This window comes from Ranitomeya variabilis, chromosome 8, assembly GCF_051348905.1.
Source record: "Ranitomeya variabilis isolate aRanVar5 chromosome 8, aRanVar5.hap1, whole genome shotgun sequence".
NCBI classification, from domain to species: Eukaryota; Metazoa; Chordata; class Amphibia; order Anura; family Dendrobatidae; genus Ranitomeya; species Ranitomeya variabilis.
The window spans coordinates 214,398,416-214,459,363 of NC_135239.1; the positions used below are offsets into that span (position 1 = coordinate 214,398,416).

At 46.0% G+C, this 60,948-nt stretch overlaps 4 protein-coding genes across 4 annotated transcripts; 3 read left to right on the top strand and 1 right to left on the bottom strand.

The window, feature by feature from the left end:
- Positions 1–2,098: 2,098 nt before the first annotated feature.
- On the top strand, positions 2,099–3,019 carry LOC143788860 (olfactory receptor 5V1-like). Its single transcript, XM_077278772.1, has one exon. It carries the CDS (start codon positions 2,099–2,101, stop codon positions 3,017–3,019), a length of 921 nt encoding a protein of 306 aa, XP_077134887.1.
- Positions 3,020–10,717: 7,698 nt separating this feature from the next.
- Positions 10,718–11,680, top strand: LOC143788861 (olfactory receptor 1G1-like). Its single transcript, XM_077278773.1, has one exon. The coding sequence runs from the start codon at positions 10,718–10,720 to the stop codon at positions 11,678–11,680; it is 963 nt and encodes a 320-aa protein (XP_077134888.1).
- Positions 11,681–24,107: 12,427 nt separating this feature from the next.
- LOC143788862 (olfactory receptor 5B12-like) lies at positions 24,108–25,144 on the top strand. The gene has a single exon (XM_077278775.1). The coding sequence runs from the start codon at positions 24,146–24,148 to the stop codon at positions 25,142–25,144; it is 999 nt and encodes a 332-aa protein (XP_077134890.1). The 5' UTR covers positions 24,108–24,145.
- Positions 25,145–28,212: 3,068 nt separating this feature from the next.
- On the bottom strand, positions 28,213–60,272 carry LOC143787823 (inter-alpha-trypsin inhibitor heavy chain H3-like). The gene is made up of 20 exons (XM_077276922.1): positions 60,068–60,272; positions 57,892–58,058; positions 56,633–56,737; positions 54,677–54,839; positions 51,548–51,658; positions 51,352–51,480; positions 50,658–50,774; positions 48,936–49,104; positions 39,581–39,706; positions 37,464–37,645; positions 36,354–36,539; positions 35,826–35,956; positions 35,559–35,719; positions 34,129–34,164; positions 33,852–33,908; positions 31,895–32,008; positions 31,524–31,689; positions 29,003–29,148; positions 28,791–28,863; positions 28,213–28,388 (listed from the first exon to the last, which is right to left on the bottom strand). Exons 1-20 carry the CDS (start codon positions 60,146–60,148, stop codon positions 28,253–28,255), a joined length of 2,556 nt encoding a protein of 851 aa, XP_077133037.1. The 5' UTR covers positions 60,149–60,272; the 3' UTR covers positions 28,213–28,252.
- Between the last annotated feature and the right edge of the window lie 676 nt (positions 60,273–60,948).

Below are 60,948 nucleotides of genomic sequence, written 5' to 3' on the forward strand. Positions count from 1 at the left end.
CCCTCATTCCTCTCCTCACATGGCTCCATGGTGCAGCCCCTCAGTCTTCTCCTCCTCACAGAGCTCCATGGTACAGCCTGTCATTTTCCTCCTCTCCAGCAGCCTAGCACAACGCTGCTTGCTGCTATCAGGTCTTCACTGGACTGAAGAAGGCCCCGCCCCTTCCGGTGACATCATTCCCCCCCAATATCAACTCCGTTCTAGTCGCCCCCGTGGTGTGTGTGCAGTCTCACAGTCTGTGATGGAGCCGGCTGTGCTGTGAGTGCATTGTTCTACACCTGGTGCCGGCTGTCTGCACTGCTCAGCAACAAGTGATGTGAGGTGAGAGCTTTCTCATCATCTGCTGCTGCCTGCTGCTACTGATCTCATTGAGCACTGTGCAGCTGAGAGAGCGGTGAGCTCAATAAGATCAATAGAAGCCACAGCAGCAGCAGGTGATGAGAAAATGCTCATCTCACATCACTTGTTGCTGAGCAGTGCAGACAGCTGGCGGCACCGGGATACAATAATGCAATCACCGCTCCGTGCATCTGATCAGAATACAGGGCAGAGCAGTCAAATGAAGTAGGCAGGAGTTGTGGTGCTGGCCAGGGGGCGGGCCCACCAGAGAATTCTCCGGTTTCCCGATGGGCCAGTCCGACCCTGATTGTTATGCTTGTCTTCTGTGTGTTTGACTATGAATCCAAGCTGTTTGCTGCACATTTTTCTTTTGGGTCTTCTCTGAGACATTTTGGGGGCCATTAAACTGAATTCTATAGGTATAAAGGTACAAGAATGAGGTCTGGGAGTTCAACCAACGTCTCCTATGGCTAAGATGTCTAGAAGAATTAGTGTGGAAATCATCCAAAACTAGAGAGCCAACTAACCATTTGCCCAGTAGTAACTTACAGTACATTCTTGCTTTAGTCAGATGAGGGACGATGATTCTTCTTAGTGGTAGGTTTCCCCCACCAGCCGTTTAAGGTCCAGCACTTATAAGAATTATACAGTATGTCGGGGGGGCCGTGTGGCCTTCAGTCTAGTTAATCGTATAATGAATGTGTAAGGTCTCCTATCTGTGGTGTCTTTTGTCCATTTAATTTTTGGCACCTTCCCCCCATAATTGGCATGGATCATAGGCTTCTTACATCATTTGCACACATTGGGTTGTCTTAGTGAGGAGGGATTTTGAATACTTTGGCTTCTCCAAAGAAGAAATAGCTATACCTGCTCCTAGGCTGCCATTACTGAAGACCCTAGGAATCCTTCTTCTAGGACTTAAGTAGTAACTAAACTTTATCTTCTTTTTTTTAATTCTGTCCAGCATGGAAAGTTATGAAACTTTGCAGATCACCCCTGGTCTTTGTCGATGAGCCCAGTATAAGGGAAGAGCGCTCCTCGTCCTCAGTCATGTGTGTCTGATGACCTAGGCGGCCCATGACATAGGCACAAGAGCGTTCTTCCCTTATCCTGGACTCAGCAACTTAATTACAAAGACCCGGGAAGGATCGAAACGTCAACCTAATTCCTGTCTAAGTCGTACAGGTCCTTGCACATAAATGTCTGCCACATGCCCGTACATTTATTCAATTCTTTGCATCAATGAAACAAAGAGCGTGCGGTGAATGACTCTCCGCTTAGCATGGTTGCACACCCCATTCTACCAGCATCTCGAAAAACCTGCAGTGTGCCCGACAATTCTCTCTCTCTATCAGTGCAGTTTCCTATCTGTGACTGTCCCTGCTGGAAATCGTATGTTTGTTCCGCTCCTTTGTTTTCTCCGCTGTACATGAGACTGTCCGCCTGTCGTACAAGATGTAAATTGGAAACTTAAATTAAACTGCAAAATTCTGCGCTATAAACAAGCACGACAATGAGCGTCCTGAGACCCTATTACATTATTTATGGATGTGCAGAGCTGAGCTTTGGGCTTCTGGGACTTCTTCTCACAGGAGAACGGATGAGCTTTAAAATGAAGAACGTCATTAGCTGTTACAATCCGCGATTATATATGTGCGCCAAGATGTTCACCTTCTAGGTTCATACATTCCATATAATTGTACCATCGTTACAGTTCTGCCCTTTATTTTGCTAATTTTGAAATCTTTGTGAGGAAAAGATGAAGAACCAAACATCGATCACCAGCGTTCAGCTTCTGAGTCTGTCCGATAATCAGAGGACCATCCATGTCCTCTTCACCGTCTTTCTACTCGTCTACCTGATGACCGTCTTCACCAATGTTCTCATTATCCTCCTAGTAGCTACTTGCCCTCATCTTCACACACCCATGTATTTCTTTCTTGGAAACTTGGCATTCTTGGACATGTCCTACTCATCGGTGACTGCTCCGAGGATGCTCTTTGGCCTCACCACCCAACATTGGTCCCTCTCCCTCCCAGACTGCATAGTGCAAGTGTTCTTTGTCATCTATTTTGGGACCTCTGAGGTTTTCTTGTTGTCCTCCATGTCTTATGACCGTTATGTTGCCATCTGTCATCCCCTCCATTACTCCCAGGTCATGTCCTGGAGTAAGTGCACTCAGATAGTATCTTTGGTTTGGTCTTCATCTCTCCTAGCCCCCATTATTTGTACCTTATGTTTAATAAGGTTGACGTTCTGTGGTCCCAACTTCATCCAGAATTTCTTTTGTGACCTGCCCCATTTGTTCCAGATCTCTTGTACTGATATTTCCATCAATGTCCTAGTCCTAATAGTTGTAGGCTGCTTTCTTGGCGCCATAGCTTTTATGACCACATTTTACCCTTACGTTAGAATTTTTAGGACAGTGCTAATGATCCGCACCAGTGATGGAAAACGTAAAGCTTTCTCCACCTGTACGTCTCATCTGACTGTGGTTTTTATTTTTTATGCATCAGTAACTTTCATCTACTTTGTCCCTAACACCAGTAATCTTCTTACATTGAACCGAGTGGTCACTGTGATATATACACTAATCACCCCCTTACTGAACCCCCTAATCTACGGCCTACGGAGCAGAGACCTGAAGGCGGCGCTGCGGAGAGCTGTCCATGTGCACTGATGCCAGGCCGCGGCACAAGGCCGTCTACCACCATGCCCAGTTGCTCATCCCCCTCCTCCATTAACCTTCACACTGCTGACACTTGGTGGCTTCAGGTGACGATGTGATATCATTACATGGCGACATGTTGTTCTGCTGACAGGTGCCAGCTTGGTGCAATTTCATGTTGAGTTCCTCAGACTTTTCATAATCATCACCTGGATGTCTGCAACAATGTTGGGTGTCCTATCACGTGGTGTCCAGTTTTTGGGCTCCAGCCGCTGTTTGGAATGCCAGCTCGGACTGGCCCACCGGAGAGCTGGGGAATCTCCAGGTGGGCTCCTAAACCTACCAGCTCTCCGCATGCTTTGCCAGTAAACTCTACCCCTGAGGGGCACAGAAACATTTGCCACGCTGACACTGTCCTAGAATCAGCAGTGAGGGGCCACTCTCCCTCCGTCCATGGGCCCCACACCTCCTGTTAAAAGGAGAATGAAAGCCTCAATGCTATAAGACACAGCATCTGCCCTTGCTGCTTGGGGTCCTGGCTGCATAGTCTTCCCTGTATAGTCATTAATAAACTGATTCACTGGACGACAGCCTTTTAGTACTTTTGGCTGAAAAGTGTTCCTCAAATCAACACTTCTGGTCAGTAGGGCTGTGGCTGCGTGCTCTAATTTTTCAAAGAATTGCTGCAAAAACACAACATTTTTCTGCAGTTTGAGGGAAATTAGACCACGAGGAGCCACATTCACAGTGGAGCTCTGCTAACAATGGGTGGAGGAGTCCGTCCACTATCTGGACACCACCAACATGGAAACCCTGCAGCCCCCACAACTTGCCACAACCTTACCAGAGGGTCAGAATATGAGTGAGTGTGCTGCATATATACTGTAGATGTCTTGCAGAAATTGAGCTGGCATTTATGATGTGCAAGCAATTTGCATTTAAAGGGTTGGTTTAACATTGACTTTTCCGGAGCGCACTGCTTCCCCGCATGTCCTAACTGCTGAGGGGCTGCGCCTGTTTGATTGACAGGTCAGAGCACTGGCATCCTCGCACCACAGGCCCAAACTGTGCGCTCCGCATGCTGCTATGTGATGTAGCTTTTCCTCCACAGCATCGAAAGCGCTGCCACATTCAAGCTGACTGCAAAGAGTGCAGCTCTCACCAAGCTCTTTTAGAAAGAACTTGCAAGCACTGCACAAGTTCAGCCACCGCCGCAATGAGCAGAAAACAATAAAAAATAAAATTGTAAATTATCGGTGAATCTACTATATAATTGTCTAAGGGGTACTTCAGTCTTTCTGTCTGTCCTTCTGTCTGTCACGGATATTCGTTGGTCACGGCCTCTGTCTGTCATGGAATCCAAGTCGCTGATTGGTCGTGGCAAAACACCCACGACCATTGCCACGACCAATCAGCGACGCGCACAGTCCGGAAGAAAATGGCCGCTCCTCATTCCCTGCAGTCACTGCCCGGCGCCCGTATACTCCCCTCCGGTCACCGTTCACACAGGGTTAATGCCGGCGGTAACGGACCGCGTTATGCCGCGGGTAACGCACTCCGTTACCGCTGCTATTAACCCTGTGTGACCAAGTTTTTTACTATTGACGCAGCCTATGCAGCGCCAATAGTAAAAACATCTAATGTTAAAAATAATTAAAAAAATTAAAAAATGATTATATACTCACCTACGCCGCCTTTCCTGCTCCTCGCAATGCAAGCGGCACGTTCCGGTGGCAAGGATGGTCTGGCAGAAGGATCTGCCATGACGTCACGGTCATGTGACCGCGACACGGTCACGTGACCGCGACATCATCACACCCTGGGACCGGAAGCTGCCGCTTGCACCCCACACAGGCGACAGAGCTACAACGCGCCTGCGGAAGGTGGGTATATGTTTATTTTTTATTTTTTTAACCTGTGTCATACGTGGCTGGGCAATATACTACGTCGCTGGGCAATATACTACGTCACTGGGCAATATACTACGTGGCTCTGTGCTGTATACTACGTCACTGGGCAATATACTACGTGGCTGGGCAATATACTACGTGACTGGGCAATATACTACGTGACTGGGCAATATACTACGTGACTGGGCAATATACTACGTGGACATACATATTCTAGGATACCCGATGCGTTAGAATCGGGCCACCATCTAGTTGTTAATAAATATTAAATTACAAAAGTGTTCACTTTTGGAAACACTTTCCAACAGAACTTATCAATGAACAGGGGACTAACCAACTTACATTTGTTATAATCTCTATGACTTTCTTGGAGCTAAACTTCTTTTTTATATGTTTCTATTCTGCCACATTTTATATTAGCACATCTTAATACTGACCTTAGTTCTGCTAGCACATCTTAGTCTTCAGATTAGTTCTGTTACGATATCTTAGTCTTCTGATTGATAATGTTATCGTACCTTTGTACTGAGCTTTGTTCTGTTACTGTATCTTAGTCCTGAGCTTGGTTCTGTTACTGTATAATAGCGCTGAGCTTGGTTCTGTTTTTGTATCTTAGTACTGAGCTTGGTTCCCTTACCATATCTTAGTACTGAGCTTCATTCCATTACTGTAGCTTAGTGCTAAGCTTGGATCTGATATCGTACATCTGAGCTTGGTTCTGTTACTGTATGTTAGTACTGAGCTTAGTTCTAATACTGTGTCCTAGTGCCGAGCTTGGCTCTGTCTTCAAATGTTAGTACTGCGCTTTGTTCAGTTATCATAGTACTGAGCTTAATTCCATTGCCATATCTTAGTCCTGAGCTTGGTTCTGTTACTGTATATCAGCGATGAGCTTGGTTTTCTTACTATATCTTAGTACTGAGCTTGATTCAGTTACCACATCTTAGTGCTGAGCTTGTGCCTGTTATTGTATCCTAGTACTAAGCTTGAGTCTGCTATTGTATCTTAGTACTGAGGTTCTGTTACCGTATCTTAGTCATGAGCTTGGATCTGATATAATTTCTTAGTGCCGAGTTTGGTTCAGTTATTGTATGTTAGTACTATGATTGATTATTTTATAACATCTTAGTACTGTGTTTGGTTCTGTTACCATATCTTAGTGCTGAGCTTATTTCTGTTATCGTATTTCAGTTATGAGCTTGGATCTGTTACCGTATTTTAGTGCTGATGTTTGGTCTCTTAACATATTTTACTGCTGAGGTTGGTTCTGTTATTGTATGTTAGTACTTAGTACTGAGTTTGCATCTGTTACCATATCTTAGTGCTGAGGTTGATTCTCTTACCATAGCTTAGTACTGATTTTAGTTCAGTTACTGTATCTTTGTACTGAGCTTGGTTCTGTTGTCATATCTTACTGCTGAGCTTGGTTCTGTTATCGTATCTTAGCACCGAGCTTGGTACTGTTATCGTGTCTTAGTACTGAGCTTGGTTCTGTTATCGTATCTTAGTACCGAGCTTGGTACTGTTATGTCTTAGTACTGAGCTTGGTTCTGTTAGCGTATCTTAGTACCGAGCTTGGTTCTGTTATCGTGTCTTAGTACTGAGCTTGGTTCTGTTATCGTATCTTAGTACCGAGCTTGGTACTGTTACCGCATCTGGGTGCTGAGCTTGGTATCTGTTTATTAAAAATCTCTCCATATTGGAAACAGACGAGAAATCAGCGGCAGTTATACATATATATATATCCTGTATATTTTACATATAATGCATTTTAATATGTTTTGCTTTTTGTACAATCATTGTGTAAGAGAATGGTCAGCCACAATATAGTGAACAGCCATATTGGCTCTAGCAGCCATCTTGGACAAACTCTAAAGCTCTGAGGCTCTCCCCAGAATAGAGGAATTAAAAGACCTCAGTGAAAATAACAAGTATGGATGGAGTCCAGGGAAACTAATTGGAACAGCTGCAGGGCACCGTGATAGTAAATAAGTGTCATTATATGGTAGTGAATAGTATATATATATAGAGAGAGAGAGTTAAGATAGAGACCAGAACCAAGAGCTGTCAGTGTATGAATAGTTATAGCAGCACGCTAAAAGCATGATGTGAATAATGAGGTTGGCTAAGAGGAACATGGAGATTTATGTTTTTTAATGTAGTTTGGGGGAATGTTCATTATGGGGCCCCTTGAAAAAGGAGTCCGAAACGCGCGTCGGGGCTGACGCACGCGGTCCGGTGGCGACAGAAACTTAGACGCTACTCACGGAGGGTAATTATGACATCCCATTATATATAGGCCGTATATGGGCTGGATGGGGATTATGCATTATGATTGTTAAGAGTGGGGGGTTATAGGGCATAAGTATGTATTTATAGCTACAACGTAGTATCTTATTTGAATATTGCCCGGTAACAATACCTTGATTAGCAAGATGCTGTCTGTCACATGACGCTGTGCGTCAACATTGGTGATGGTGTGATATATGTCGTTTGTTTCATCTCCCTAAGTATTGGCAGTATGTTTTAAATGAATTTATATCAATAAAATTATGGTTTTTATATTGATATTTTTTGCCTTTTGATCATCATTTGTTTGTTGGATCTATGTAGTAGTTGATGATAGGCTATACTTATCCTATCTAACACATGGTTACAAATTTGTGAATCATTAATAATTTTACCATGGTTTTTTGTCATATATATCTATTGATATTTATTATATTGTAGGTGATTCATACATATTGTATATTTTGTACATGTTATGTCATTTGTTGTTATCAGTATCATCATGCGCTTTGTTTTCTATGCATGTGTAGGGGTTAATCTGATCAAATGTCAATTAGGCATCAAATCTGAAAACAGGATTCTGTCTTATATATGTTCCAACCCTTCCTATTAAGGTAATACGATTAAGGGTTTTACTACCTGAAATTTGTTGACTTATCATATCAATTACCATGACATTTTAAATTCACCCACTGAAGTTTTTCTATTCACACCAATAAAGAAGAGTTTAATATTTCCGTTCAGCTAAATTCCTTTATTTACCATATCTTAGTACTGATCTTGATTCTGTTACCACACCTTAGTTTTCTGCTTGGTTCTGTTACCGTATCTTAGTCCTCAGATTGATACTGTTACTGTATCTTAGTACTGAGCTTGATTCTGTTACCACACCTTAGTTCTCTGCTTGGTTCTGTTACCATATCTTAGTCCTCAGATTGATACTGTTACTGTATCTTAGTACTGAGCTTGATTCTGTTACCACACCTTAGTTTTCTGCTTGGTTCTGTTACCGTATCTTAGTCCTCAGATTGATACTGTTACTGTATCTTAGTACTGAGCTTGATTCTGTTACCACACCTTAGTTTTCTGCTTGGTTCTGTTACCGTATCTTAGTCCTCAGATTGATACTGTTACTGTATCTTAGTACTGAGCTTGATTCTGTTACCACACCTTAGTTCTCTGCTTGAATCTGTTACCGTATCTTAGTCTTAAACTTTCATCTGCTACCATATCTAAATGCTGAGCTTGGTTCTTTTATTGTATCTTAGTACTGAGCTTGGTTCTGTTACTGTATCTTAGTGAAATATGATGCAAGACATTAAAAAGAGATTCTCATACTCCTTGTAAGTGAAACCTTTAATTAAAAATGAATCAGTATGTTTTATATATTCCAAAATGGTGCTAATCAAATCTGAACTTGGTTCTTTACCGTATCTTAGTGTTGAGCTTGGTTCTGTTACCATATTTTAGCTTTAAGGTTGGATGTTACTGTATCTTAGTCTTAAGCTTGGATCTGTTACCATAACTTAGTGCTAAGCTTGGTTCTTTTATCGTATCTTAGTACTGAGCTTGGTTATTTTACCACATCTTTCTGCTGAGCTTTGTTCTTTTATCGTATCTTAGTACTGAGCTTGGTTCTGTTACCGTATCTTAGTGCTATATGATGCAAGACAAAAATAAATTCTCCTTCTAAGTTATATCTTTAATTACAAATTAATCAATAAATTTTATATATCCCAAAATGGTGCTAATAAAAACTACAAACCATTGTATAAGTGTGTTAATAGGGCAAGCTGCGGATCTGAGAATTCTGCGTCATGAAGGCAATATTTGCATACATTGATAGGGTGGGCCCAGAAAATACAGGCATAATAATAATAATAATGATAATCAGCCACCCAGTGCAGGAGGCACAATGATATCTGACATCCTGTTCTTTGTCCTGTCATAAAAGCCACAGGAGAACAGGCCTAGAAGTGAACCACATCCTAAGGACACAGTTATAAGGGTGACCCTAAAGGGTGAGGGACCTGGCCAGTTATTCGTTTTTTGTAATTACTAGCTATACAAAGCCATGTCAAAGGGAGTAACTTATAATTTAAGTGTTGCATACCCTTCCCCCCTCACAGTTATTTTACACAAATAATGACCCATAATGCTTACAAGAGACAAGATTACTCCCTTTACAGATTCCCCAATGCTCATCTTCCCTCGGATCCTCTACATAGTGATCTCCTGATGTTCATCTTACCTCAGATCCTCTCCTTACTGATCGCGCAATGTTCATCAGCGCCCAGGCTCTCTCCTCACTGATCACTGATCCCCTGATGTTTGTCTTTCCCTGGATCCTCTCCTTACTGATCTCCTGATGTTCCTCTTCCCCCCAAATCCTCTCCATACTAATTGCCCCATGCTTACCTTTCCCCTGGATTCTCTCTTTACTGATCTTCTGATGTACATCTTCCTCCAGATCTTCTCCTTACTAATCCTCAGATACTCATCTTTCCCAGGATCCTCTCCTTACTAATCCCCTGATGTTCATCTTCCCCCAGATCCTCCTTTACTAATCCCCCAATGTTCATCTTACCCCGGATCCTCTCCTTACTGATCCCTTGATGCTCCTCTTCCCCCCGGATCCTCTCCTTACTGATCCCTTGATGCTCATCTTCCCTCAGAGCCTCCCCTCATTGATTCCCTGATGCTCCTCTTCCCACAGATCTTCTCCTTACTGATCCCTTGATGCTCCTCTTCCCTGGATCCTCTCCTGCTTACCTGATGCTCATCTTCCCTCGGAGCTTCTCCTTACTGATCCCCTGATGCTCATCTTCCCCCAATCCTCTCTGATACTCATCTTCTCCCGGAACCTTTCCTTACAGATCAGGCCTACTACACTCAATTAATAGTTAATAACAGTACAACTTATGACCACTTTTTCCTGGATCCTAACAGTCCGAACAGTCCTGAATCCTCCTTCATGTGTCGCTGAAGATCTATTCTAGCTGTTGTCCCTTAGTCACTCCCCTTGTTGCTCTCTCAAGTTCCCGTCAGATGCCGTCTCGTGTATTTTCAGTTCCTGACACTTAGTAAAGTATCTACATTTTGGTGGATAAGATCACTTTTTGGATCTAGATTTGCTGTTGGTATACAGGAGAGCCACAGAAGGATTAGCTATTGCACAAAAATCCATGTTAATATAAATGAGTTATTAAAATAAATACTTTAAAATTACCTGGAAAATAATTAATAATCTCAATTGAAAAATACAAAAACTGCAAAATATAATTGCTGCTCTGAGGATCTGTAGGAACACTCCAAGCCTGACGTCTCTGGGGAAGGTAAATATTTCTCTATATCTATCAGGCAGCAATGACTCCCCGTGAACAATATGAACCCTTCAGGAGACTTGTGTGCCGACCTCTTGTCTTCTCGAGTTCTTCATGCTAATTCCTCAGTGTCTCTTTGACCCACGTCATTCAGGTTTCTAAGCCCCACAAAGACTTTGACCAAAGCGATGAAGAATTTAGCCAATGTCTCTGGGTTTCTCCTGATCGGCCTCTCAGATCATCCGCACAACTTACATCTTTTCTTCATCGTCTTCTTCTTCATCTATGTCTTGACCGTCATCACAAACTTCGTGATCATCGTTTTTGTCTTCACTGACTCCCAGCTTCACACTCCGATGTACTTCTTTCTTGGAAATTTGGCCTTTATAGACGTCTCCTACTCTTCAGTGACGGCTCCTAAAATGCTCCTTGACTTGGTCACCGAAAACCACTCAATATCTTTACCGGCCTGCACGACCCAAGTCTTCTTCTTCATCTACTTGGCCAGTGCGGAGCTCTTCTTGCTCTCTGCTATGTCCTATGACAGATACATTGCCATCTGCCACCCCCTGCACTACACCCAGATCATGTCCTGGACGGCTTGTACCTACATGGCCTCTGGGGTTTGGATTCTTGGGTTCCTCTATTCACTGGTCCACACTTTATTCACGCTCAGGTTGACCTTCTGTGGTCCATACACCATCCATAACTTCTTCTGTGACCTTCCTCATCTGTTCCAGATCTCTTGCACTGACATTTTCCTAAACATCCTGGTCTCATTACTGGTAGGTGGAAGCTTCGGAATCGGGGCTTTTGCAGTCACATTTGTCCCCTACTTTCACATCTTCAGCACTGTTCTCAGAATCCGGACCAGTCACGGAAAGCTTAAAGCCTTCTCCACCTGCACCTCTCATCTGATGGTGGTGTTTATTTTCTACGGGTCCATTATCTTTATCTATTTTGTGCCCACCACCAGTAACCTCTTTACTCTGAACAGGGTGGTCTCCGTGACATATGCCCTCATTAACCCTTTACTGAATCCCCTGATCTATAGTATCAGAAACAAAGACCTGAAAGATGCTGTCAAGAGACTCGTCTATCTGTATAAGCAACAAATGGACCATCAGCGATGTTATCAGGATGTGGCTTAGTGGCGCTAGGGGCAGCGTTATGACCTTAAGGTACAATCCTGGGGTCTAATCCAACCTGTGCTATTTTTTAGAAATGTTCCCTAAGTGTTAATGTCCTTATTATTGTGTCTGTTATTGTGATGCGGCCTGAGGAAGGGGCTGGTCTAGAGAAGAAACGTGCAGCCTCTGGTATCCTGAATAAATCTGTTACTTCCATTTCCGCCCAGCTTCATAAATCAGCAGCACCGTTACTTACTCTTTTTTTATTTTTAACCATTTACTCCCTGGTAGTGGCGGTCCTGTGCCAAATTATTGGCATCTTTGCTCCCATCGCTGAGTGCGAATAAGCAATGACCGGTCGGACCAGCGGAGCGTCCGTTACACTGTAGAATTCTCATGATAGTTTATACTGTAATCCTATTACAGTGCTGCTTAGGGAGTAGAGAAGACATTATTAGTATCGTCATGATATTCGCGTGTACATAGACCACATAGGGGGGTCTGCGGAGACATTGTGAGCCCCGACTTAGAATGGGTCCATGAAATGTGGGCAGTAGGAACCTGCTCAAGGCCCCGGACCTGCAAGAATAAAGGTAAGAGAGGAAAGTCCCAAAATGTCGGCTGAAAAATAAACATACATCCAACAGGAAAAGTGCTCCAAAGAATCCAACTGGTGAGAAAAGACGCGTGTAACACTCTGAGGTCTCCTAGGACTGATTCCAAACTCTTTCTCAGCATATCTAGCCATGGGTCAGCGGATCGTATCTGGTGGGAAAAGCCCATTCATTAACACACATCACTGACAGACTTTTATTGAGTTTCAAAAGGAAACATACAACATTTTTCTTAATGACAACAGTCCGGACCGCAGGCGCCGAGAGGGCTGCTGCTACATTCTTACTGCCAGATGACCGGGCACGGGGTCTTTCCTTTTTTGTCACCCTGTTCATTATTTTACCAGAAATATTGCGATGAGGAACCTCTGAGTGCAGCAGAGTATCGTGGGAGCCATGTCAGTTGCTGCCTATGCAGAGTACAGCAGTGGAGCTGAATTTTTGTTTCAGCTGCTGTGCTCTGTATAGGCATTGACAGAGACAACAAAGCTAATTTCATCATATTGAGAGCTGCATCATCTGAGTCACTGCCTATGAAGAGCGCAGCAGTCCATGGCAAACTCCTCTCCGCTGCTGCGCTCTGCATAGGAAGCTGCGTCACCGCGGCATTGACCAAAGTGTGATTTATTTTACTCCTCTATATGCATTTACATTGGCTGTAAGTTATCGCTGACTTCTGACCTATAGGATGTGCTATTCACGAGCCTTTATTGGTAAGTCCGCCCGCTCATGCCCAACGTCATGTAATCCTGATTTTCCCTGATTTTCTATCTTGTGCTATCTGCAGCATAAAGGCGGCAAAGTAACGTAAGAGTCATCAGAGAACTGGGAATTAGTCAGATTCACAAACGTCGACACATTTAGAATAATTTGTGTCAAACTCAATTTGTGCAGAATCAACTCGCTCATCTCTAACACCAAGACCTGGGCATTATCATCATTATTATTATTATCATCATCATCAATCATCAACATCATCATCATCATTATTATCATTATCATCATCATCATTATTATTATTATTATTATTATTATTATTATTATTATTATCATCATCAATCGTCATCATCATTATTATTATTATCATCATCAATCGTCATCATCATCATCATCATCATCATTATCATCATTATTATCATCATCATCATCATCATCATTATTATTATTATTATTAATATTATCATCATCAATCGTCATCATCATTATTATTATTATCATCATCAATCGTCATCATCATTATTATCATCATTATTATTATTATCACCAATCGTCATCATCATTATTATTATCATCATCATCATCATCATTATTATTATCATTATTATCATCATCATCATTATCATGATTATTATCATCATCATTATTATTGTCATTATTATTATCATTATTATTATTATCATCATCATTATTATTATTATCATTATTATCATTATTTATTAACCTCATAATTATTATTATTGTTATATTATTTATTATCATCATTATTATTGTCATTATTATTATAATTATTATTACTATTATTTTTATCATTATTATTATTATCACTATTATTTTTATCATTATTATTAATATTATTATTATTATTATTATTATTATTATTATTTGATGTTGGAGGCAGCAGTATCTTATATATCACCAGTCTAGAGATACCAGTACACAAGATGGTGAAAATTTTGCCCCCATTGCCACTCCTGTGCATTGTAAATAAAATTCCTGATAAAAAGAAAAAAAATTGTGAGTCAAAAAAAATAATGTAACCTGTAAAACATAATTAATAAGATCTTTAAAATAATTACTGTAAGTGTTGAGATGGAATTCCAGGGCTTGTAATGCGATATAATGTGGTATACAAGTGTATAAGGATGTAACGTCACAACTCAACCAGGTATACTCCGATACATTGTATACTACGATACATGTATACTCTGATACATTTTATACTCCGATACAGGCATACTCTGATACAGGTATACCCTGATACATTGTATACTCCGATACAGGTGTACTCTGATACATTTTATACTCCGATACAGGTATACTCTGATACATTGTATACTCCGATACAGGTATACTCCGATACAGGTATACTCTGATACATTGTATACTCCGATACAGGTATACTCCGATACAGGTATACTCTGATACATTGTATACTCCGATACAGGTATACTCTGATACATTGTATACTCCGATAGAGGTATACTCTGATACATTTTATACTCCGATACAGGTATACTCTGATACATTGTATACTCCGATACAGGTATACTCTGATACATTTTATACTCCGATACAGGTATACTCTGATACATTGTATACTCCGATACAGGTATACTCTGATACATTTTATACTCCGATACAGGTGTACTCTGATACATTTTATACTCCGATACAGGTATACTCTGATACAGGTATACTCTGATACATTGTATACTCCGATACAGGTGTACTCTGATACATTTTATACTCCGATACAGGTATACTCTGATACATTTTATACTCCGATACAGGTATACTCTGATACATTTTATACTCCGATACAGGTATACTCTGATACAGGTATACTCTGATACATTGTATACTCCGATACAGGTATACTCTGATACAGGTATACTCTGATACAGGTATACTCTGATACAGGTATACTCTGATACATTGTATACTCCGATACAGGTATACTCTGATACATTGTATACTCTGATACATTGTATACTCTGATACATTGTATACTCTGATACATTGTATACTCCGATACAGGTATACTCTGATACATTGTATACTCCGATACAGGTATACTCCGATACATTGTATACTCCGATACAGGTATACTCCGATACATTGTATACTCCGATACAGGTATACTCTGATACATTGTATACTCCGATACAGGTATACTCTGATACATTGTATACTCTGATACATGTATACTCTGATACATTGTATACTCCGATACATGTATACTCTGATACATTGTATACTCTGATACATTGTATACTCTGATACATTGTATACTCTGATACATTGTATACTCCGGTACAGGTATACTCTGATACATTGTATACTCTGATACATTGTATACTCCGATACATGTATACTCTGATACATTGTATACTCTGATACATTGTATACTCTGATACATTGTATACTCTGATACATTGTATACTCCGGTACAGGTATACTCTGATACATTGTATACTCTGATACATTGTATACTCCGATACATTGTATACTCCGATACATTGTATACTCCGATACAGGTATACTCCGATAACCACATTTTGTGAGATAAAATATCAAGAACATCTTTAGTATCCTTAATGTACCCTGGAATTCTGCAAACTAATGGTTGTAACAAAGAATCCCTGTCTTATTATTAATTTATAGTTTTTAATGATTTGTAGATATCATATGTGTATATTAATCATGTGATGGGATTCTGGCTGTTGATTGGTGCCAGATCCCTTTTTAATGTTTGTAGACGCCATGGTGAATCAGCTTTGATGAAGACCGTGGCAGCAGTCGAAACGCGTCGCTTGTCCTCACGTGCATTATGGTGATGTCCGAGGAGCCTTTTGCATTTTAATATATATGGAATAAAGAAATTATTTTATCAAGAAGGAGCTGGAATACTTCATTTACAATTTTCCTCTTGGTCATGTCTCATCAGGACGGAGTTCCGTGCTCCTTCTGAAGATCGGTGAGCTGGCGTTGTTTCCTCTTTTCCTTGTCACCATTCCCTGCCAGGAGGATTGAGGGACAGGAGCTACACTAGGGTCATCAAACCATGCATGTGGAGGGTACTGTGGAGGAATTCACTATGGGGGTATCATACTGTGTTTGGAGGCACTTTTGTTGGCACCATACTTTATTATCTGTATTATTCAAGGTTTTTTATCCTTTGTTATTACATATTTATATTAGACCATTGACCCATAAGCTTTTTACTGCTCTTACATAATGTATTGTTATATTATTGCAATATTTTATTCTAAAATTTTATTAACTAAAATGTACTTTGTTCTTGGGATAGCCCTTTTAAGTTTGTTTCCATATGAAAAAGTTCATCGTTATATATGCTGATAAGAAAAAACTTCCTCAATTCTAGACATTTTTTTAATATATATCAAGGTTGGCCGCGACTTTGTCCAAGCTTTTAATTTTGGCCCTCTGTGTATTTGAGTTTGACATCCCTGACATAAAGTGATTCCTGCCCTTAGATTATCTCGATGATAAGGAGGTAGGGGTGTCTGCAGCACTGAGGAAAAGCAGGTGCGATAATGAGGTAGGGGTGTCTGCAGCACTGAGGATAAGCAGATGCGATAAGGAGGTAGGGGTGTCTGCAGCACTGAGGAGAAGCAGATGCGATAAGGAGGTAGGGGTGTCTGCAGCACTGAGGAGAAGCAGATGCGATAAGGAGGTAGGGGTGTCTGCAGCACTGAGGATAAGCAGATGCGATAAGGAGGTAGGGGTGTCTGCAGCACTGAGGAAAAGCAGATGCGATAAGGAGGTAGGGGTGTCTGCAGCACTGAGGAAAAGCAGATGCGATAATGAGGTAGGGGTGTCTGCAGCACTGAGGAAAAGCAGGTGCGATAATGAGGTAGGGGTGTCTGCAGCACTGAGGAGAAGCAGGTGCGATAAGGAGGTAGGGGGTGTCTGCAGCACTGAGGAAAAGCAGATGCGATAATGAGGCAGGGGTGTCTGCAGCACTGAGGAAAAGCAGGTGCGATAATGAGGTAGGGGTGTCTGCAGCACTGAGGAGAAGCAGGTGCGATAAGGAGGTAGGGGTGTCTGCAGCACTGAGGAGAAGCAGATGCGATAAGGAGGTAGGGGTGTCTGCAGCACTGAGGAGAAGCAGATGCGATAAGGAGGTAGGGGTGTCTGCAGCACTGAGGAGAAGCAGATGCGATAAGGAGGTAGGGGTGTCTGCAGCACTGAGGAGAAGCAGATGCGATAAGGAGGTAGGGGTGTCTGCAGCACTGAGGAGAAGCAGATGCGATAAGGAGGTAGGGGTGTCTGCAGCACTGAGGAAAAGCAGGTGCGATAATGAGGTAGGGGTGTCTGCAGCACTGAGGAGAAGCAGATGCGATAAGGAGGTAGGGGTGTCTGCAGCACTGAGGAGAAGCAGATGCGATAATGAGGTAGGGGTGTCTGCAGCACTGAGGAAAAGCAGGTGCGATAATGAGGTAGGGGTGTCTGCAGCACTGAGGAGAAGCAGATGCGATAAGGAGGTAGGGGTGTCTGCAGCACTGAGGAGAAGCAGATGCGATAATGAGGTAGGGGTGTCTGCAGCACTGAGGAAAAGCAGGTGCGATAATGAGGTAGGGGTGTCTGCAGCACTGAGGAGAAGCAGGTGCGATAAGGAGGTAGGGGTGTCTGCAGCACTGAGGAAAAGCAGATGCGATAATGAGGTAGGGGTGTCTGCAGCACTGAGGAAAAGCAGGTGCGATAATGAGGTAGGGGTGTCTGCAGCACTGAGGAGAAGCAGGTGCGATAAGGAGGTAGGGGTGTCTGCAGCACTGAGGAAAAGCAGATGCGATAATGAGGTAGGGGTGTCTGCAGCACTGAGGAAAAGCAGGTGCGATAATGAGGTAGGGGTGTCTGCAGCACTGAGGAGAAGCAGGTGCGATAAGGAGGTAGGGGTGTCTGCAGCACTGAGGAGAAGCAGATGCGATAAGGAGGTAGGGGTGTCTGCAGCACTGAGAAGCAGATGCGATAAGGAGGTAGGGGTGTCTGCAGCACTGAGGAGAAGCAGATGCGATAAGGAGGTAGGGGTGTCTGCAGCACTGAGGAGAAGCAGATGCGATAAGGAGGTAGGGGTGTCTGCAGCACTGAGGAGAAGCAGATGCGATAAGGAGGTAGGGGTGTCTGCAGCACTGATGAGAAGCAGATGCGACAAGGAGGTAGGGGTGTCTGCAGCACTGAGGAGAAGCAGATGCGACAAGGAGGTAGGGGTGTCTGCAGCACTGAGGAGAAGCAGGTGCGACAAGGAGGTAGGGGTGTCTGCAGCACTGAGGAAAAGCAGATGCGATAATGAGGTAGGGGTGTCTGCAGCACTGAGGATAAGCAGATGCGATAAGGAGGTAGGGGTGTCTGCAGCACTGAGGAAAAGCAGGTGCGATAATGAGGTAGGGGTGTCTGCAGCACTGAGGAAAAGCAGGTGCGATAATGAGGTAGGGGTGTCTGCAGCACTGAGGAGAAGCAGGTGCGATAAGGAGGTAGGGGGTGTCTGCAGCACTGAGGAAAAGCAGATGCGATAATGAGGCAGGGGTGTCTGCAGCACTGAGGAAAAGCAGGTGCGATAATGAGGTAGGGGTGTCTGCAGCACTGAGGAGAAGCAGGTGCGATAAGGAGGTAGGGGTGTCTGCAGCACTGAGGAGAAGCAGATGCGATAAGGAGGTAGGGGTGTCTGCAGCACTGAGGAGAAGCAGATGCGATAAGGAGGTAGGGGTGTCTGCAGCACTGAGGAGAAGCAGATGCGATAAGGAGGTAGGGGTGTCTGCAGCACTGAGGAGAAGCAGATGCGATAATGAGGTAGGGGTGTCTGCAGCACTGAGGAGAAGCAGATGCGATAAGGAGGTAGGGGTGTCTGCAGCACTGAGGAAAAGCAGGTGCGATAATGAGGTAGGGGTGTCTGCAGCACTGAGGAGAAGCAGATGCGATAAGGAGGTAGGGGTGTCTGCAGCACTGAGGAGAAGCAGATGCGATAATGAGGTAGGGGTGTCTGCAGCACTGAGGAAAAGCAGGTGCGATAATGAGGTAGGGGTGTCTGCAGCACTGAGGAGAAGCAGATGCGATAAGGAGGTAGGGGTGTCTGCAGCACTGAGGAGAAGCAGATGCGATAATGAGGTAGGGGTGTCTGCAGCACTGAGGAAAAGCAGGTGCGATAATGAGGTAGGGGTGTCTGCAGCACTGAGGAGAAGCAGGTGCGATAAGGAGGTAGGGGTGTCTGCAGCACTGAGGAAAAGCAGATGCGATAATGAGGTAGGGGTGTCTGCAGCACTGAGGAAAAGCAGGTGCGATAATGAGGTAGGGGTGTCTGCAGCACTGAGGAGAAGCAGGTGCGATAAGGAGGTAGGGGTGTCTGCAGCACTGAGGAAAAGCAGATGCGATAATGAGGTAGGGGTGTCTGCAGCACTGAGGAAAAGCAGGTGCGATAATGAGGTAGGGGTGTCTGCAGCACTGAGGAGAAGCAGGTGCGATAAGGAGGTAGGGGTGTCTGCAGCACTGAGGAGAAGCAGATGCGATAAGGAGGTAGGGGTGTCTGCAGCACTGAGGAGAAGCAGATGCGATAAGGAGGTAGGGGTGTCTGCAGCACTGAGGAGAAGCAGATGCGATAAGGAGGTAGGGGTGTCTGCAGCACTGAGGAGAAGCAGATGCGATAAGGAGGTAGGGGTGTCTGCAGCACTGAGGAGAAGCAGATGCGATAAGGAGGTAGGGGTGTCTGCAGCACTGATGAGAAGCAGATGCGACAAGGAGGTAGGGGTGTCTGCAGCACTGAGGAGAAGCAGATGCGACAAGGAGGTAGGGGTGTCTGCAGCACTGAGGAGAAGCAGGTGCGACAAGGAGGTAGGGGTGTCTGCAGCACTGAGGAGAAGCAGGTGCGATAAGGAGGTAGGGGTGTCTGCAGCACTGAGGAGAAGCAGATGAGATAAGGAGGTAGGGGTGTCTGCAGCACTGAGGAGAAGCAGGTGCGATAAGGAGGTAGGGGTGTCTGCAGCACTGAGGAGAAGCAGATGAGATAAGGAGGTAGGGGTGTCTGCAGCACTGAGGAGAAGCAGGTGCGATAAGGAGGTAGGGGTGTCTGCAGCACTGAGGAGAAGCAGATGCGATAAGGAGGTAGGGGTGTCTGCAGCACTGCGGAGAAGCAGATGCGATAAGGAGGTAGGGGTGTCTGCAGCACTGAGGAAAAGCAGGTGCGATAATGAGGTAGGGGTGTCTGCAGCACTGAGGAAAAGCAGGTGCGATAATGAGGTAGGGGTGTCTGCAGCACTGAGGAGAAGCAGGTGCGATAAGGAGGTAGGGGTGTCTGCAGCACTGAGGAAAAGCAGGTGCGATAATGAGGTAGGGGTGTCTGCAGCACTGAGGAAAAGCAGGTGCGATAATGAGGTAGGGGTGTCTGCAGCACTGAGGAGAAGCAGGTGCGATAAGGAGGTAGGGGTGTCTGCAGCACTGAGGAGAAGCAGGTGCGATAATGAGGTAGGGGTGTCTGCAGCACTGAGGAAAAGCAGGTGCGATAATGAGGTAGGGGTGTCTGCAGCACTGAGGAGAAGCAGGTGCGATAAGGAGGTAGGGGTGTCTGCAGCACTGAGGAGAAGCAGATGCGATAAGGAGGTAGGGGTGTCTGCAGCACTGAGGAGAAGCAGATGCGATAAGGAGGTAGGGGTGTCTGCAGCACTGAGGAGAAGCAGATGCGATAAGGAGGTAGGGGTGTCTGCAGCACTGAGGAGAATCAGATGCGATAAGGAGGTAGGGGTGTCTGCAGCACTGAGGAGAAGCAGATGCGATAAGGAGGTAGCGGTGTCTGCAGCACTGAGGAGAAGCAGGTGCGACAAGGAGGTAGGGGTGTCTGCAGCACTGAGGAGAAGCAGGTGCGACAAGGAGGTAGGGGTGTCTGCAGCACTGATGAGAAGCAGATGCGACAAGGAGGTAGGGGTGTCTGCAGCACTGAGGAGAAGCAGATGCGACAAGGAGGTAGGGGTGTCTGCAGCACTGAGGAGAAGCAGGTGCGACAAGGAGGTAGGGGTGTCTGCAGCACTGATGAGAAGCAGGTGCGACAAGGAGGTAGGGGTGTCTGCAGCACTGAGGAGAAGCAGGTGCGACAAGGAGGTAGGGGTGTCTGCAGCACTGAGGAGAAGCAGGTGCGACAAGGAGGTAGGGGTGTCTGCAGCACTGAGGAGAAGCAGGTGCGACAAGGAGGTAGGGGTGTCTGCAGCACTGAGGAGAAGCAGGTGCGACAAGGAGGTAGGGGTGTCTGCAGCACTGAGGAGAAGCAGATGAGATAAGGAGGTAGGGGTGTCTGCAGCACTGAGGAGAAGCAGGTGCGATAAGGAGGTAGGGGTGTCTGCAGCACTGAGGAGAAGCAGATGAGATAAGGAGGTAGGGGTGTCTGCAGCACTGAGGAGAAGCAGGTGCGATAAGGAGGTAGGGGTGTCTGCAGCACTGAGGAGAAGCAGGTGCGATAAGGAGGTAGGGGTGTCTGCAGCACTGAGGAGAAGCAGATGCGATAATGAGGTAGGGGTGTCTGCAGCACTGAGGAAAAGCAGGTGCGATAATGAGGTAGGGGTGTCTGCAGCACTGAGGAGAAGCAGGTGCGATAAGGAGGTAGGGGTGTCTGCAGCACTGAGGAAAAGCAGATGCGATAAGGAGGTAGGGGTGTCTGCAGCACTGAGGAGAAGCAGATGCGATAAGGAGGTAGGGGTGTCTGCAGCACTGAGGAGAATCAGATGCGATAAGGAGGTAGGGGTGTCTGCAGCACTGAGGAGAAGCAGATGCGATAAGGAGGTAGCGGTGTCTGCAGCACTGAGGAGAAGCAGATGCGACAAGGAGGTAGGGGTGTCTGCAGCACTGAGGAGAAGCAGGTGCGACAAGGAGGTAGGGGTGTCTGCAGCACTGATGAGAAGCAGATGCGACAAGGAGGTAGGGGTGTCTGCAGCACTGAGGAGAAGCAGATGCGACAAGGAGGTAGGGGTGTCTGCAGCACTGAGGAGAAGCAGGTGCGACAAGGAGGTAGGGGTGTCTGCAGCACTGATGAGAAGCAGATGCGACAAGGAGGTAGGGGTGTCTGCAGCACTGAGGAGAAGCAGATGCGACAAGGAGGTAGGGGTGTCTGCAGCACTGAGGAGAAGCAGGTGCGACAAGGAGGTAGGGGTGTCTGCAGCACTGAGGAGAAGCAGGTGCGACAAGGAGGTAGGGGTGTCTGCAGCACTGAGGAGAAGCAGGTGCGACAAGGAGGTAGGGGTGTCTGCAGCACTGAGGAGAAGCAGATGAGATAAGGAGGTAGGGGTGTCTGCAGCACTGAGGAGAAGCAGGTGCGATAAGGAGGTAGGGGTGTCTGCAGCACTGAGGAGAAGCAGATGAGATAAGGAGGTAGGGGTGTCTGCAGCACTGAGGAGAAGCAGGTGCGATAAGGAGGTAGGGGTGTCTGCAGCACTGAGGAGAAGCAGGTGCGATAAGGAGGTAGGGGTGTCTGCAGCACTGAGGAGAAGCAGGTGCGATAAGGAGGTAGGGGTGTCTGCAGCACTGAGGAGAAGCAGATGCGATAATGAGGTAGGGGTGTCTGCAGCACTGAGGAAAAGCAGGTGCGATAATGAGGTAGGGGTGTCTGCAGCACTGAGGAGAAGCAGGTGCGATAAGGAGGTAGGGGTGTCTGCAGCACTGAGGAAAAGCAGATGCGATAATGAGGTAGGGGTGTCTGCAGCACTGAGGAAAAGCAGGTGCGATAAGGAGGTAGGGGTGTCTGCAGCACTGAGGAGAAGCAGGTGCGATAAGGAGGTAGGGGTGTCTGCAGCACTGAGGAGAAGCAGGTGCGATAATGAGGTAGGGGTGTCTGCAGCACTGAGGAGAAGCAGGTGCGATAATGAGGTAGGGGTGTCTGCAGCACTGAGGAGAAGCAGGTGCGATAAGGAGGTAGGGGTGTCTGCAGCACTGAGGAAAAGCAGATGCGATAAGGAGGTAGGGGTGTCTGCAGCACTGAGGAAAAGCAGGTGCGATAAGGAGGTAGGGGTGTCTGCAGCACTGAGGAGAAGCAGATGCGATAATGAGGTAGTGGTGTCTGCAGCACTGAGGAGAAGCAGATGCGATAAGGAGGTAGGGGTGTCTGCAGCACTGAGGAGAAGCAGGTGCGATAAGGAGGTAGGGGTGTCTGCAGCACTGAGGAGAAGCAGGTGCGATAATGAGGTAGTGGTGTCTGCAGCACTGAGGAGAAGCAGATGCGATAAGGAGGTAGGGGTGTCTGCAGCACTGAGGAGAAGCAGATGCGATAAGGAGGTAGGGGTGTCTGCAGCACTGAGGAGAAGCAGATGCGATAATGAGGTAGTGGTGTCTGCAGCACTGAGGAGAAGCAGGTGCGATAAGGAGGTAGGAGTGTCTGCAGCACTGAGGAGAAGCAGGTGCGATAAGGAGGTAGGGGTGTCTGCAGCACTGAGGAGAAGCAGGTGCGATAAGGAGGTAGGGGTGTCTGCAGCACTGAGGAGAAGCAGGTGCCACTGGGAAAAGTAGTTTTAGCAGATAAGAGGATCTCCCATTCAGCTATGTGAAGCTGGATGCACAAAGGGGCAGAAAGATGCAAAAAGACACAAACGCACAGGAAAGAATCTTTATGTTGGGCTTTGTCTGTATATTAACAGTAACTCTGCATTTATTCTGCTTTGTGAAAAATAATGGGATCGAAGGAATAACCTTTAATAGTCTTTCAATGTAACTTAAGTGGACAAACCTTTGAAATCTATCCTGTGTTTCCTACCATTCTTGGTTCTGTGTCTCCACGATTCCTCCAGGGGTAGAATTAATGATGTCTTCTGAGCTACCACTCATCTCAGGAGCATCTGTAGCAGTAACATATATTGTCTGCTCAGCATTAGTATCAGCCAGAGGACAACCTTGAGGGGAACCAGGACAGAAATCCACATGGAAATCCTCTACGATCATTGTATTCCTCCAGGTTACATTCATAACTACACTGTGTCTTAGGAACAATGGAAAGACAGATTTCCATCATTAAAGTCAATGGAGAAGAAGGCTACCAAAAAAGTTTGAGTCTTGGTGAAATCTTTTGTCTTCTTCAGTAGTTTCCTTTCACTTATTATTTCATGACATCTTCTGGGATATCTTCTCCTGTACATTTCCCTTCTAGGCTCCTTCTGCTCGTACTGTGATGAGAAATCAAACCCTTTGGTCTGAATTGTACTTGTTGGGGATGTCTGATGTCCCGAGCCTCCAGCTTCTTCTCTTCCTGATCTTCTTCTATGTTTATCTCTCGACCCTCGTCACTAATCTTCTCATCATTCTCCTGGTGGTCGTAGACTCTCACCTCCATAGCCCCATGTACTTCTTTCTTGGGAACCTGGCCTGTCTGGATATGGGTTGCTCTTCCATCACATCTCCTCGTTTGCTATACGACTTGACCACCAACGATAAGATAATCTCTGTAGCGGCCTGCATGAGCCAAGTCTTTTTCTTCATATTTTTCGCCACTTGTGAGATTCTCCTATTGGCGGTGATGTCTTATGATCGGTACATTGCCATCTGTAGACCTCTGCATTACCTCCAGGTCATGGGGTGGAAGACATGTGTCCACCTGGCGGTGGCAGTGTGGATGCTCGGCATGCTCTATTCATTGATACATACAACCTTCACATTGAGATTGACCTTCTGCGCCTCGAACGTTGTCTGGAGTTTCTTCTGTGATGTATCCAAGTTGTTGCAGATTTCCTGCACTGACACCTTTGTCAACCTGCTGTCCATCTTCATCCTCGGGGGACTTCTCGGACTCAGTTCTCTGCTTATGACGTTCATTCCTTACATCACCGTGTTCTCCACCATCCTGAAGATCAGAGGCAAGGACAAGAGGTCTAAAGCTTTCTCCACTTGCTCTTCCCACCTGACAGTCGTCTTAATTTTCTATGGGACCCTCGTCTTTAACTACTTTAGACCGACCACCAGTTACTACCACTCGGCCGACAGAGTCGTGTCAGTGTTCTATACTCTGGTCACTCCACTCGTGAACCCATTAGTGTATAGTCTGAGGAACCAAGAGCTGAAGGCAGCGCTGCGAAGACTGTACAAGACCTACAGACCAGAGGGAGGGAGGCAAAGGCTGCAAGAGCAGAGAGGGAAAAGAAAAGGACCAGCAAAAAACAATGAACCCATATGAGGGTTCCCTTCTACATAAATCATTCCGGTATAACCTGGGTATCTCCTGTATGCAATTATATATACAGCTGCTATAACCTGGGCATCTCCTGTATGCAATTATATATACAGCTGCTATAACCTGGGTATCTCCTGCATATAATTATATATGTACAGCTGGTATAACCTGGGTATCTCCTGTATGCAATTATATATACAGCTGCTATAACCTGGGCATCTCCTGTATGCAATTATATATACAACTGCTATAACCTGGGTATCTCCTGCATATAATTATATATGTACAGCTGGTATAACCTGGACATCTCCTGTATATAATTATATATGTACAGCCGGTATAACCTGGGCATCTCCTGTATATAATTACATATGTACAGCCGGTATAACCTGGGTATCTCCTGTATATAATTACATATGTACAGCTGGTATTACCTGGGTATCTCCTGTATATAATTATATATGTACAGCTGGTATTACCTGGGTATCTCCTGTATATAATTATATATGTACAGCCGGTATAACCTGGGCATCTCCTGTATATAATTATATATGTACAGCCGGTATAGCCTGGGCATCTCCTGTATATAATTATATATGTACAGCCGGTATAACCTGGGCATCTCCTGTATATAATTACATATGTACAGCCGGTATAACCTGGGTATCTCCTGTATATAATTACATATGTACAGCCGGTATTACCTGGGTATCTCCTGTATATAATTATATATGTACAGCCGGTATAACCTGGACATCTCCTGTATATAATTATATATCTACAGCCGGTATAACCTGGGCATCTCCTGTATATAATTATATATGTACAGCTGTTATAACCTGGGCATCTCCTGTATATAATTATATATGTACAGCTGGTATAACCTGTGTATCTCCTGTATATAATTATATATGTACAGCCGGTATAACCTGGGCATCTCCTGTATATAATTATATATGTACAGCTGGTATAACCTGGGCATCTCCTGTATATAATTATATATGTACAGCCGGTATAACCTGGGCATCTCCTGTATATAATTATATATGTACAGCTGGTATAACCTGGGCATCTCCTGTATATAATTATATATGTACAGCTGGTATAACCTGGGTATCTCCTGTATATAATTATATATGTACAGCCGTTATAACCTGGGTATCTCCTGTATATAATTATATATGTACAGCCGTTATAACCTGGGCATCTCCTGTATATAATTATATATGTACAGCCGGTATAACCTGGGCATCTCCTGTATATAATTATATATGTACAGCTGTTATAACCTGGGCATCTCCTGTATATAATTATATATGTACAGCTGGTATAACCTGGGCATCTCCTCTATATAATTATATATGTACAGCTGGTATAACCTGGGCATCTCCTCTATATAATTATATATGTACAGCTGGTATAACCTGGGCATCTCCTGTATATAATTATATATGTACAGCTGGTATAACCTGGGCATCTCCTGTATATAATTATATATGTACAGCCGGTATAACCTGGGCATCTCCTGTATATAATTATATATGTACAGCTGGTATTACCTGGACATCTCCTGTATATAATTATATATGTACAGCCGGTATAACCTGGGCATCTCCTGTATATAATTATATATGTACAGCTGGTATTACCTGGACATCTCCTGTATATAATTATATATGTACAGCTGGTATAACCTGGGTATCTCCTGTATATAATGATACATGTACAGCTGGTATAGCCTGGGCATCTCCTGTATATAATTATATATGTACAGGTGGTATAACCTGGGCATCTCCTGTATATAATTATATATGTATAGCTGGTATAACCTGGGCATCTCCTGTATATAATTCTATATGTACAGCTGTTATAACCTGGGCATCTCCTGTATATAATTATATATGTACAGCTGTTATAACCTGGGCACCTCCTGTATATAATTATATATGTACAGCTGTTATAACCTGGGCATCTCCTGTATATAATTATATATGTACAGCCGGTATAACCTGGGCATCTCCTGTATATAATTATATATGTACAGCTGGTATTACCTGGACATCTCCTGTATATAATTATATATGTACAGCTGTTATAACCTGGGCACCTCCTGTATATAATTATATATGTACAGCTGTTATAACCTGGGCATCTCCTGTATATAATTATATATGTACAGCTGGTATAACCTGGGCATCTCCTCTATATAATTATATATGTACAGCAGGTATAACCTGGGCATCTCCTGTATATAATTATATATGTACAGCTGGTATAACCTGGGCATCTCCTGTATATAATTATATATGTACAGCCGGTATAACCTGGGCATCTCCTGTATATAATTATATATGTACAGCTGTTATAACCTGGGCATCTCCTGTATATAATTATATATGTACAGCGGGTATAACCTGGATATCTCCTGTATATAATTATATATGTACAGCTGGTATAACCTGGGCATCTCCTGTATATAATTATATATGTACAGCTGGTATAACCTGGGCATCTCCTGTATATAATTATATATGTACAGCTGGTATAACCTGGGCATCTCCTGTATATAATTATATATGTACAGCTGGTATAACCTGGATATCTCCTGTGTATAATTATATATGTACAGCTGGTATAACCTGGGCATCTCCTGTATATAATTATATATGTACAGCTGGTATAACCTGGGCATCTCCTGTATATAATTATATATGTACAGCCGGTATAACCTGGGCATCTCCTGTATATAATTATATATGTACAGCCGGTATAACCTGGGCATCTCCTGTATATAATTATATATGTACAGCTGGTATAACCTGGGCATCTCCTGTATATAATGATACATGTACAGCCGGTATAACCTGGGCATCTCCTGTATATAATTCTATATGTACAGCCGGTATAACCTGGGCATCTCCTGTATATAATGATACATGTACAGCCGGTATAACCTGGGCATCTCCTGTATATAATTATATATGTACAGCCGGTATAACCTGGGCATCTCCTGTATATAATGATACATGTACAGCTGTTGTGGAGCAGTTACTGATATCTCACTACAATGTTACATTCCAGCTCTTTATTTCTTGCCGCTGTTTGTCTGTATCAGGCTGTAGGAACACTGAAGATGCTTGGTACAATGTTTCCCGCTCCTGCAGTCAGATCCTCGGACTTCGCGGTGACGCGCACACAACAGCCGGGATTCTTAGCTCCGAATGAAGTGACGTCACAAGGACAGAAGCTGAAACAGGAAGAAAGGAGAATCTGTGTAAGACGAGTTATCAGGACTGCGGCCACATACAAAAAAAACAAGAAAACCGACTGACAGTCCAAAATATAAGATTAAAATTAACTTTATTAGTTCCTCAGGTTAAAAAATGACAAAGAAAATGATCAAAGATTACATAGAGTAAAGTAAGCATTCAATAAATGAGCACAGTATATTTGTCTGCTATAAAGAAGGCGCTTTATGCCCGAATGTATGTAATAGATGTGGAGTATCTACAAAGTGCAAAGTGTCAAGATACATAAAATTAAAATAATTGTGAAAAAATATATGTAAACAATTATTAAGTGGAGTGTAATTGTTGCTAGTAACTATAACTATATAAAGTGCTCCTAGGACGCGGCCGCGGCTTCTTACCGGGTGGATGGAAGGATTTCCCCGTGGACGCTGAGATCACTTGAGGACAGAACAATGTCGCTCATCACATGACCTGAAAACACGAGAAGAGAATTCTGTAAGTTTCCTTCTTAGTTATCGGTGTCTGTGAATGATGGGCCCTGTATATCAGGGGGCTGCCGCTCTATATGTGGCCCCCAATGCTGAGAGCACGGCGGAGCGCCAACACATACCGACGAGGCCGCAGGTGGAATTGGAGAGTGCAGCGCGGCTCTGCACGTGAAGCTTCAGAACATCCGAGGGTTTTACCAAAGAAATAAAGAGCTTCACGCCCGGCTCCAGAGACACCATTAATTTATCTCCTTCTTTCCTTATGAGCCTAAATAGAAAAAGAATCGTCAGCAAATGATAAATGTGAGATGAGTGAGCACGGTCTGTGCAGGGGCCATGTACAGCCGCCTATATGTCTCCTATATACTGTATCCATCCCCCCATGTATCCATTCTATTATGACTGGGGAGGTGCCATGTACAGCCGCCTATATGTCTCCTATATACTGTATCCATCCCCCATGTATCCATTCTATTATGACTGGGGAGGTGCCGTGTACAGCCGCCTATATGTCTCCTATATACTGTATCCATCCCCCCATGTATCCATTCTATTATGACTGGGGAGGTGCCATGTACAGCCGCCTATATGTCTCCTATATACTGTATCCATCCCCCATGTATCCATTCTATTATGACTGGGGAGGTGCCGTGTACAGCCGCCTATATGTCTCCTATATACTGTATCCATCCCCCATGTATCCATTCTATTATGACTGGGGAGGTGCCGTGTACAGCCGCCTATATGTCTCCTATATACTGTATCCATCTCCCATGTATCCATTCTATAATGACTACGGAGGTGCCGTGTACAGCCGCCTATATGTCTCCTATATACTGTATCCATCCCCCATGTATCCATTCTATAATGACTACGGAGGTGCCGTGTACAGCCGCCTATATGTCTCCTATATACTGTATCCATCCCCCCATGTATCCATTCTATTATGACTGGGGAGGTGCCATGTACAGCCGCCTATATGTCTCCTATATACTGTATCCATCCCCCCATGTATCCATTCTATTATGACTGGGGAGGTGCCGTGTACAACCGCCTATATGTCTCCTATATACTGTATCCATCCCCCATGTATCCATTCTATTATGACTGGGGAGGTGCCGTGTACAGCCGCCTATATGTCTCCTATATACTGTATCCATCTCCCATGTATCCATTCTATAATGACTACGGAGGTGCCGTGTACAGCCGCCTATATGTCTCCTATATACTGTATCCATCCCCCATGTATCCATTCTATAATGACTACGGAGGTGCCGTGTACAGCCGCCTATATGTCTCCTATATACTGTATCCATCCCCCATGTGTCCATTCTATAATGACTACGGAGGTGCCGTGTACAGCCGCCTATATGTCTCCTATATACTGTATCCATCCCCCCATGTATCCATTCTATAATGACTACGGAGGTGCCGTGTACAGCCGCCTATATGTCTCCTATATACTGTATCCATCCCCCATGTGTCCATTCTATAATGACTACGGAGGTGCCGTGTACAGCCGCCTATATGTCTCCTATATACTGTATCCATCCCCCCATGTATCCATTCTATAATGACTACGGAGGTGCCGTGTACAGCCGCCTATATGTCTCCTATATACTGTATCCATCCCCCATGTGTCCATTCTATAATGACTACGGAGGTGCCGTGTACAGCCGCCTATATGTCTCCTATATACTGTATCCATCCCCCCATGTATCCATTCTATAATGACTACGGAGGTGCCGTGTACAGCCGCCTATATGTCTCCTATACACTGTATCCATCCCCCCATGTGTCCATTCTATAATGACTGCGGAGGTGCCGTGTACAGCCGCCTATATCTCTCCTATATACTGTATCCATCCCCCATGTATCCATTCTATAATGACTGCGGAGGTGCCGCGTACAGCCACCTATATGTCTCCTATATACTGTATCCATCCCCCCATGTATCCATTCTATAATGACTACGGAGGTGCCGTGTACAGCCGCCTATATGTCTCCTATATACTGTATCCATCCCCCATGTGTCCATTCTATAATGACTACGGAGGTGCCGTGTACAGCCGCCTATATGTCTCCTATATACTGTATCCATCCCCCATGTGTCCATTCTATAATGACTACGGAGGTGCCGTGTACAGCCGCCTATATGTCTCCTATATACTGTATCCATCCCCCATGTGTCCATTCTATAATGACTACGGAGGTGCCATGTACAGCCGCCTATATGTCTCCTATATACTGTATCCATCCCCCCATGTGTCCATTCTATAATGACTACGGAGGTGCCGTGTACAGCCGCCTATATGTCTCCTATATACTGTATCCATCCCCCATGTGTCCATTCTATAATGACTACGGAGGTGCCGTGTACAGCCGCCTATATGTCTCCTATATACTGTATCCATCCCCCATGTGTCCATTCTATAATGACTGCGGAGGTGCCGTGTACAGCCGCCTATATGTCTCCTATATACTGTATCCATCCCCCATGTATCCATTCTATTATGACTGTGGTGTCAGCGACCTCCTGATAGACATTGTGGATACATTGTTTCTAGCTGCTGTTCAGCAGAGTCCCCCATAGGGCAGCTCTATAATCCACAGGCGTGGGCTCTCCGCTCATGGTGGTCCTACCTCAGCCCTGGTGGCCCGGATGACCATAGGTACACCTGTGCTTCTTCCCCTTTGGTCACTGTGATGTTTTCAGCCGTTACCTCCACGGTCATCATCTTCTTGTGGACGAGTCCAATTTTATCAAAACCGCTCTTATTTACAGCAAGCTTCCCATTAATAGTGATCCCTGGAGTGGAAATAATGGCAATATCCCATTAGCATCAGCCAGAAGTAGTTTCACCTAAATATTATACAATATATTAAATATTAACCCCTGTGCCACCACAGGCCATAACAGATATTAGATATTTCTCTCTAAATATCCCCCATCACCAAGAATCCTATCACTATCTGCATGAATCATATGGGGGGGACATCGGCACACGCTTTACCTCTCTCAGAATTGTGGAACAAGTTCATTATTGTATCGTGAGGATCAGAAAATCTAAGACAAATCTTCTCTGGGAGCGTGGAGATGCTAATAAGCAGGGAAGATGATAAGCAATCTGCAAAACAAGGGAACAGTAAAACATGGAGAAAAGCTGACACAATTAACAACATTCATTGCTGGATCAGAGGAAAATGTAATCTGAAGCCACCACTAGAGGGAGCTCCCTGTATACAGAGATACATGATAAGATCATGTCTGCAGCCACCACTAGGGGGAGCTCCCTGTATACAGAGATACATGATAAGATCCTGTCTGCAGCCACCACTAGGGGGAGCTCCCTGTATACAGAGATACATGATAAGATCCTGTCTGCAGCCACCACTAGGGGGAGCTCCCTGTATACAGAGGTACATGATAAGAGCCTGTCTGCAGCCACCACTAGGGGGAGCTCCCTGTATATAGAGATACATGATAAGATCCTGTCTGCAGCCACCACTAGGGGGAGCTCCCTGTATACAGAGATACATGATAAGATCCTGTCTGCAGTCACCACTAGGGGGAGCTCCCTGTATACAGAGATACATGATAAGATCCTGTCTGCAGTCACCACTAGGGGGAGCTCCCTGTATACAGAGATACATGATAAGATTCTGTCTGCAGCCACCACTAGGGGGAGCTTTCTGTATACAGAGATACATGATAAGATCCTGTCTGCAGCCATCACTAGGAGGACCTCCCTGTATACACAGATACATGATAAGATCCTGACTGCAGCCACCACTAGGGGGAGCTCCCTGTATACAGAGATACATGATAAGATCCTATCTGCAGCCACCACTAGGGGGAGCTCCCTGTATACAGAGATACATGATAAGATCCTGTCTGCAGCCACCACTAGGGGGAGCTCCCTGTATACAGAGATACATGATAAGATCCTGTCTGCAGTCACCACTAGGGGGAGCTCCCTGTATACAGAGATACATGATAAGATCCTGTCTGCAGTCACCACTAGGGGGAGCTTCCTGTATACAGAGATACATGATAAGATTCTGTCTGCTGTCACCACTAGGGGGAGCTCCCTGTATACAGAGATACATGATAAGATTCTGTCTGCTGTCACCACTAGGGGGAGCTCCCTGTATATAGAGATACATGATAAGATCCTGTCTGCAGTCGCCACTAGGGGGAGCTCCCTGTATACAGAGATACATGACGAGATCCTGTCTGCAGCCACCACTAGGGGGAGCTCCCTGTATACAGAGATACATGATAAGATCCTGTCTGCAGCCACCACTAGGGGGAGCTCCCTGTATACAGAGATACATGATAAGATCCTGTCTGCAGCCACCACTAGGGGGAGCTCCCTGTATACAGAGATACATGATAATATCCTGTCTGCAGCCACCACTAGGGGGAGCTCCCTGTATACAGAGATACATGATAAGATCCTGTCTGCAGCCACCACTAGGGGGAGCTCCCTGTATACAGAGATACATAAGATCCTGTCTGCAGTCACCACTAGGGGGAGCTCCCTGTATACAGAGATACATGATAACACCCTGTCTGCAGCCACCACTAGGGGGAGCTCCCTGTACACAGAGATACATGATAAGATCCTGTCTGCAGTCACCACTAGGGGGAGCTCCCTGTATACAGAGATACATAAGATCCTGTCTGCAGCCACCACTAGGGGGAGCTCCCTGTACACAGAGATACATGATAAGATCCTGTCTGCTGTCACCACTAGGGGGAGCTCCCTGTATACAGAGATACATAAGATCCTGTCTGCAGCCACCACTAGGGGGAGCTCCCTGTATACAGAGATACATGATAAGATCCTGTCTGCAGCCACCACTAGGGGGAGCTCCCTGTACACAGAGATACATGATAAGATCCTGTCTGCTGTCACCACTAGGGGGAGCTCAGTCATACACTGCAGACTGTCCCTGAGATCTCACCTACATGTGTCGGTCTCTTCTTTTTTTTCCTGGAGGCCGTCCGGGCATAAGACATCACTGCAAGGGAAAGGAAATGATCTGAATAAAATCTGGGCTATTTCTTACATCTGCAGCACTTTCTATACTGGAGTACAGTAAATCTCCCACAATGCACTGGTACTGATAAATGAAATATGTGGATTAAATGACCTATACCTTTTTCAATCTTACACACTACAACCCCTTAAAGTAACAGTAACCCAAAAATGTCCTATGGTTTCCAGTATGAGAAGCTTACTTGGGGAAAATGAAGAATCGCGAGAATCAGGCCCACCTGAAAATAAATAAAAATTGGAAGTCTTAATATATATTAAAAAAACAGGCAGGATCCCTGGGGGCACAGCTCAGTGAAGCAACTGTGAGTGTTTTCTTAAAGGGGGACTCCATGTACAACTAATATGTTGGCCAATAACAGGGCTCGTCACACAGGCAGCAGAGGACACGTCAGGAATGATTTACCTTGGATATGAATGAACCTTTATGATTGTAATGTAAAGTTGTGCAATTCAATTCCTGGCCATTTCCAAGATCTCTGCTTGCCGTCAGTGAATATCAGTTTTATCTACAGTCAGAGGCTGAGAATAAATCTGTTCTAACCTTTGTGTTACAATGTATCGAGTGTAGACAATCCTCCGTGATCTGCACCTCCTGGACTCCAGATTGATGTGTTCTCTCTCCACTGAAACATTGTAGCGATTCTATCACATATGTGCAGTTCATGTGTTTGGCTCACAGAGCATTATCTGGGTTAGTCCTGTGTTTGGCTCACAGAGCATTATCTGGGTTAGTCCTGTCTTTGGCTCACAGAGCATTGTCTGGATTAGTCCTGTCTTTGGCTCATAGAGCATTGTCTGGATTAGTCCTGTGTTTGGCTCACAGAGCATTGTCTGGGTTAGTCCTGTGTTTGGCTCACAGAGCATTGTATGGATTAGTCATATGTTTGGCTCACAGAGCATTGTCTGGATTAGTCCTGTGTTTGGCTCATAGAGCATTGTCTGGATTAGTCATGTGTGTGGCTCACAGAGCATTGTCTGGATTAGTCCTGTGTTTGGCTCACAGAGCATTGTCTGGGTTAGTCCTGTGTTTGGCTCACAGAGCATTGTCTGGATTAGTCATATGTTTGGCTCACAGAGCATTGTCTGGATTAGTCATATGTTTGGATCACAGAGCATTGTCTGGATTAGTCATGTCTTTGGTTCACAGAGCATTGTCTGGATTAGTCCTGTGTTTGGCTCACAGAGCATTGTCTGTATTAGTCATGTGTGTGGATCACAGAGCATGGTCTGGATTAGTCCTGTGTTTGGCTCACAGAGCATTGTCTGTATTAGTCATGTGTTTGGCTCACAGAGCATGGTCTGGATTAGTCCTGTGTTTGGCTCATAGAGCATTGTCTGGATTAGTCGTGTTTGGCTCATAGAGCATTGTCTGGATTAGTCATGTGTTTGGCTCACAGAGCATTGTCTGGATTAGTCGTGTTTGGCTCATAGAGCATTGTCTGGATTAGTCATGTGTTTGGCTCACAGAGCATTGTCTGGATTAGTCGTGTTTGGCTCATAGAGCATGGTCTGGATTAGTCATGTGTGTGGCTCACAGAGCATGGTCTGGAGCAAGTACAGCTGTAATAAACCCAGATCTGTGCAGATTCCTCATCCTCCTGTCAGCACTCACTCTCCTCCTTCGGCTTTTTCGCCACTATAGTTTTGGGGCCGTCGCTTTCATCGGGTGCTGTAATCACCATGGAGGTCAGAGGGGTCACAAAGCCGTACTTCAGGCTCAGGCGGAGGGCTTCCTCTGCAGAGTTCTCCTTTAACTCGACATCAGATGAGAATCTGGAGCCAGAGAAGTAAATGACAGAAGCATCAGCGGCCGATCAGGAGCGGTAAACGCGTCGTAGTCATCGGTCCTGGAGCCGACGCACCGTCCGCCTGATCTCACCTCTTGCTCAGCAGCTGCTCGATGGTCAGATAAGCCCACAACCTCTCGGTGAAGTCTCCGAATATGTACCCCTGCTCTGTCCTCTCCTCCTCTACATCGGTCTGCACCCTCATGGAGAACGGATCCCCCACCTGGGCAGAGAATCACGGAGATCTGAGAGCGTCATAGAAGGGAGCGTTCAACCATTTTTAAGTATAAACAGCTTCCGAATTCTCGCTTTTATTGAGGAGTTTGGGGAGTTTTCCTTTTCCTGAAGCGTTTTCTGAAGAGTTTTTGTCCTAGACCTTTTTGTAGCCTTTGATTGGACAGCATGCGGTTCAGTTTCCTTCCGGATCCTCGTCACAGAAATGACTGCACATTTTTTTTCCACCAGAAGTTTTTCAAAATCTCTTCAGAAAGGAAAAGGTTCATAAAAAACCCTCCTCATTTGAAAAGCACAGGGGATTTCACATAAATCAGCAGAAAAAAAAGTGCTACAAAAAAACTTACTGTATCCATATCCTAGAAGCGAGAACCATCTGTACTTACACCTTGTGCCGCGACCTCCGCGATCAGCACATCTACGTCGTTACTCTCTAGGCGTCCGGCCACCACTATCTCAGAGCCCTGGTAGTAACACTTGAAGCTGTTCTGGGTGAGGCCACTGACAGGTAAGTTGGGGTAGTGCAGGGTGACGTCCAGGAGGATGGGGTTCGCCACTTCTTTGTAGAAGTCCTGTAGTAATAAAGCGAAAAGATATAACATAGCAAAAAATCATCAGGAGATGTGATGTACTAGGAACTGATAAAAAGCAACTATAAAGAAATAAGAGAGCAATGAATGGCAGTAAGGGAGCACAACACAAAGGAGCACTGTGGAAAAGGAAAGGGCCCTGTGTGCAACAATGGGGAATGCAGAACATTAATGGGCCATGCACAGTACCATATGACACTATATCTCCATATGACAATTATGTCATCACTGTGACACCATTTATCTGATCACTCTGACATCATTTATCTGATCACTGCAACATAATTTATCTGATCACTGTGTGACACCATTTATCTGATCACCCTGTGACATCATTTATCTGATCACTGCAACATCATTTATCTGATCACTGTGTGACACCATTTATCTGATCACCCTGTGACATCATTTATCTGATCACTGTGCGACACCATTTATCTGATCACTGTGAGACACCATTTATCTGATCACTGTGAGACACCATTTATCTGATCATTTTGCAACATCATTTATCTGATCACTATGAGACACCATTTATCTGATCACTGTGAGACACCATTTATCTGATCATTGTGTGACATCATTTATCTGATTACTGTGTGATATCATTTATCTGATCACTGTGTGACATTATTTATCTGATCACTGTGTGACACCATTTATCTGATCACTGTATTCCACTCTTCATCTACCCCATTCTATAGTTGTTCTGTAAGGCTAGTTAACATTTCATCATTTTGCCATTTTGTTGTTAGGTTAGCTATCTGCTGCATTCTGCTTTTCATCTCACACGTTGACACATTGTATCTGGATGCTTGTGGGACTGTTCTAGTGTCACAATATATCACTCAATTAAAACAGGTCAAGTATAATAATAAAGTATGAATCATTCACTAAGAAACTCACCTGTAATTGTAAAGCGGAGTCAGAGTCCACATAAATTCTTCTCGCCAGGCCGCCATTTTCTAGGGACATTTTCTCTAAAAAATCATAATCAACGTCATCCCCAAATCCCAAACTGTACAAGGTAGCCACTCCGTCAGCGGCTCGCTTCACGTTCTTCATTATCAACTCATTGTTCATTTCACCTTATAATCGAAATGCGAAAAAAGAGACAAAAGCAGGAAACAAGACAGCGCATCAGCAAAACACAAAGAATGTAACGATTCCTAGAGATAGAAGCTTCCAGTCAAATTGTGCACATACAACATGTGACATCACTACTCCTCCAATATAAATAATGACATCACGGCTCCCCCAATATAAATAATGACATCACTACTCCCCCAATATAAATAATGACATCACTACTTTCCCTAATGTAAATAATGACATCACTACTCTCCACTCTCCCAATATAAATAATGACATCACCACTCCCCCAATATAAATAATGACATCACTACTCCCCCAATATAAATAATGACATGACTACTCCCCATATATAAATATATAAATAATGACATCACTACTCCCCCAATATAAATAATGACATCACTACTCCCCCTAATATAAATATATAAATAATTACATCACTACTCCCCCTAATATAAATAATGACATCACTACTCCCTCTAATATAAATAATGACATCACTACTTCCCCCAATATAAATAATGACATCACTACTCCCCCAATATAAATAATGACATCACTACTCCCCCAATATAAATAATGACATCACTACTTCCCCTAATATAAATAATGACATCACTACTCCCTCTAATATAAATAATGACATCACTACTTCCCCTAATATAAATAATGACATCACTACTCCCTCTAATATAAATAATGACATCACTACTTCCCCTAATATAAATAATGACATCACTACTCCCCCAATATAAATAATGACATCACTACTCCCTCTAAGGCCTGTCCCACACGTCCAGATAATTCCGGTACCGGAAAAAAAACGGTACCGGAATTATCCGTGTCCGTGTGCCCCTGCGTTTCTGTAGCACATCAGTGTGGCACACGTGTGCCTCCCGCGTGCCCACTGGGTACCACACGTACCATGCAGGAGACAGCACTAAAGTTTAGCGCTGTCCCTTGCATCGTGCTGAAGCCGCGATTCATATCTTCTGTGCAGCAGCGTTTGCTGTAAAGAAGATATGAATAATCCATTTTTTTAGTGGTATTTCGTGTTTAAAATAAAGCTCCATGTCCCCACTCCCTGTGCACCCCCCCGCTGTTCTGAAAATACTCACCCGGCTCCCTCGTTGGCTGTCGCTGCTTCCTGTCCTGGCCGCACCTTCTCCTGTATGCGGTCACGTGGGGCCGCTCATTTACAGTAATGAATATGCGGCTCCACCCCTATGGGAGGTGGAGCCGCATATTCATGACTGTAATCGGCGGCCCCACGTGACCGCTCATACAGTAGAAGCTGCGGCCAGGACAGGAAGCAGCGACAGCCAATGAGGGAGCCAGGTGAGTATTTTCAGAACAGCGGGGGGGCGCACAGGGGGTGGGGACATGGAGCTTTATTTTAAACACGAAATACCACTAAAAAAATGGATTATTCATATCTTCTTTACAGCAAACGCTGCTGCACAGAAGATATGAATCGCGGCTTCAGCACCACGTGGGGGGGACAGCGCTTACTGGAGCGCTGTCTCCTGCACGGCACACGGAGAACATCTGTGTGCGGTACGTGTTTTACACAGACCCATTGACTTTAATGGGTCCGTGTAATACGTGCGCTCCCACGAACACTGACATGTCTCTGTGTTTGGCACACAGAGATACGGTCCGCAAAAAATCAATGACATCTGCACAGATGCATTGATTTTAATGTGTCTACGTGTGTCAGTGGCTCCGGTACGTGAGGAAACTGTCACCTCACGTACCGGAGCCACTGACGTGTGAAACCGGCCTAATATAAATAATGACATCACTACTCCCCCAACATAAATAATTACATCACTGCTTCCCCTAATATAAATAATGGTATCACTATGTCCTATATACTTGACCATACTTATTAACCCTTTCATTCCCACCCGCAATCTCAGCTCTACCTAGTGTTGGGTCTCCATCAGAGAGGAATATTATGGATGAGGCGCTGATTTCTGGTAATATTCCGGCTTCTCGCGCCTCTTTCAGCATTGTGGCGGCAGATAATAAAGCAGAATTTATATCAGTTCCTACAACACAAAAATGTACAAATTATATAATAAAACTCCAATTCCAAGAAATGTCTGGCCACCATATGTAAAAAGTAAAGAAAAGAAGAATACAATGATCTGGAAATCTCTCATCAGGAGCGGAACGTTGGACATTTCTCCTTCATTTGAAACATTTACATCATTTTAAAACTGGGATAGAAAAACAGGCAGAGGCCAATGTTCAACTGTCACATGACTGTACAAATGGAGGTTGTGAGAGAGGCAGAGTCTCTCCAAAGCAAAATGGTCAGAGGTCACCGATCTGTGAACAACTTCAGAATAATGGTCTTCAATGTAAAATTACAAAGACTTTCAATATCCCACAATCTACAGCACAGAAAATCATCAAGAGATTTGGAGATTCTGGAGAAATCCACGTGCACCAGGGTCAAGGCTGATGGTCAGTACTGGAGGATTGTGATCTATGGGCCGTCAGGCAGTGCTGCACTATATGCAGGCATGATTCACTGCATGGGCTCAGCAATAATCCAGAAATCATTGTCTGTGATCACAGCTCTCTGGGCAATCCACAAATGCAAGTGACCGTTCCATCATGTAAAGAAGAAGCCAAATATCCACAAAATTCAAATATACTAACGTCTTCTCTGGCACAAAACTCATTTATAATGGATGGAGGCAAAATGGAAAACTGTTCTGTGCTTGGATTAATCAGAATCTGAAATTCTTTATGAAAACTGTCACGATTCACACCGTGACTGTCAAGATCCCTTAGCCGCGGCCAGCAGTTTGTCACGAAAACCACAGGGATTCCTGACCACTGCCACCAATATGTCACGGATTGGGGTGACTTTAGACCAACAGACGGCTATCACATGTGCAGGGGGCTTATCTTAGTTATCCCTCCATTGCCACAATGTGATAAAAAAAATACACACACCAGGTTATTGACCTCTTAGTTTACAGCAGGGGCTTATTTTAGGTATCCCACTGCTCTTCAATATACCATGAACTGCAGGGATTTCTGTATATCCCGCTTACAGTTCCACTTAACACGTGCAGCTCTCTGGCACCCCCCTTACCCTCAGGTCAGATTAGGTACTGCATCTAGGGTAATTAGTCGCCAGAAGGGCTGCCTGCTATGTACTGGCTATTGGGCACGCTGCAGCGACGCGATAACTACTCCCACTCAGGCAGGAACAATAATTATCAATGCCGCAGTCGCTACAACACCCAATGGCCTGCACACGGTAAGCTGCCACCAGCCTCGATTCAACGGGTCCAAAGCTAACCCAACACAGTAGCGTAATTTCCCTTCAAGAGACAGGGTACGTTTTTAGAGCATGGAGAAAGAACTGGCATGAAATAATATACCCCGCAAAATGTAGGCAGTGCTTTATCAAAATATTTTACAAAGATGTTACAAATGAGACAATTGCAAATATGTACAAGGTAATTATGAAAATAAAAGGATTAAATGAAGAAAAGATAACACTCACATATTCTCAGATCATTGCATTGCAGGCAACCATACGTCCCAGCTCATTGGACGTGCTCAGGGCTCACAGGAAATAACATGAAGACTGAGCTGGGGATCCTGCCACAAACTTAAAACCTGCAGCTAGTGACATCACAGAAAGGCTGGCTTATCCAGACCCTCCTCTCTCTACATTCTGACTAAGTATAAGCTAAATCTTTCTAAGACTTGTAATTCCGCTACTGCACAAATCATAGTTGTAACAAACCCAGCATTCATCTCGGGTTAACGTGGGCTTTCTAATGAGATCAAATATGTCCTATTATTTACAGAGCAATCCCTACTTCTTCACCCGATGGAGTTAGACGCCCGTGTTTAGAGTGATGCGTAGATCCACCGATGGAGAATAAGAAGATATATCTACCATTTGACTATCTTACATCATCTGCCTAATATCTTACAAAAATGGAACAAAGGACTTCTATGATTCCGGAATCTTCTCTAACAGTTCCAGCTAGAGCAGTTGGGAGGGGGCGAGTAACTTTCTTCAAAGCCTGGAATTTATGGCATGGTCATAAAACCCCCTTCTGCCTTAGATTCAGAAACTCACAGGGAAGCAAAGAGAACCAGAGAGAGGGGGGTTTAGCCCCCGCAGGCTAGCAAGAAAACTAACTTATGATATTTCATACCATATCGTGACAAAAACCCCGGTTGCCATGTCCTGTGGACTCAGGAGAACAGGCATCATCCAGCTTGGCAGAGAGGCGAAGGATCATCTAGCTTGGTATCGAGGAGAAGGATTATCCAGCTTGGTATCGAGGAGAGGGATCATCCAGCTTGGTATCGAAGAGAGGGATCATCCAGCTTGGTATCGAAGAGAGGGATCATCCAGCTTGGTATCGAAGAGAGGGATCATCCAGCTTGGTATCGAGGAGAGGGATTATCCACCTTGGTATCGAGGAGAGGGATCATCCAGCTTGGTATCGAGGAGAGGGATTATCCACCTTGGTATCGAGGAGAGGGATTATCCACCTTGGTATCGAGGAGAGGGATCATCCAGCTTGGTATCGAGGAGAGGGATCATCCAGCTTGGTATCGAGGAGAGGGATCATCCAGCTTGGTATCGAGGAGAGGGATTATCCACCTTGGTATCGAGGAGAGGGATCATCCAGCTTGGTATCGAGGAGAGGGATCATCCAGCTTGATATCAAGGAGGATTATCCAGCTTGGTATCGAGGAGAGGGATCATCCAGCTTGGCAGAGAGGAGAGGGATCATCTAGCTTGGTATTGAGGAGAAGGATCATCCAGCTTGGTATCGAGAAGAAGGATCATCCAGCTTGGTATCGAGGAGAAGGATTATCCAGCTTGGTATCGAGGAGAGGGATCATCCAGCTTGGTATCGAAGAGAGGGATCATCCAGCTTGGTATCGAAGAGAGGGATCATCCAGCTTGGTATCGAGGAGAGGGATCATCCAGCTTGGTATCAAAGAGAGGGATCATCCAGCTTGGTATCGAGGAGAGGGATCATCCAGCTTGATATCAAGGAGAGGGATCATCCAGTTTGGTATCGAGGAGAAGGATCATCCAGCTTCGTATCAAGGAGTGGGATCATCCAGCTTGGTATCGAAGAGAGGGATCATCCAGCTTGATGTCGAGGAGAGGGATCATCCAGCTTGGTATCGAGGAGAGGGATTATCCACCTTGGAATCGAGGAGAGGGATCATCCAGCTTGGTACCGAGGAGAGAGGGATCATCCAGCTTGATATCAAGGAGAGGGATCATCCAGCTTGGCATCGAGGAGAGGGATCATCCAACTTGTTATTGAGAAGAGGGATCATTCAGCTTGGCATCGAGGAGAGGGATCATCTAACTTGTTATTGAGAAGAGGGATCATTCAGCTTGGTATCGAGGAGAGGGATCATCCAACTTGTTATTGAGAAGAGGGATCATTCAGCTTGGTATCGAGGAGAGGGATCATCCAGCTTGATATCAAGGAGAGGGATCATTAAGCTTGGTATCGAGTAGAGGGATCATCCAGCTTGGCATCGAGGAGAGGGATCATCCAACTTGTTATTGAGAAGAGGGATCATTCAGCTTGGCATCGAGGAGAGGGATCATCCAACTTGTTATTGAGAAGAGGGATCATTCAGCTTGGTATCAATGAGAGGGATCATCCAGCTTGTTATTGAGAAGAGGGATCATTCAGCTTGTTATGGAAGAGAGAGACCATCCAGCTTATTATCCAGGAGCTAGACCATATAGCTTGTGTAATGCTCGCGCCCAGACTGGATGGCGCGAGTGAGGATTGTGGCCCCACAGTGCCTCTAACCAGACTAACCCTGGAGAGGCGTGACTGAGCAGCTACCTTGGTGTCCACTGGAGCATCTAGTGGTGAGGTCAGGCTTGTGCAGCAGGTAGCAGCCAGGTACCACTCCAGGGCAGAGTCTGGCAGTAGCAGCTGACCCCACAGGGGAACAGGACACTGTAATGACAGGTGCTGGCAAGTACTGTAGATAGCTTATGTATAGACTGACAAGTACTGGCGGGCACAGCTGACACTTTGTCAGGCAGACGGCCACAGTTCAGACTGGAGGGACAGAAACCATTCTGGAAGGACTGGGACACTGGCAGGTACGAATACAGGAGCAAAGCCGCAGATGCAGAGCAGGAGCAGAGCAGCAGATGCGGAGCAGACAGGACTAATGAAGTAACAAGTGTACACCAAGGTCACAAACATTGTGCAGAGACAACAGAATAGAGATAGGCGCTGGTACAGATACTGCGAGTTTAAGGAGTAGGAACAAGAATAGACACAGCAGGGTAGGGAAGACTCCAGACTAGGATATAAACAGGTTCAGGAATAGGACTTAGTTCAGACAAGGTCAGACATGGGAACAAGTTCAGGATACAGGATTCAGGCCTGAGTATACAGCCCCCAAGGTGGAAGAAACCAGAGCAGAAACAGGACAGGACCTGCCAGCTCAGTAGCTGGACACAGACTGAGAGAGAATGTTGCTCAGGCATCTTCCCATTGGTGGAGATGCCTTAAATACCTGGTGCCTCTTGGCAATAGGCTGGGGACACATTAGGAAAGCGCACACTGTCTCTTTAAGACAGGCGCCGCCACTCTAAGCACACAGCCAGGAAGTATGCACACAGCAAGAAGAGGGCAGGAATCTCTGCATGGCCTGGAGTGGTGAGTAAGTCGGCATATCATCATGGTGGGAAATGGGAAGCCATGAAGTGACGTCAGCAGGGATGTTACAGCTTGTTATCAAGGAGAGGGACAATCCAGCTTATTATCGAGGAAAATTTAACATCAGAGAAGAAGGGGACAATGTTCTTCTCCCAAAACTCCAGCAATTGTCTCCTCACGTCACCAATGTTTACAGACTGTTGTAAGAAGGGATGCTGCACAATGGTGCACACAAAACGGGTACATTAGGGTACATGGTCCATGCACAATGGTGGACACTGCCCGGACATAATGGTGGACACTGCCCAGACATAATGGTGGACACTGCCCGGACATAATGGTGGACACTGCCCGGACATAATAGTGGATACTGCCCGGACATAATGGTGGATGGATACTGCCCGGACATAATGGTGGACACTTCCCGGACATAATGGTGGACACTGCCCGGACATAATGGTGGACACGTCCCGGACATAATGGTGGACACTGCCCGGACATAATGGTGGACACTGCCCGGACATAAAGGTGGACACTGCCCGGACATAATGGTGGACACAGCCCGGACATAATGGTGGACACTGCCCGGACATAATAGTGGATACTGCCCGGACATAATGGTGGATGGATACTGCCCGGACATAATGGTGGACACTTCCCGGACATAATGGTGGACACTGCCCGGACATAATGGTGGACACGTCCCGGACATAATGGTGGACACTGCCCGGACATAATGGTGAACACTGACCGGACATAATGGTGGACACTGACCGGACATAATGGTGGACACTGCCCGGACATAATGGTGGACACTGCCCGGACATAATGGTGGACACTGCCCGGACATAATGGTGGACACTGCCCGGACATAATGGTGGATACTGCCCGGACATAATGGTGGACACTGCCCGGACATAATGGTGGACACTGCCCGGACATAATGGTGGACACTGCCCGGACATAATGGTGGACACTGCCCGGACATAATGGTGGACACTGCCCGGACATAATGGTGGACACTGCCCGGACATAATGGTGGACACTGCCCGGATATAATGGTGGACACTGCCCGGACATAATGGTGGACACGGCCAGGACATAATGGTGGACACTGCCCGGATATAATGGTGGACACTGCCCGGACATAATGGTGGACACTGCCCGGACATAATGGTGGACACGGCCCGGACATAATGGTGGACACTGCCAGGACATAATGGTGGACACTGCCCGGACATAATGGTGGACACGGCCCGGACATAATGGTGGACACGGCCCGGACATAATGGTGGACACTGCCAGGACATAATGGTGGACACTGCCCGGACATAATGGTGGACACGGCCCGGACATAATGGTGGACACGGCCCGGACATAATGGTGGACACTGCCCGGACATAATGGTGGACACGGCCCGGACATAATGGTGGACACGGCCCGGACATAATGGTGGACACTGCCAGGACATAATGGTGGACACTGCCCGGACATAATGGTGGACACTGCCAGGACATAATGGTGGACACTGCCCGGACATAATGGTGGACACGGCCCGGACATAATGGTGGACACTGCCAGGACATAATGGTGGACACTGCCCGGACATAATGGTGGACACTGCCCGGACATAATGGTGGACACGGCCCGGACATAATGGTGGACACGGCCCGGACATAATGGTGGACACTGCCAGGACATAATGGTGGACACGGCCCGGACATAATGGTGGACACTGCCAGGACATAATGGTGGACACTGCCCGGACATAATGGTGGACACGGCCCGGACATAATGGTGGACATGGCCTGGACATAATGGTGGACACGGCCCGGACATAATGGTGGACACGGCCCGGACATAATGGTGGACACTGCCAGGACATAATGGTGGACACTGCTCTGAGATGTGTCACTGCAATAAATTTCTAAATGAGTATTTTTATCAAATAAATTTGAAGATCATTGCATTCTTGGCTTCTCTACCTTTTACACCGTGGAGAAACTTTATGGGATTTGTGGTTGTTTATATGATTCTCCATTTAAAGATAATGAAACCAAACATGGACCCCAACTCTTTACCCTCCCCCATAGTGGAGCAGTAACATAATCAAACAAGTCCTATAGGAGATCTCCATCTAGGACATAGATGATGGAGGTCCTCAAATTCAGATCCTATTAATCAGAGCAGAGATTCTGGCCGCCATCTCCATACTTATCATTATCATGGAACACCATCATGTTTACATGCGCTTATAGTATCTGGCACCTAAGGCTTCTTTCACACTTCAGTTGTTTGGCGTCAGTCTGCTCCGACATAGTGACGGATCGACGGATCCGTCACAATTGTTAAGAAAACGGTTCTAACGGATCCGTTTTTTTGACGGATCCGTTACTTGGGGGTTGTCTGGGAAAAGTATTTACTTTTTGGAGCATGCGCAATTGAAAAGCGGATTGGGGCGATGGATCTGCCGAAATGACGGTCGCGACGGATCCGTCGGCCCTACGCGGCCATTCTATGGAATGGCGGATGCGACGGACCCATCGCGAACCGCGATTTCGGCGCAGACAAAAAACGTCACAATGTCCGTCTATGTCTAGATAACGGCCGCAAAATTTCGACGGATCTGTCACATGGCGGATGGAACGGACGACCATCCGCCACAATCCGTAGCTAATGCAAGTCTATGGGAAAATAGCGGATCCGCCAAAAAAAATGGCGGATCCGCTATTTGATGAAAACGACGGATTCAAACTGACGCCAAAAGACTGAAGTGTGAAAGAGGCCTTAGGATGTGTGCACATGTAGCAGATTTTTTGCGCTTTTTCGCGTTTTTTCGCTATAAAAACGCTATAAAACCGCGAAAAAAACACTAACATTAAGCATCCTATGTAACAGATTGCAATCCGCATTTTTTGTGCACATGCTGCATCTTTTTCCTGAGCGGAATCGCAATCCAGAAAAAAACGCAGCATGTTCATAAGGCTGAGTTCACACGTAGCAGAATTGCCGCGGAAATTTCCGCGGCAATTCTGCGCCTCCTGCCGCGGTTATATCGCATGCAGAATTTGCATGCATATACCCGCAGAAAACTAGCGTTTTGCAAGCGATCTGTAGCATCGCTTGGAAAACTGACTGACAGGTTGGTCACACTTGTCAAACATAGTGTTTGACAAGTGTGACCAACTTTTTACTATAGATGCTGCTTATGCAGCATCAATAGTAAAAGATAGAATGTTAAAAATAATAAAAAAAAGAAAAAAAAAGGTTATACTCACCTGCAGACCTCAGCGGCGTCCGTTCCTAATGCTGTGTGTTCAGGACCTTCCATTGACGTAGCGGTCACGTGACCGCGGGTCATGTGACCGCGACGTCATCGCAGGTCCTTCACACACACCTCGGAAGCCTCTGAGAAGGTCGGGCCGCCAGAAGGCGAGTATATCGCTATTTTTTATTTTAATTCTTTTTTTTTACCAATTATATGGTGCCCAGTCCGTGGAGGAGAGTCTCCTCTCCTCCACCCTGGGTACCAACCGCACATAATCTGCTTACTTCCCGCATGGTGTGCACAGCCCCGTGCGGAAAGTAAGCAGATCAATGCATTCCTATGTGTGCAGAATCGCCGCAATTCCGCAATTTTAATGAACATGCTGCGTTTTTTTCTGGATTGCGATTCCGCTCAGGAAAAAGATGCAGCATGTGCACAAAAAATGCGGATTGCGTTCTGTTACATAGGATGCTTAATGTTAGTGTTTTTTTTTGCGGTTTTATAGCGTTTTTATAGCGAAAAACCGCGAAAAAAACGCAAAAAATCTGCTACGTGTGCACACAGCCTTAAAATTGCGGAATTGCGGCGATTCTGCACACATAGGAATGCATTGATCTGCTTACTTCCCGCACGGGGCTGTGCACACCATGCGGGAAGTAAGCAGATTATGTGCGGTTGGTACCCAGGGTGGAGGAGAGGAGACTCTCCTCCACGGACTGGGCACCATATAAGTGGTAAAAAAAAAGAATTAAAATAAAAAATAGCGATATACTCACCTTCTGGCGGCCCGACCTTCTCAGAGGCTTCTGTGGTGTGTGTGAAGGACCTGCGATGACGTCGCGGTCACATGACTGCGATGACGTTGTGGTCACGTGACCGCTACGTCAATGGAAGGTCCTGAACACACAGCATTAGGAACGGACGCCGCTGAGGTGAGTATAACCTTTTTTTTAATTTTTTTTATTATTTTTAAACATTCTATCTTTTACTATAGATGCTGCATAGGCCGCATCTATAGTAAAAAGTTGGTCACACTTGTCAAATGCTATGTTTGACAAGTGTGACCAACCTGTCAATCAGTTTTCCAAGCGATGCTACAGATCGCTTGGAAAACTCTAGCATTCTGCAAGCTAATTACGCTTGCAAAACGCTAGTTTTCTGCGGGTATATGCATATGCAAATTCTGCATGCGATATACCCGCGGCAGGAGGCGCAGAATTGCCGCGGAAATTTCCGTGGCAATTCTGCTACGTGTGAACTCAGCTTAGGGTGAGGGCTCTGCACAAGTCTAGGGGCCACATTGCCCACCTCCATGAGCCTTTATCTTTTTCACAAATTCCTTCGCCCCTTGGATATTGTCAGGCGTTGCTCTCACGAGATCGTCATTCCACTTCACAACACTGCTGCTGAACTTCAAAATCCCAAAGTGATCCGTCACAGGTAAGTCCGACAGAATTTTGATGAAGGCCTCGTACGTCTGCGGTCAGATCCACAAATGTTTACAGTGTAATGTGCAAAGAACAAATAAGTCACACAGGAGTCTAGGGACGAGAATCTAATACTAATATACACAGTGACTGCACCAGCAGAATAGTGAGTGCAGCTCTGGAGTATAATACAGGAGGTAACTCAGGATCAGTAATGTAATGTATGTACACAGTGACTGCACCAGCAGAATAGTGAGTGCAGCTCTGCAGTATAATACAGGATGTAACTTAGGATCAGTAATGTATGTACACAGTTACTGCACCAGCAGAATAGTGACTGCAGCTCTGGGGTATAATACAGGAGGTAACTCAGAATCAGTAATGTAATGTATGTACACAGTGACTGCACCAGCAGAATAGTGAGTGCAGCTCTGGGGTATAATACAGGAGGTAACTCAGGATCAGTAATGTAATGTATGTACACAGTGACTGCACCAGCAGAATAGTGAGTGCTGCTCTGGAGTATAATACAGGATGTAACTCAGGATCAGTAATGCATGTACACGGTGAGTGCACCAGCAGAATAGTGAGTGCAGCTCTGGGGTATAATACAGGAGGTAACTCAGGATCAGTAATGTAATGTATGTACACAGTGACTGCACCAGCAGAATAGTGAGTGCAGCTCTGGAGTATAATTCAGGAGGTAACTCTGGATCAGTAGTGTAATGTATGTACACAGTGACTGCACCAGCAGAATAGTGAGTGCAGCTCTGGAGTATAATACAGGATGTAACTCAGAATCATTAATGTAATGTATGTACACAGGGACTGCACCAGCAGAATAGTGAGTGCAGCTCTGGAGTATAATACAGGATGTAACTCAGGATCAGTAATGTAATGTATGTACATAGTGACTGCACCAGCAGAATAGTGAGTGCAGCTCTGGGGTATAATACAGGATGTAACTCAGGATTAGTAATGTAATGTATGTACACAGTGACTGCTCCAGCAGAATAGTGAGTGCAGCTCTGGGGTATAATACAGGATGTAACTCAGGATCAGTAATGTAATGTATGTACACAGTGACTGCTCCAGCAGAATAGTGAGTGCAGCTCTGGGGTATAATACAGGATGTAACTCAGGATCAGTAATGTAATGTATGTACACAGTGACTGCTCCAGCAGAATATTGAGTGCAGCTCTGGGGTATAATACAGGATGTAACTCAGGATCAGTAATGTAATGTATGTACACAGTGACTGCACCAGCAGAATAGTGAGTGCAGCTCTGGGGTATAATACAGGATGTAACTCAGGATCAGTAATGTAATGTATGTACACAGTGACTGCACCAGCAGAATAGTGAGTGCAGCTCTGGAGTATAATACAGGATGTAACTCAGGATCAGTAATGTAATGTATGTACACAGTGACTGCACCAGCAGAATAGTGAGTGCAGCTCTGGAGTATAATACAGGATGTAACTCAGGATCAGTAATGTAATGTATGTGCACAGTGACTGCACCAGCAGAATAGTGAGTGTAGCTCTGGAGCATAGTAGATGATTTGCAGTATGATTGTCAGATCAATGTTACATAGTATTAACCTGTTTTATCTTCCGGCCAACCATGGACAGGCTGGAGTCAATAACAAACACCATATTTTTCGGGACCCTTCCAAGGACGCTCGGAGCAAAGTAATGGACAAAATATCCATTGACGATCTGTGGATGAAAAATATTATTGCTGTAAGTGACGAAATTACAGAGGATCAGTTTCTACAGTTAATGGAAAGTTTTGCAAATGTCTAATCTATTTTGGCTTTAACTCCTTATTCTTCTGAATATCTTTGCTTTCAATGAAAGAGAAAATTCTTGTTTGCTCCCTAAGGTGAAATCTGGAGCAGACCTGCACTTGTCACTGCTGAGTGTGTTACAATTGTATCCATTCTACACAATCCTCTGTGGCCTCCAGACTGATACAAAGTATCAGTACAAGTAAAAGTAACAAACGATCAGGAGAGGAAATATTTACAGATCTGCAGTCGCCCAATGCTCATGTTCATGTAAATGACTCTTTAGGGTAAGTGCACACATGGAGCATTCGGTGCGGAAATTTCTGCTCCATTTCTGTTTCTCTTGGCAGGAAAACCGCTCAGTAAAATAGAAGCTTTTTTTCATACATTTTTTATGCATTTTTTTACGTGTTTTTGGTGCAGATGTTTTCATTTTGCTGATATCAGGACACGTTTCCGGCTTTATGACGGATCTGAGCAGCCCCGTGCTCGCGCTTTGCTGTCACCTGTATGTTCCCGGCAGACTTCTCCCTGTTCACATCGTACTCGATGATAAAGTCTCCGTCTAGAAGCGTCTCTGAGCACGAAGGACATTTGCGCTGCTGCTCCAGTGTCGGCTTAAATTCCACGTGAGCCTGTAAAATAGACGCCATGAGCACAACAGCCTCCGACACCTGCAGAACCGGACGACACGCACCTCACCCTGGTCCCGCTGTGATCGACCAGCACCGCGTCCAGCAGTTCATTCGTCATGAAAGCGCCAACTGCGTTCACAAAGCTGATACCTTGTGGCTCTAAGATGTCCACGGTAATCTGCAAACCAAGTGTGGCTTAGTGGAGCAGGGTCCCTGCAGCACAGAGGATTTCAGGACAGAGGTGTGCCGATATCATAGGAGGTCACAGACTGAGTTACCCAGCAGCACAGAGGATGTCAGGAAAGGAGGAGAGTGCTGACTGTGCGGGAGATGATAGACTCAGACATATATTGTGGAAGCAGCAGGGTGACAGCAGCACAGAGGATGTCAGGAGAGCAGTGTGCTGGTCTATGGGGGGCTACAGAGGGAGATATATGGGGGGAGGAGCAGGGTGACAGCAGCACAGAGGATGTCAGGAAAGGAGGAGAGTGCTGGTCTGTGGGGGTCACAGAGGGAGATATATGGGGGAAGCAGCAGGGTGACAGCAGCACAGAGGATGTCAGGAGAGCAGTGTGCTGGTCTATGGGGGGCCACAGAGGGAGATATATGGGGGGAGGAGCAGGGTGACAGCAGCACAGAGGATGTCAGGAGAGCAGTGTGCTGGTCTATGGGGGGTCACAGAGGGAGATATATGGGGGAAGGAGCAGGGTGACAACAGCACAGAGGATGTCAGGAAAGGAGGAGAGTGCTGGTCTGTGGGGGGTCACAGAGGGAGATATATGGGGGAAGGAGCGGGGTGACAGCAGCACAGAGGATGTCAGGAGAGCAGTGTGCTGGTCTATGGGGGTCACAGAGGGAGATATATGGGGGAAGGAGCAGGGTGACAGCAGCACAGAGGATGTCAGGAAAGGAGGAGAGTGCTGGTCTGTGGGGGTCACAGAGGGAGATATATGGGGGAAGGAGCAGGGTGACAGCAGCACAGAGGATGTCAGGAAAGGAGGAGAGTGCTGACTGTGCGGGAGATGATAGACTCAGACATATATTGTGGAAGCAGCAGGGTGACAGCAGCACAGAGGATGTCAGGAGAGCAGTGTGCTGGTCTATGGGGGGCCACAGAGGGAGATATATGGGGGAAGGAGCAGGGTGACAGCAGCACAGAGGATGTCAGGAGAGCAGTGTGCTGGTCTATGGGGGGTCACAGAGGGAGATATATGGGGGAAGGAGCAGGGTGACAGCAGCACAGAGGATGTCAGGAGAGCAGTGTGCTGGTCTATGGGGGGGTCACAGAGGGAGATATATGGGGGAAGGAGCGGGGTGACAGCAGCACAGAGGATGTCAGGAGAGCAGTGTGCTGGTCTATGGGGGGCTACAGAGGGAGATATATGGGGGAAGGAGCAGGGTGACAGCAGCACAGAGGATGTCAGGAGAGCAGTGTGCTGGTCTGTGGGGGGCTACAGAGAGAGATATATGGGGAAGGAGCGAGGTGACAGCAGCACAGAGGATGTCAGGAGAGCAGTGTGCTGGCTATGGGGGGCTACAGAGGGAGATATATGGGGGAAGGAGCAGGGTGACAGCAGCACAGAGGATGTCAGGAGATAAGTGTGCTGGTCTGTGGGGGGTCACAGAGGGAGATATATGGGGGGAGGAGTAGGGTGACAGCAGCACAGAGGATGTCAGGAGAGAAGTGTGCTGGTCTATGGGGGTCACAGAAGGAGATATATGGGGGAAGGAGCAGGGTGACAGCAGCACAGAGGATGTCAGGAGAGCAGTGTGCTGGTCTGTGGGGGGCTACAGAGAGAGATATATGGGGAAGGAGCGAGGTGACAGCAGCACAGAGGATGTCAGGAGAGCAGTGTGCTGGCTATGGGGGGCTACAGAGGGAGATATATGGGGGAAGGAGCAGGGTGACAGCAGCACAGAGGATGTCAGGAGATAAGTGTGCTGGTCTGTGGGGGGTCACAGAGGGAGATATATGGGGGGAGGAGTAGGGTGACAGCAGCACAGAGGATGTCAGGAGAGAAGTGTGCTGGTCTATGGGGGTCACAGAAGGAGATATATGGGGGAAGGAGCAGGGTGACAGCAGCACAGAGGATGGCAGGAGAGCAGTGTGCTGGTCTATGGGGGGCCACAGAGGGAGATATATGGGGGAAGGAGCAGGGTGACAGCAGCACAGAGGATGTCAGGAGAGCAGTGTGCTGGTTCATGGGGGGCTACAGAGGGAGATATATGGGGGAAGGAGCAGGGTGACAGCAGCACAGAGGATGTCAGGAGAGCAGTGTGCTGGTCTATGGGGGTCACAGAGGGAGATATATGGTGGAGGAGCGAGGTGACAGCAGCACAGAGGATGTCAGGAGAGCAGTGTGCTGGTCTGGGGGGTCACAGAGGGAGATATATGGGGGAAGGAGCGGGGTGACAGCAGCACAGAGGATGTCAGGAGAGCAGTGTGCTGGTCTATGGGGGGCCACAGAGGGAGATATATGGGGGAAGCAGCAGGGTGACAGCAGCACAGAGGATGTCAGGAGAGCAGTGTGCTGGTCTATGGGGGGTCACAGAGGGAGATATATGGGGGAGGAACAGGGTGACAGCAGCACAGAGGATGTCAGGAGAGCAGTGTGCTGGTCTATGGGGGGCCACAGAGGGAGATATATGGGGGAAGGAGCAGGGTGACAGCAGCACAGAGGATGTCAGGAGAGCAGTGTGCTGGTCTATGGGGGTCACAGAGGGAGATATATGGGGAAGGAGCAGGGTGACAGCAGCACAGAGGATGTCAGGAGAGCAGTGTGCTGGTCTATGGGGGTCACAGAGGGAGATATATGGGGGAAGGAGCAGGGTGACAGCAGCACAGAGGATGTCAGGAAAGGAGGAGAGTGCTGACTGTGTGGGAGATGATAGACTCAGACATATATTATGGAAGCAGCAGGGTTCCCAGCAGCACAGAGGATGTCAGGAGAGCAGTGTGCTGGTCTGGGGGGCTACAGAGGGAGATATATGGGGGAAGCAGCAGGGTGACAGCAGCACAGAGGATGTCAGGAGAGCAGTGTGCTGGTCTATGGGGGGCCACTGAGGGAGATATATGGGGGAAGGAGCAGGGTTCCCAGCAGCACAGAGGATGTCAGGAGAGCAGTGATACATAGAAGAGACAGCAGGGTCCTCTCAGCAGTATAAAGTATTTCAGGGGACGCTTCTATGTTCTCACCTGGAAACTCTCCACCAGCTGTTTCGGTTTCACCCTCAGCTGCAGTTGATAAGCTCCCTGGTTTCTCTTCAGCAATTCCTCGTACGTCAGTGTGAATATCGCTGTAGCCCGAGCGCCCACGTTTACAGAAATCCTAAAATTCTCCATTTTACGTCCAATAGATCTAAATAAATATTAATCCCATATAGCAAATCATGTAATGAGTGCCAACTCCCAATCAGATAGCATCAATAGATGTGCTGGACCCAACTTCAGCAGAGAAAATACCCCCCCCCCCCTCTCCATGATGGAGATTTGGTCACAAGATAAAAGTGAGAACTACAGGAGCTTCTCACAAATTAGAATATCATGAAAAAGTGAATTTATTTAAGTTCTTCAACACAAAAAGTGAATCTCATATATTCTATAGAGTCATTACACACAGAGTGATCTATTTCCTGTGTTTATTTCTGTTAATGTTGATGATTATGGCTTACAGCCAATGAAATCCCCAAAGTCATTATCTAATGTGTCACTCTTCCCACTGACAAGCACTAGTCTCCCTGTGCCAGCCTGCAATGGCTGATAACAGAGAGCACTGGACACTTATTTCCCAGTGTATTTGTCTCAGTCTTTTTATATCTTTCCAGCTTTTTTTGACCTTTGATGACACATGTAAGGAAAACACTCTTAGAGAGGAGAGCCGGGGAATACGGATATCCCCCCCATCATCACCAATCTGTGACGGAGCTTACACAGTCACAGCTCTCTGGCGCCCCCCCTAACCTCATGTCAGTCAGGGAACTGCACCGAGGGTAAGTTGTCACCAGAGAGGCTGTCCAGTCACTTACTGGTTATCGGGGCACTCTGCAGTGAGGGCGGTATATATATCACCAGTCCCAGGCCGGGAATATATATATAAACCTCTGATCTGTCACTGTCAGGATCCCCCAATAACACCAGGACGGTATGCTGCCACCAGTTCCACGTTAAATATAAGCCTGGTCCGTTATCAAGCTTATATCGGGTCAGAAACCAACTCCAGGTAGCGTATAAGGACTAGCTGAACTCACAGACGTGGGAAATCGGGTTTCCAGATAAAAGAGCAGCCCAAAATTACTTGATATTTTAATTGCCGAAAGACACGCTAGATAATACAAATATATACAGAGTAATATACAGATATTACAGCCAGTGGTACAGATAAAGGGAGGGTACGGGTTGGGATAGCAGTTAGCTGTATGTGTCACGTTACCGTGTCTCATCACTTGTGGATGGAGGGAAGCGCTCGTATCCACAGGCACCTTCTTAGTTTCTGGTCCGTCCCCACACGTGACGGGATGTGGCTTCCATGGCAGAACAAGGACCAAGGCTAAAGGTGGGTGGCTAGCTTTTAACCCCTAGCTCGCCCCCTCCCATATTCGCCACTGCCTCTCTGGGTTGGACTGAATTCTTCTCCCTTGACCTCCTAGCTGAAATAGTTCCCAATATCTAGGATGGGTCATAACGTCCTAAAGGTTGGTCCAAATGGGACGACTGACGTCTCAACAGGTTTGTTGGGGCTACACCGATACGGAGAGTCCAAACTTGGGTCAGCTAAATGGTTCTGGAGAGCCGGTCTCGATAGGTCAGAATCCAGGACATCTAGAGAAAAACGAGGGGTGCGTGTGGAGGGCTCCCAGGGTTCTGGTGGTATATTGGACTTAACCCTGAGATGCACGGTGCTCTCGTAATTCACCTCTAGATGTCGGTGCCCAAGTGTCTGCACTTTCCCTTTGATGTGGGCCACCTTGCACAAAAGACAGCAGGGGGTCCCAGCTCTGCTCCTCCTCACCTTCATTATTGTGTACTTATCCCAAGGGTGGGGCCACTGCAGGAGTGGAGGGAGATCTCTGGATAATCTATGGGGCCTGGATTCATAAATCCAAAATGGAGTCTACCTCGTCCCCCACAACACAATATACAGGGGTCACGTACTGGACCAGTCCGGCGTTTTGGCCCTTGGACACGGCTCTTTCGTACTGCTCATCCGCCTCCGCCTTCTTCTCCACCGCGCCAACCGTGGTGACTCCATCGATGGTCCTGAATGACGGAAAAAGACGACATTTTATATCAATCAGTTGGATGTAAGAACTTGTATCTGCGTCTGAAAACCGTTTGTAGAGCGATGACGCGCAGCGGCGGGGAATCACCTGTAGCAAAAAAGGACCCAAATGCGGGTCTTTATATAGGGACTGCACCAGTAACATGTGGCACCATCACATGACCGCGGTTATCACAGCGTCCACTCCTCTATTGAAGGGAATGTGGAAATGTGCCGTGAAACCATCTGCTGCAGGGCGCTGCCCACCACAACCGTCCACTGTGGGGCGCTGCCCACCGCAACCGTCCACTGTGGGGCGCTGCCCACCGCAACCGTCCACTGTGGGGCACTGCCCACCACAACCTTCCACTGTGGGGCGCTGCCCACCACAACCGTCCACTGTGGGGCGCTGCCCACCGCAACCGTCCACTGTGGGGCGCTGCCCACCACAACCGTCCACTGTGGGGCACTGCCCACCGCAACCGTCCACTGTGGGGCGCTGCCCACCACAACCGTCCACTGTGGGGCGCTGCCCACCGCAACCGTCCACTGTGGGGCACTGCCCACCACAACCATCTACTGTGGGGCGCTGCCCACCACAACCGTCCACTGTGGGGCACTGCCCACCACAACCTTCCACTGTGGGGCGCTGCCCACCACAACCGTCCACTGTGGGGCGCTGCCCACCACAACCTTCCACTGTGGGGCGCTGCCCACCACAACCCTCCACTGTGGGGCGCTGCCCACCACAACCCTCCACTGTGGGGCGCTGCCCACCACAACCTTCCACTGTGGGGCGCTGCCCACCACAACCCTCCACTGTGGGGCACTGCCCACCACAACCTTCCACTGTGGGGCGCTGCCCACCACAACCGTCCACTGTGGGGCGCTGCCCACCACAACCGTCCACTGTGGGGCGCTGCCCACCACAACCTTCCACTGTGGGGCGCTGCCCACCACAACCCTCCACTGTGGGGCGCTGCCACCACAACTGCCCATCGTTCTGCCACATTGTGGGACGGGCGTTTCTTAGAATTTCATCCACCATTATGCAACATCTGGCCGTGGCGGGAAAATGTCAGAGAAGCCAAATGCATCATTCTGCTCAGTACAAGACTGTCGGGACCCAGGAATGTTGCAGACGAGGACTCACATGCTGAAGTTGGTGATAAATGCCGTTTTGGGAAGTTCAACATCAAACGCGGCTTCATGGGACGAGTTCAACTGGTTCTCAATCTCCGCCACGATCGACGTGTGAGCGAAACGTGACGTCACTCTGCAGTCGATGTCCATGTTGTGTACGAGCAGCGATGGCGCCTCCTGGAACATTGTAATGGTATAAACCTCCTGTCAGTGTTACAGTCACCCGATCAGAACCGCTGCCACCGCCATGGAATGCAAGGAAGGCGCCGGACCCTCAGCACAGCCCCCAGAAATCAGATGTTCCCACCATCATCGTATGGCGCTCTTGTGCTGACGTTTCAGGTATAATTGGTGCATTGTTCACCCTGGAGATTTGGTAATCTGCCGCCAGATACACAGTAAGGTGCAAAAGATTTAGGCAGGTGTAGAAAAAACAGAAAGATAGAAAAAGAGAATACGGATATATCAATAGAAAAAATACATATTGGATGGATAAAGAAATTAGACACTAGATGGGTTGATACTTATTAGAGATAGATATAGATAGATAAGTGATAGCTGATAGATCATAGATTACATAGATAATATATAACAGATAGGATAGATAGATAATAGATATATAATAGATAAGATAGACAATAGATAGATAATAGATAGATGAATATACATAGATAATATAGATAGTGGCAGAGACCCCGATTCCAGCGAGGTATCACTTACTGGCTGCAGCACTTTTGCTACAATCCCAGTTTTCTCAGCTGCAGATCTAGCAGTCCTCTGAATGCTGATCTCTGAATAACCCTGCCCACACCGATTGGCAGCTGTGTACACTGTGCATAGGCAGTAAGATGCCAACCAGTGGTGTGGGCAGTATTATAAAGAGCTCCTGAATATGGAGGATACATGGCAGCAGATTCACTAGTTCTCTAGTGATAATCTCCTGTTGATAAACTACAGCAAGTAGTCCAGTAAGTGACGTCGCTGGAATCAGCGTCTGTCTCCAAGGAATGAGTAGCAAATACGTAGCACAGATTCCCTCCACTATGGAAACTTTGTGGCATCACTTATTGATTCTCTTCTGCCGCCCGTCACTGTCACTGCTGTTTGCTTGAGGAGACATTGAACTCCGTGCTTTGCTCCGGATTCTATTTAATTGTTGATAAGTTTCGCAACAAAGTATCAGAGTTCTGAATGTTCAGCTATAAAGGCTGAAAATGGGGGAAAAACCTAAAAGAATGAAAGGAAGGGAATTTCATTCTGGTGGCGACGATCAGCATCCTGGACGTCTTTATTTACAGGGAACCAAGTTTTGGACTGTGCCTTTTTTATGTTTTTGGGCTGCAGATGTTTCCCGAGCTACTGATGACACAAGCAGAGGATTCTTCTACAGCAGCCAGGAGACAGACAAGTCAGATGCCATTGACTTCTATGGGAGTGTAGTGGGCATGTTCTGTGCAGGGAAGGAGGGAGGCGAGCTGTGCCCAGCACCTGCACTATCTGCACCAGCAAAGGTTTTACCTTTTTCCGTAACCTTATTATGAGACAAATACAGGGAAGTGAACTCCAAACCACAGGAGGGGCCCCGGTCATTATTGGATTTGCACCGGTTTTGTGTTTTTTTTTGCCATTTTTTGTACCTTCTCTTTCCATTTATGCATTTTAGTTTTTTTGAGTGACTTTGGTTTTTTTTGTATTTCGCCATAGCAAAATTTATGAATTTAGTGTAAGAAAAGACAAAAATACAAGACAAATAGAAATGGCTTTAAAGAAGACACAAGCGGTGAATCGGACCTGAAGTATTGCTGGATATGAGGCCGTGGAGCCGGAGTGAAAGCTGCAAGATTGAGTGTTGTTTTCTTAATACAAGGATAATGGAAAATTAGAAGAAAAATGTAAAAAAAAGATTTAAAAAAGAAAACATATTACGGGTCAGTCTGATAACACAAATATAAAACTACTGTGTGGATTCCTACATCTACCACATAATGTAATGTATCTAGGTGTATAGACAGAGCCATGACGGACAGATTCTTTACACTGCAGGCTGTTAACACTTTCCAGCTGGTTTAGATCAGTTAGTGGCATTAAGCATGGTGTGTATATGTGCATATCACACCGGGCACACGTCTGGCCGGCCGCTGCAGCCCTAATATCACCCTGCGCCTGACAGCAGGGCTCAGACTCACCAGGACGCGATCTCCGTCTCCTTCATTACAGATTATCAGGAGCAGAACAGCGAATAACGGACAGCACCTGAGCAGCGCCATGGAGATTCTGCCCCCGGTGCGGAGGCCGCTGGATAGTCACACGTGTTAATGGATAACTGGACTCAAACCCTCAGTCCCCTCAGTCTCTGCTGCTGCCTGCAACGTGACGGGGTGCTACTCCCCCAGAATAAACTGTAACCACAAGCGGTAAACAACAACCAAATGTTTGCTGGAAGCAGATTGCAGATGTGTCCCAATGCGTTAGGTCAGAAATCATCCTAGGAAGCACTCCCTACATCCGCAGTGTATGAAAGCATTTACACAGCTGCTAATCTGAACAAGCACAGCTGCAGTATAAAGCATGATGGACGGTAGATTCTCAGTGGACAACGCAGCTAAACTGGAGCAGTTAATCTCGCAGAATTGTGTCGTCTCAGGAGAATGCTCTACTCTGAAAATCTGAACAAATAAAAACGAATGTGGAACAGTGAAACGGTGGGAACAGGCGATAATCACTGAACAAGGAAAAGTGCTGCGACTTTCTAGCATTTATCGAGCTTCAATTCTGCACCAATTTGATGTGACTTCATGGAAATAGTGGAATAACTGGGAGGATTCTCCATAAAGGGCTGAAGACTTGTTACAATGTATCAGGAGTAATTAAGAAAAGAGCCCCCTACAATGTATCAGGAGTAATTAATAAAAGTCCCCACCCTGATTCAGAGCTCCGTACCCAATGATTAAGTGTTCATCCTGGGACTCCACGAGTTACGCTGATGACAGTCGTTCCTCGCTGCGAAAGTGGATTTTGGAGTCTAGAAATAGAGGCAAAACTACAGATCGTACAAGATTTTTTTTAA

Bases quoted from the DNA above. Each gene is read 5' to 3' on its own strand.
- LOC143788862 (XM_077278775.1), top strand. From the start codon at position 24,146: ATGAGAAATCAAACCCTTTGGTCTGAATTGTACTTGTTGGGGATGTCT.
- LOC143788861 (XM_077278773.1), top strand. From the start codon at position 10,718: ATGAAGAATTTAGCCAATGTCTCTGGGTTTCTCCTGATCGGCCTCTCA.
- LOC143787823 (XM_077276922.1), bottom strand. From the start codon at position 60,148: ATGGCGCTGCTCAGGTGCTGTCCGTTATTCGCTGTTCTGCTCCTGATA. The intron at 54,840-56,632 runs GTACGTGACCCC...ATATTTATTTAG, and splicing joins CAAAACGCCGGACTGGTCCA to ATCTATTGGACGTAAAATGG. The intron at 35,957-36,353 runs GTAAGTACAGAT...TTCTCTGCCCAG, and splicing joins CGGAGGTCGCGGCACAAGGT to GTGGGGGATCCGTTCTCCAT.
- LOC143788860 (XM_077278772.1), top strand. From the start codon at position 2,099: ATGAAGAACCAAACATCGATCACCAGCGTTCAGCTTCTGAGTCTGTCC.